Here is a 60101-nt window from a genome sequence, read left to right as displayed (position 1 = left end):
CACACACAGGACCCCACCTTGGTAGCAGGGTGGAGAAAGGGGGCGCTTGGGTGCTCGAGGTTTGCATTGGCGTCACGTTCCTTTAGAAGCCGAGCCCCGAGGATCAGAACATGGGACCGCCCCACTCACGCGTCACCCACGGGGCTGGTGGCAGGCCCACAGCGGAGAGTGGGGGTCTCTTGTAGCCAATTCACCAATAAAGCCCCTGCACCACTGTGCAAAACTACCCAGGAAAATTTCCCGGAGCAGGGAGGAAAGGCAGGTCCATCAGGCGCACTACAGGGGCTAGAAAAGAGCAGGAATCCCGAGGGCGGCTGGGAACAGACGGGAGAGAGTCCGGGTTATTCATCAAAAAGGTTTATTAGGAATCTCCCTAGAGCCTTTGGCAGAGAAGAGTTGATACAGTCTCCGGGCTAAGGTACAAACACAGATTACAAGTGCAAGGGGACATCACAGAGCCACCGGGAGATCAGGATCCCGCTGCCCTGCGCGCCCCCAAAGCCAGCTTGGGCGCTAGCGGAGAATGCTGAGCAGGGCCCCCCATTGCACAGAGCGGGGGTGATGGGTTCCCCCCAGGGCTGGCAAATTGGATCAAGGGCAAAGGGGCTCTCCCCAGCTACGCTGCCCCCGGGGCAGAGGCCACAGGGCCAGCTGCCCGACGGCTCACGGGAGAAGCAGCTCGGGTGTTTAGTCCCCTCCGTCGCTCCCCAACTCCCTGCTTCTCGCCCACCTCAGTCTGTACAAAACCCCAAGCCCAGGCTCTCCCAGGAGACCGACCGGCTGGCTCAGGCTGAATCCACATAAACCGCGGCTCCCCTTGGACGCGCTGCTCTGAATCAGCTCTCAGAAGGACCCCAGAGCGCAGATCCCAGCCAGGGCTGGAGCCTGCTGCTCCGTCTCACGCTCCCAGAGAGCCGCCAGCCAGCCGGTTGGATGGCTGCCTCTCGCCGCCCGAAAGCTCCAAGCCGGCCAGTAGGGGGCGCCGGCTGTCAGGTGCCACCAAACCCACCCACTCAGCTCCCATCTCAAAGCCTCCTCGCTCTCCCGTCTCCGTGAAGGAATCAACCCGCGTTAAGGGCCTTTTGCAAACGTGTTGCAGAAGAGAGGGCCACAGCTTGCAACGGGGGGGGGGGGGAGGGGGGGCGGTTTGTGGGGGGGGGTCAGGCAGGATACAGGGCTGGGGGGATGGGACACAAGAACCTGGGCTCATCTGTTGCTGCCACCCCGGGGGATGGGGATTGGAGGGGATCGGCGTTAAAACACAATCCAGAAGAGAGCCAAGCGCGGGCGGAATCCCTCAAGCATCTCCTCCGTGCTCCCGTTCTTGGAGAGCGAAGGCCAGGACAGCAACGGCCAGCTGCCGCCCAGCTCGGGGCTGGAAACAGCTGGGGGGAGCGCGGGGGAGAAGGGGGGTCAGTGATACACGAACGCGCCAGGGAGACAGTTCTGGGTCTTTCTGTCCTTTTAGGGGGCCGCACTCGGCTCGCTGGGGACCTGCCCCAGGCCCGTGCTGGCCAGGAAGATGCTGGCCAGGTAGCTGGCATTGAAGCAGTCGGCTCTGTCGTCCTCCTCCTCCTGGGAGCAGCACTGATCCTTGTCCTTCCAGGAGTCCTTCTGGGTGGTGCACAGGGCGGCGATGGAACGGGCTTTCTGGGGAGAGCAGCGTGCAGAGGCGGTTAGAGCCGAGGCCTGGGACACGCAGCAAGTCAGTCACCCAAGGGCACTAGGGGTCAGGACTCCTGGGTTCTACCTCCAGCGGCACCAATGTCTCTCTGCATGACCCTGAACAAGCCATTTCCCGTCTCTGTGCCTCAGTTTCCTGCCTTTGTACTATGGGGATAAACTCCCTCCACCTCCCCGGTAATGGGCATGTCCTGAGCTCTGAAACACCATCTCCCTGCACCCTCACCCCAGGGGAGTCCTCACAGCACATTTCACCCCTTCCCTCCCCCCCGTTCCAAAATAACACAAGCAGTGGCTCATCTTTGCAAACAAAAGCCTGCAGCGATTCAGTGTGCGGGGCGGCTCACCTCCAACCTCCCCCTTTCCCCAGCCAGCCAGCGCCCATTTTCAACCCCCTGTGCCAGAGGAAACCAAAGCTCCGATCCCGAGCGCCGTGCAGAACGGGGGAGGCCTGGGTTTCACAGCCAGGTGTTATGATCGGGGGAGACGGTGGCTGCGCTGCTCAGCCAGGCTGGGGCTCCTGCCAAGCCCATGCGAGTCCAAGGGTAAGTGGTGCCAGCCTGCTGTGACCTTAACACTTAGATCTAGGGGCAGGGGGCACTGGCAGGAGGTACAGGCCGCCAGGTTACATGAGGTCACCCAGATACCCAGGTCCACCTGCAGCGATTCACGCACCGCCCCTGGGATGCCAGATCTCTCACCCGGGGGGAGGAGGGTAAGGTGCTTTCTAAGCCAACCTGAATCAAACCAATGCTGGTCCGGACCCGGCTGCCCTCACTCCAGCATGGTTTGGTTTAGCAGAAATGACAGAGGTGTGAATTTGTCCAGCAGCCCTGCAGGTAACGAGCCACTGAGACAGGAGGGTTCCCCCCCAGAGCACAAACCAGGCAAAGCCTCAGGGTCCGTCTACACCTAGACCGCTCCAGTGGCAGATCTAGACACCGAGAGGCAGTCGGCCCGGCATCGTCTGCACCAGGTTGAGGCCGGCACCGCTCCGGCTCTCGTTGGGGTGGGTTTTTCACACCCCACGGCCAAAGTGAGCTCCTAGGGGACAGCAGCCCTCACCTGGTCTAAGCTGTCCTTGACCTCGGCGGTGCGGACTTGTGTGTAGACACGTCTCCCGTTACTAACACTGCTTCTAGCTGAGGTCCTTGCCTGGCTCCCAGTATCTGAGCACCTCTTGGTATTTACCCTGCCGGGCCCGCCGGGAGGCAGGGCCTCACCACTACCCGCACTGAGCCCCAGAGAGACAGAGAGTGAAGTGACATCCCAAGGTCACGCGGGGAGTCTGGCAAGGCAGGAATTGAACCCAGGTCTTGGGCGTCACAGAGGAGCCGCCCTGACCATTGCACCATCCTTCCTCTCTCCGCCCAGGGCAGCAATGCCACGGCTCCCCAGCCTTTTAATCGCCACGTTGTGTGCCTACAGCAGGGTCTATTTGATAACCACAGCCCCCCCCTCCCTTGCACTCACCTCTTTCTCTGCACACTGAGTCCTCTCCTCACCCTGAAGGCTGCAGCAAGGCTCCGTGATGCTCTGGATCAAGTCTGGGATTGGTTTCCTGGTAACAAGAAGAGAGTAGTTTGTACCCATGGCTGGAGCTCAGGGCTTGGGCTAACCAGCAGCCTGTTTGGCGAGTACTGGAATATACCCAGCATCATGCTCTAGAGGGCGCTGCGCTGCCAGAGGTGACCCCCTATTGGTGGAGACATGAAACTGTTCTTTTGCAGTCACGGAGAATCCGTATTTAAATACTACCTCACTGAATTATGTCCTGCCTCCCTAAATTCTCCAGGTGGAGTCAATCGGATGCTGCATTCTTATGCACTTCCCGTTGTAAACCGCAGCATCACGCTGCTGTGCGCTGTTAAACAGCTGCAGCATTCCTCCCCAGAGGCGGCTGCATTTCGGCGGCAGGTGTGTGAACCCTGTAAAGCGCCTGGGGAGATTTCAGTGGCGCTCCACCAGCTTCAAGTTGAGCCCATCTGAAGATCTGGCCCGGAAAGTTTAAGTGATTTGCCTAAGGTTGCAGACGGACGCCTGTGGCAGAGACCAGAATAGCTTCTCCATCACACGGCACCTGGGCTTGTCATTTACACCCCTGCCAAGCGAATGCAAAGTGCATGTAACATGCCACCGAACCAGATCAGCGCTTTACACTGGTGTAAATGCAACAGAGAGCCAGGTCCCGGGTCTCTCGGCTCCCTGGCCTGGGCCTTGCTCGCCAGGTCACTGCTGTTCCATAGAAGCCACCTGGGCTTGGACAGCAAGTGGGATCTTCCTGGTCTGTTTCCTCATCAGGACGTTCAGTGGAGAGAGCAAAACAGGTGGAGTCAATGGGGCTGCGCTGACCTACATCAGCCGGGGGTCTGGCCTGTTCCTCACTCCCGGCAAAGCCCCACTGCCAGCAATTCCCCTCGCACCAGGAAAATCCCACGGCGAGGCTCGCACCGGGGCATGGAGCACGTGGTGGGGAGCGGAGGGGTGAGAGGTGTGGATGGGATTCTACTCTGGCTAAATAATTCGTGCCTGGCCTGCTCGCCTGGAGCGAAAACGAGCTGCCTGTAATCAGAGCAAACCCCGGCTGGAAAAACCCCATACGGGGGGATTTGCATCTTTCCTCATGGCCAGAAGGCGGCGCTGCAGGCTCGCTAATCCAACTGCTAACCCAGAAATTAAGCCTCTGTTTTGCCACCACCTGGGGCAGGCTGGATTAATTCCTTCCCAGGCCCCTTTATCTTTCTATAGGCCACTGCCCTGCGCTGCTCAGGCATTACAGGTGGCAACAGTCACAGCGAGCCTACCTGACGGATCTAGTGGGTAGAGCGGGGGTGGGGCTGGGAGTCAGGACTCCTGGGTTCTAGTCCCAGTGCTAGGAGGGAGTGGGGTCTAGTGGGCAGAGCGGGGGTGGGGCTGGGAGTCAGGACTCCTGGGTTCCAGTCCCAGTGCCAGGAGGGAGTGGGGTCTAGTGGGTACAGCAGGGGTGGGGCTGGGAGTCAGGACTCCTGGGTTCTAGTCCCAGTGCTAGGAGGGAGTGGGGTCTAGTGGGTAGAGCAGGGGTGGGGCTAGGAGTCAGGACTCCTGGGTTCTGCTCCCGGCTCTGGGAAGGGAGGATGGGGATTAGGAGTTCAGGACAACTCCTGGCTTCTCTGCTCTGCTGCTGGCTCCGTTTGTGAGCCTGGGCAAGTCTCTTGTGTTTCGACGTCCCCATTCTCCAGCAGGGGAAGCTAATAACCCAGGAGGCCTGGTGAATGTCTGCGGGTCCCTGGCCGAGCGGGTCACACTCACTGTTTGGTGAAGAGCTTGATTTCCCCGCACAGCACGTCCAGGAGCGCCGGGGTCACCACCCCCAGGGTGACAGCCTGGATCTCCTTGTCGTAGGCCGGGTTTGGGGCCTGGCTAGAGAAACAGCTGAACCTGGCCTTGCCTTCAGCCTCCTTGCAGCACTGGTGGGGCTTGGTCTTCACCGACAGCTCCTGCTTGCAGAACTGAGCCAGGGCCTTCTCCCACTAGAGAGAGCAAGAGAAGCCATGTACAGAGGGAACAGGCCACAATTCTGCCAGTGCCAGAGGCTGGACGGGCGGCTGAGGCTGCAGCGTGGGACGCAGGACGCCTGGGTCCCATTCCCAGCTCTGCCACTGCCCTCATGGGTCAGCCTGGGCTCGGATAATAACCCTGCCTTTGTCTAGCCACCGGCTGAACTCTTTGGGGCGGGGAGTGTCTCCGTGGCTGGGCGGCACCATTGAGCCCTGAGCTCAAGTCGGGGCCTTCCAGGTGTGACCGAAAGCCCCCGAATATTCCTGGTTCCTGGAATGCCCCCGGGATCCCATTTGTTTAGCACCTGATCTGTACCCAGCACAGAGCCAGCCGGGGAGCCAGCCTGGCCCCCCAGTCATTCCTGCTCCTGCCAGAACAGAAATGGGCCAGGCAGAGCCCCCTCCGGGCTTTATATGAAAATGGGGCCCGGGGGGGAGGGGGAGGGGAGAGAACACAATGTAACAAACCCCATCGCCCCCCCCAGCCCCGGGACTGAACACAGACCAACAGCCAGGGAGGCTGGGCTGGGAGAAACTCCCCCCCTCGCCGATGGCCCCTTGGGATTGGCACCCACTGCCCCCCTCCCTCGGGCTTGTCCCCCCCAGCCCCGTGCCGAGCCCCCCCCTCACCGCGGCGTGAGCACAGCCGACGTCCTCGTTCTTGCAGCACTTCTTGAAGTCGTTCTCCAGGCGGGTGACGGCGCGGGCCTGGCGCTGGAGCCAGCCGTAGCCCGTGGCGGGGATGGAGCTGGGCAGGTAGACGGGCCGGAACTTGCGCAGCCTGCAGATGTTCTTGATGTTGCTGGCGGTGGGCTCGCCGGGCGGGAAGGAGATCTCGGGCAGCCCGGGCCACAGCCTGACGCTGGGGGGCGCGGAGCTGGCGACGTTAAGGTCGTAGCTGGGGTTCGGGGCCTCGCTGGCGAAGCAGAGCTCCCGGTCGGTGCCCTCCCGCTTGCAGCAGTGGTGGTGCTTGGTCTTCACCGAGAACTCGTTGTCACAGAACTGCTCCAGGGCTTCCTTCCACTGCCGGAGGGAGGGCGGGAGTCAGTGGGACGTCCCAGTGGGGGCCCAGAGCCCCTCCAACACCCCAGAGCCCCCCTCACCCTTGGCAAGACCTCCCACCCATGCCCTCCACCCACCCCAGAACCCGTCCCGGCTCGGGGCAAGGCACACTTTGCCCTCCAGGTGGCCGGCTTCCCCTCCGTCGCGCCCGAGCTGGGAGCAGCCGCAGCTCAGCGGCGGGCGGCTGCTGGGATGCGTTTGCCAGGTCTCTGTCCGGCTCCCAGCCCACACAGTCTGCCCCTGGCTGGCAGCCGCAGCCCAGAGGGCGAGGGCTGAATGGCCCCTGGAGACGGCGCTCCCCTGGCATAGCGAGAGGGGTCCCCCTCCAGGGAATCCCGCAGTGCCCGTGCTGTGCCCGCCTTGGGGACCCAGGCCTGGCTCTCCAGGCCCTATCACCAGCCTTGCGAATGGCTCTAGGTCTCTCAGTGGGGCTGTTTCCTGCGCTATCCCGAAGCCTCTCCCCCACCCTAGTGATCCCTCACAGCATCCTTCCTTGAGAGAGGGGCAGCGCGGCCTCGTGATTAGGGCAACAGGCCAGGACTTTGGAGAGCTGGGTTTAGTTGCTGGCTCTGCCATGGACTCTGGCCACGTCACGCCCACCCCCGTGCCTCAGTTTCCCCTCCCGCCCTTTGTCTCGTTGGCCTGCGGGGGAGGGACCGTCTCTCCCAGGGCAGGTGTAGGGACGTACAGTGCCCACCCCCACTCCAGAGCTCAGTCCGGGTGCTGGAGCCCAGGGACTCACCGCGCTCTCCGCGCAGCCCAGGCGCTCGGCCTGCAGGCAGCACCGCTCCAGGCCGGCCTCCAGGAGGTTGATGGCGTCGCCTTGGCGCTTGAGGTGGGAGAATCCCGTCTGGGGCAGGCTCGTGGGCCCGTACGACACCTTCTTCCTCCCCTCCAGGCAGATGTTGTCGATGTTGCTGGCGCTGGGGCGGGCCGGCGGGAAGCCGTCCAGCTTGTGACCCCAGGGCTGGGCCCGGCAGGAGGGGCCGTCGCCACAGATGGTGACGCGGGAGCCTCCGACTCTGGTCTGCAGCACGGCCGCCCCGGCCAGAGGGGTCCCACGGACCAGGATGGGCCCTACGGCGGAGGGAAAGCGAGTTCACAAGCCTGCAATCAGGGCCAGGCCCCGCCCGGCCTCCCGGGGGTCCTGTCAGCCCGTCCCATTCCCGGCTCACATTGGGAGGGAGCAAAGGCGAGGAAGCTAAACTAGGACCGGAGACCACCCTCCAGGGGGCGCTCGTCCCCCCCCCAGTTCCATCCTGACCCCCTGGGGCCACATCCTTCAGCCTCCCTAAATCCCTGGCCGACAGCTGCTGAGCTCCACCCCAGAGGGGGCCGCACATCAGTGGGAGTGGCCGGGAGCTCAGGCGCGCTCTGCGGTGGGAGGTGGGTATGGCTCTGGCCCGGCCGCACTGGGATGCTGCTCCCGACTCTGGCCCCAAAGAAGCGTGCTAGGCGGAGCCAGGACTGGACCCAAACTGGACCCACTGCCCCTAATGAAGCAGGGGAGCGAGTGAGCCAGCCCACGGAGCAGGGTAACACGGCCAGATCCCAGCCCCTTTGGACAGAGCCAGGGCCCCAGGTTATCCGCGGGGAGGGAGCACCATTTGGCATGGCCTGGATGCTGCTTCCCCCAACCCCACACCCAGTGCTTGCCCCTTCCGCCCGGGATTCCCCAGCCGGGGCCGGTGTCACCCAGTGGAACCCGCCCGGCAGGGCAGGAGAAGTTGGAAGGGCCAGTGCCCTCCTCCTGGCTCACTTTGCTCGAAGTCCAGGGGCAGCTCCGGGATCACTTCGCTCTGGACCAGGTCCTCGGCTGTTGCGTCGGGCAGCAACTCTTGGCCATCTGGGAGAGGAACAAAGGACGCGGTGAGCGGCTGGACCCAGCGCCGCCATGCCAGGAGATCAGGGGTCTGGCTCAGAAATCACAAGATCTAATGGGGGGGGGTCCCTTTCTTGGCGGCCTGAGGCCTGAGCCCTCGGGGGTCCTGCTCTGTGGCTTTTCTCTGTGCCCCCAAGAGCTAGAAGGCGAGTAAGAGTCGTCCCTTGCGGTTATACAGCCTTTTCCTCAGTAGGGCCCAGAGCCCTGCCCAGTGGCCCCGCAATGCAGGGCAGGGCAGGGCTATTACCTCATTGTACAGCTGGGGAAACTGAGGCACAGAGGCTAAGGTCACACAAGGGTCTGTAGCTGAGTAAGGAACTGACCCAGGGTTTCCCACGTTCTAGCTAATGCCCTAAGCCATACAGAAACACTCGCCAAAGTCCCCTGACTCCAGGAGCTGGGGCTTTGAGAAGATCTCCAGCTCTCAAGAGATGCCAGCCCTGTGACACTGAGGTCCCCTCAGCAGCATTTCGCACTGAGGCCAGGAAGGGCCAGCCAAGCTGATTGTCCCTTTTGGCTGTAAAGGTTAGCCGCTGGCGGGGGTGGGGAGACGTGTTTTCCTGCTTTTCTCCCAACCGCCAGGGTTAGAAACTTTCTTATTTAAAAAAAAAAAAAAAAGCAGAGACTCTCCCATAATCCCAGGACTCCGGGAACTGGGGCTTTATGGGAAACACCAATGATTGTGACATTTGTGATCAAACTGCCAGAACTGGCAACTAGGGTGACCAGATGTCCCCATATTAGGGGCTTTATCTCATATACACAACTATACTCCCCCCCACTACCCAGAAACAAAAAGTGTCCCGATTTTTCACACTTGGTGTCTGGTCACCCTACTGGCCCCACTGGCAGGACCCGGGGGACCTCAGAGTGAGTGATGGCGCTACGCCAGCCCTCCCCCCACCCCAGCTCTGGGCCCATCCCCACTTAAATGCTGTTAATCCCCTTTCCTGGAAAAGCGGCTGGTAATCAGCATAGTCAGACAGAGGATGAGGAGATAAACCCAGCGATGGGAAACCTTAACCAGGTCTGCATTAGTCACAGGTTAATCCACACACCACCCACTCACCCTGAGCAGCAGGCACAGGCTGGATAGCAGGGGGCTGTGAGTCGGGATTGAGGAGCAGTGGCAGAGGGGTGTGTGGGAAGCGCAGGGTTTGGATAGCAGGGGGCTGCGGGTCGGGATTGGGGCACAGCAGTATCTGCAGCCTCCAGCTGCCCGGGTTGTGCCACTGGGCCACTCGTGCATTAGGTCGGCACAAGGGCAAAGCGTGGGGAGAACGGCTGCTCGCAGGGACAGCTCAGCTTTACTCCGGCTCACGCAGCTGCAGCAGGAGGAAGGGGAAGGAGACGCCGGGGCAGGACTGCGCAGAGCGTACGGTCAGAAGGGACCGGACCGGCTCCCTGCCTGGCTTCCCGTGTTCCATAGTGCAGCACGTTTCACCCTGCAACCTCTCGACTGCGCCAGCGACTCCAGCTCAACTAAACATTTCAGTCCCCAGGAGAGTAACCGGCCGTGCACAGGAGAGCCCAAGCTCATGCCAATGCCCCAGGCCTCTGCCAGGGCAGAGCATTGATTAGCTGAGAGATGCTGCTTCCAGTGGAAGGGAGCCCTTGGCTGGCCAGGAGCAGATACCAGCGGCTCCAGAGGAAGGTGCAAGAAACCCTGCAGGAGGCAGCGATGGGACGCTCTGCCCTCAGGGGAAGTCCCCTGCTGACTCCCGGAGCGAGAGCTTAGCGGAAGTACCAGGACTCAGATCCCCTTAGCAATAGGGCGGCTCCGCCACAGAGGTGCAGAACCCAGAGGCCTGGTTTCTTGCATCTCATGCCGTCATTCACGCCCGTGCAAAGTGCTACCTGGCAGTGTTTCACACCCACTTTGCACTAGTGCTCATGAGTTTTTTTAGGCCTGAGTCATGAGTTTTAAATGCTTGGGGTTGGCAGTGGTGAAAACTCCTGGCGGCATCACAGCCTCCTTTGTGAGGCTGGCACCATTATCCCCATTAGAGACAGGGGAAACTGAGGCACAGATGGGTGAAAGGAGCAACTAATGAGTGACCTGGCAGGTTTCATACCCAGGGTGCCAGGGTTAGGCCTGGGAGATGAGTGAAGTGAGGAGCTCCAGGCCAGGTAATACACAAAAGAAAAAAAGGAAAAGAAAAGAAAAAACACAGCACCAGATAAGGATGTAGAATGTGAGAGAAGGGACCAGCGTGGAGAGTAACTGAACGCGGGGGGCGGGGGGAGTGGATTTTCTCTTCACACCGTTTTTTGAGGGAAAATTGGCTTTTTGAGCAAACAGTGTTTTTCACAGCACGCATTTGCCTCCTGCCGGCAATGTGACTTTTGCATTCAAAACCCCCAGACCAGCAAAGTCAGCAGAAAATTCCATTTGGAAATGCTGTTGCAGGACCTCATGGGATTTGTGGCCTGGGCACTGAATGCCCCCTGCCTCCTCCATGGGCCAGGTCCCAGCTGGACTCCACCTTCCGTTCAGTCGCCAGGGGACTCCCAGGCTGCAACCTGGGTGGCTCAGCATGGCAGCACTGTGGTGCATCCTGGGAGATGTAGTCCAGCTGGGAGTAGGAAACTGAGGCACCAAAACTACAACTCCCATGAGGCACTGGGGCAGCATTTTCAAATCAAAATTTTTGCAGCTTTGCACCAAAAAGTCAAGATTTTCTATGGGGGGAAAAAGCCCATTTTCCAGCCAGCTCTAAAAGTCGCATCCTGACGGGCCTGGTCCACGAAAGCCAATGGCAAAACTCCCATCGACTGCAAAAGGAGCAGGCTCTGGCCCTAAAGCCATGAGAGAATCCCTCCTGTGCAGCAGTTTTCAGCCCCCTACTAACCTCTGACAGAGGGAACTGGATCGGATGGACCTGGGCTCTGATCCTGGGAGGCAAACCCCTTTGTTCCTCTCCAGAGGCCTCCCTTACTCAACCGCTCACATCTTTTCACTCAATTGATAACAGAGCAGATCTATAGCTAGTGAGGAGCCAAAAGGGTAAATGGCCTAACAACCTAGAGAGCTGGGTTCAGATTCCCGGCCCTGCCACGCCCCTGCTGCGTGGGTGCATCGAACCAAGAGACCTTGCGAAGGCATCAAGTCCAGCCCCCTGCGCTGAGGCAGAGCCGCGATTCTAGGCAAGTCGTGTGCTGGCTCTGTTCTGCCTCCCACCAGTTGTCTACTTGGATTGTCAATGTATCACTCTGGGTCTGTGCAGCGCCCCGAAGGCCCTAATCTCAGCTGGGCCTATAGAGACTATAGGTGCGATAACGGATCCAAGCATGCCCGTCTCTGCAAACAGACTGGTCCAACCTGCTTTGCCTTACTGCACCCGCCCTGCCCCTGGGGATCGCCAGATGCTCTGCACTTAGACAGCAATTAGCCTCTTCCAATCCCTGAGCAAATATTGCCTAATCCTCCTTCCCCCTGTGCTGGGAACAGTGAGTATCCTTCCTGGTACACAGGGGGAAAGGGAGCCAATCCCAGTGTCAATCAGGGGATGAGAACCCAGGCGTTCCCAGCTCCGTGTTAACATTTGCACCGAACCGCCCACTGCTGCAAACCGGGGGCGCTGGCTTCCCACCCCTCTCCCCTTTGTCTCAAAGGCACACGAGGCCTAGATCTTCCCTCTCCCAAGGAGTTTATGGCGAGGATCAGCCGCGTCCTGAGAAAATGGGGTTCACAGAAGACAGGTACAGAAACAGAAGGCTGGCACCTCACTCGAGCTGGCCAGGGCTTTGGATGGATTCCTCCATGGCCATGCCCCCTCCCTAAGGGTGGCGTATCCTGCCTGCCCCCTGACTCCTGAGTCATCCCACTGAGCTCAGGGGTGCCAGGAACCTGGTGAGACTCCGCGCATGAGTAAAGTTAAGCATGGGCATAAGGGTTTGTGCAATGACCTCCGTGTCGGCCGTGTCAAGGAGTCTCTGCACAGCTGCGTGTTTTTAAATCCAAGGCGGTGCAGAGATCAGAAAGCAACGAGAGTGCATCAATACAGCAAATAGATACATTGATCCAGATCCAGACTTGCCTTTCTGCAAGATGCTTTAGTTAAATGCAAGTTACTGGGATCAATACAGGGGTAACTGGATGAGATTCTCTGGCAGGGGTTATCCAGGAGGTCAGACTAGATGATCACACTGGTCCCTTCTGGCCTTGGAATCTAGGAGTTTTCATTACTTGGGTCCAATCCCGCAGGCTACACTGACACAAAACGCTCGAAGCCCCAGAGCACAGGACCAGAGCCTGAGATAACAGATGCAAGAAAATCAGCAAGGCCGGCGGTTTTCAACCTTTTATCATTTGCGGACCCTTAAGAAGTTTCAAATTTAGAAGGGGCCCCCTTTGAAAAAGTTTGACATGGTCTGCGGACTGCCAGGAGTCCACGGAGCACAGACTGAAAACCACTGAACTAGACGAAAGACCCTGCCAGGATTTTTCCAAAAGCAAAAATGCCAAAAGGCCTGTTGTGTAAGAAACCATTATTGAATACAAAGCTTCGGGGTGTGTCATCGTTAGGGCCCCAAAGCCAAACCGCAATTAACGAGATGGAATCTCCTATTGACACAAGCAGATATGGCAACCGCCAATGGCGGATCAACATTTTAGAGACTGTCTGAATCAGAGATTCCGAACAGAGCCGAGCTGTGCTGCGTGGAGGGGAGAGATTGACATAGGGGAGCCGGGGATATTCACAGCAGTTAGTGATGGGAAAAGCCTTGTGAGGAGAGCACTGGGTGGGGACTCAGGAGACCTGGATTCTTGACTCTGCCACCAACTGTCCACGTGGCCTTGAGCAAGTCATGTGATCGCTGTATGCCTCAGTTTCTCCTTAATAGGGAGAAGTGTGGCATAGCGGATAGCGCATTGGGCTAGGATTCAAGAGACCTACAATCTATCCTGGCCCTGCTACTGGCCTACTGGGTGACCCTGGGCAAGCCATTTCACTTCCCCGTGCCTCAGTTTCTCCCATGTAAGATTGGGTGATGACACTGACCACCTTTGTAAAGCACTTTGAGATCTGCTGATGAGAAATGTCACGTAAGAGCTAAAGATTAATATCATCTGTAAAATGGGCAGAATAACCTTTGCTTTCTCCCACCCTTTGTCTAGTTAGACTGTGAACTCAACAGGGCAGGGATTGATTCTTTATTATAGTCTCTGGGGCTCAGTCCTGTCGATTCTAAAATAACCCAAGCAATGGGGCTCCCACAACCGGAGACGTCACTGCTAGGAAAGGGCTCCTGCTACTCAGCCTGAAGTTTATCCTATTTCTATTTCTTACCCACACACATGCTGAGACGCCCCATGGTCACCTTCTGGCCAAGGTCCCCATGCAGGTAACCCGGCCCTTTGGAAACGCTCACGATCACAGATTGTGAAATTTTTCTTGTGGAGGGGGAGAATCAAACCCCACTTGTTGATTCCTAACTAATGATTCTGCTGAGCAGGTGAACAGATACCGCAATGATGGGCACCAGAGAAGAACCTAGAGAGATGGGTACGTATAGTGTACGACTGCCTAAAGTCTGCCTGGAAGCTCTGGACTTAGTTACTGGTTGGCTTGGGGCACAATGTGACTATAGTGACATGGGGACCACCCGTGGTGCACCCAGCCCTGGATCATGTCCCTGGCAGGGGCCAGTAACAGCTACCACAATGCACAGGTCCAGCTGTGCCATGCTGCATACACAGAGCAGCGGGCTGCCTTCCTGACCCCAGCGGTGATTGTTTTGTACCCTGAAGCATGAGATGGGTTTTTTTACATTCCCCATAGTTTAGCACTTTGGTGTTGGGATTGACTGGGCACTCAACCATGAGCAGCAATTACCTCTCTTCTAACTGTTACTGTAGCCAGAGTCAGGACTCCTGGGTTCTATTCCTGGGTCCGTCATTGACTCGCTGCGTGACCCTGGGAGAGTCACTTCCCTACTCTGTGCCTCAGTTTCCCCATCTGTAACATGGGGACAATGATCCTGATTGCTATTTATTTGTATTGCAGTAGCGCCTAAGTGCCCCAGTCACAGACCAGGGCCTCACTATTATGTCAGGCGCTGCACACAGAACCACCCGGGGACCATTCAGCACACGTTTCATGAGGCCCTGTCTCTTCCTGGGTACACGTACAGCACCTAACACATTATCATGGGAGAGCTAGCCAGGTTCCTTTGCCTTTTTCATGCCCTGCAGGCCAGCAATGCGGGAGCCTCTGGCTGTTGCTGGGCCGCCTTGGTTTCCATGCGCTCAGTTCGTTCAGCTGGGGGTTATTTGCACTTAGACTTTTGGGAGACTGTGATGACCCAGGAGCAATTTATTTATGACATTCCTGAGGCAGGAGCAGGAAGCCTGGGAAGGTTGTGGAGCTGCTGCCCGAGATATTTAGCAGGCGATAATGAGGGGGGTGGGACCCAGGCCTTGGGCTGGGGCATTCAGGTCACAATTTCAATGACATGGGGGCCAGCCACGTAGGACTGTCTGAGGTGCCGCTAGCTCCCCCTGGCTTCAGTCAAGAGAGGGAGGGTGGGCTGTAGCCTTGGACTTAGGAACCCAGCGGTCCATTCCCTGCTCTGCCACAGACTCCTTGTCTGACCCTGGGCGAGTCACTTAGTTGCTCCGTGCCTCAGTTTAGCCACCTGTTCAATGGGGATAATAGCCCAGTGCTACCCCACAGGGGCACGTGAGGATAAATCCATTAAAGACTGTGACATGCTCAGTGATGGGGCCAGATACGTATCCGAGAGAGAGACCAGCATGGCAAAAACGGGACTCGAGGCCAAAGGCACGGACTTGAATTTACAATAGCCCCTGAATGAGTTATGTGCCTAACTCCCCTGGAGTAGGGCACCAAAGCAGGGTACGTTCACAAATCTTATAGGCTCCCATCTGCATCTTTAGGCACCTAAATACCTTTGTCAATCTTCAAGCAAGCCAAGGCACCTAAATAAACAGCTGCGTTTGCACAGGAGCTCGACCAGTCAGGGTCACAACCGGAGCAGGCAGGAAGCTGGCTGGCACGACCCGCCCCTGCCTGGGCACAAAGCTTGTGACCCAGGGCTGCCCAGCACAGCCCTTTTACCCCTCTAAACTCCCTCTGCCTGTGAGCATCGGAGGATCCTGGCTCTTTTTCCGAGCTGTGTGCCAAGGACTCTGCAGATCTCGTCAAACGCCACCAAAGGACCGGCTGGAAAAACCACTAAAGTCTTATCTAACCTGAGCAAACATAACAGTGGCGGCCAGGAATCCTTCCGCTCCTTTCTCCGAGAGGGGAAGCTGGCAGCGCATCCCTCCCGATCCCAGCCGGGGGAGATGTACCCGCGCCAGCTCCAATCCAACTAGTCTGCTAAGAACAGAGTTCTGCCGCGGTGCTGGGGGGGGGGCTACTGCCCCATGTGCCACCCCCCTCTGAGACACCTGGCACCATGTTCTCTTTTTAGCGGGTCTCCTGCTCAACGTGCCTTAGCCTCTCCCAGTCCACCCACTCTGGGGGACCTGGACCCCTCCTCTGGAGCCAGCCGACCATGCTCCGTATTCAAAACCTGCCCAGGTCCGAATACGGATTCCTGGATTCCCAGGTCAGAAGGGGCCATTGGGATCACCAGAGAGCTGATAAAGATTTGCAAGATGATAGGAGTTGGTTAACAGCGAAGCAGGGCAGAATTTTCCTGGGCTTTTCAGGAGCAGCTCCTGGCTCTGGGTGTCTGACGGGAGCCAGCGAAAAGGGCGGGGACCAGCCGTGCAGAGTGCGCCTCGGAAAACCCGACCTATTTGGGGGGGAGGTTATTTTGGGGCCCCCTAAATCTTGTCACTTTTGTTGCCACCTCTGCCTACAGTCTTGCTAAACGGGCATCCCAGGCTGAGAAGGCCTCGGCCACCCCCTCCACCCATCCTGGTCTGGTGGGAGACAATGCTGTCTCTCTGGTGTTGCTAGGTGACATCTCCGTGGAAACGGGACCAGCATCACCAGGAAACCCATGCTCCTGCCTTGCATGGGGCTACCGGCCCCCCATGCGGGCCAGCAGGGACGCCTGCCCTGGAATAACAAGCACGAGATTCCTCTGCCTTGTCCTGCGTGTGAATTTCTAGGAAGGCGACCGAGAGGCTGGTGACTAACCACAGAGCAAGTGTCCCAGCAGGGCAAGCTTCCTGTCCTACCCGTGCCTGGCCCCGTCTCCATGGAGCAGGGGAAATGTTCATCCTCTAGCTGGCATTTCCGCTGAGGTTCCCAACAAAGGAACTGGGACTGTCCCAGGAACTGGGCTGAGACCCACCAAATGGCAACAGACATTCGATCCCTACTGGGCTGGATTCAAACCGGTGACCTCCCCCCAAATCAGACCATTATCTCTAAAGACACGGAAGGAGCGGCCGGGACTGGCTGTTCCCTGGCTTTCTGCACTATTGTCCCTTTCCGGAAGAGTCTGTCCTAGAAAACCACAGGCGACGGGTCGGTAACTGGGAGTTTTCCGCCCGAGTCAGCAGCTTGGGAACTAAACAAGTGGACAGTAAATTGGAAGCATACGGCGTGGCTGGAGGAACTGGCGGGGGATCTCCCCCTAAAGCAGAGGCCGTTACCCTAGAGAGGCCTCCTTTGCAATACGGTTATTATATCTGCCACCTTGAGCCCCGCTGTGCCCAGACACAGCTGCCCCAGATGGAGCTAGGCCGAGTGTATACAAAATTGCACACGTGAACCAGGGCACTCACCTTGCGGAGCCGCTCTGGCCAGGCACAGCAAAGGGATGAGCAGTAACACGGGAGCCCTCATGGCGAAGATCGAGGTGGCTCAGGACACGTCCCTCAGCACTGGTGATTTCTGTGCCTGAGGTTTCTCCGTGGAGCTGTTGTTTGTTTCCTCCCCTTCGGAGCCTTTAATATACTGTCAGGCTGACAGAGCTGAGTGAAGCTGAGTCATGGGCTTGACGTCAGCAGTCACGCCCTGCAGTGTACACAGCTTCCTAAATCACTAAGAAAATACCCCAAAACATAATGAGGTTTCCATCTGAGATAATCTTACAAGGCAACATGCCAACAAGCGGCCAATCCTCCCATATGGAAAGAGCAGAAGCCTAAATGACTGACATGCTTCAGCTCCCATCTCTGCGTGTGTCATGCTTAGTTCATATGTGATCCCCATTATCAAACACGTGTTCCAGCACACTGGCATGCAAATTCCAGGGGTGATTGTAACCACTAGGGAGGCCCTACATAGTGATACTTAGCTTGGAAGGATTTCATATACATTTTTTTTTATGGTAAATGTCTGTAAAGATGGACTTTGCCGCACACACACGGATAATGATCGACAGGCAAAGTAAGAAACATGCAGTCTGTGAACTTACCAGTCAAAGCCCAGAGGTTTGGATTTTTGCATTAGGGTTCTTACCAATGGGCCAGCAGGTGAACGGTAAAGACAGGCACGACGGGTGGATTTACGGATATTTACTGTAACCGTTTTGCCCGGGGATGTTGGCAAGCTCTGTTGACAGTTTATAAAGCTTTCACTTTTTGAAGCACAACACCTGCCGTCATTACAAAATAGCCTGACACCCATAAATTTCCTGCAACAGTGAAAATTTAAACTGATAAAAACCTACGAGAAAAGGGTTAAAAATGAATCCTGATAGTAGCCGTTGAAATTATCAAAAATGAACATTTGAATTCTGCCAGGCCTCATGATCCTCATTCCTGACACAGCGTCACCTGTTCTGTGCATTACGATATCACCTGCCAGCCCCAGTGATGGCCCCAGGACCCTATGGTGCGAGGTGCAGGACGCAGAACAAAATGACAGTGCCTGTGGCCTGTCCCAAAGAGTTTACAACCTTCAACTGAGGCCTCTTCAGAGTTTATGACCAGAAGGGCCCATTAGATCATCTGGTCTGACTCCTGTGCAGCAGAAGCCAGAGAGTCCCCCCCAGGCCCTGTACTGAGCCCAGTCACTCATGTTTTATCCAAACACCCCTTCCACAAAGGCACCCAAGGGTGCATTGGAATCCATAGGAAGAGGCAGGGCCATAGGAAAGAGGAATTAAATGAGCCCCTTGGGTTTCTGTGTTTGTTCAGTGCCTGACACAGTAGTGGGTCCCGGGCCACGACCAAGGCTCTGATGGGGCTACCACAAGACAAATAAGGACGGTCATTCCCCATTATACAGGTGGGGAAACTGAGGCACACAGCAGGGTTGTGACTTTCCTACGGCCACACAGTCAGAGCTGGGAACAGAGCCCAGGACTCCCGAGTCTCAATCCAGTGCTCTAGCCACAAGACTTTGCCCATCACTAACTGCCTGGGACACGTGGTGGGTGGGGGCCTTTGCTCCACCCTCCTATTTGACAGCCCCCCCCCAAAAAAAACCAAGCGGAGTTGTGACCTCTGTCATGGAGGGGCAGCTGAGCCAAACCTAAGTGTGGCTGTGACACACGCACACACACGTGTGCCAGGTCACAACGGCCGGAGCAGGGAGCCAGGCCCAGTTCCCCGGGACATGAGCTGCTGCTGCGGGGTGACTGTGGAGCAGGTTTGCCCTGCAACCCCCCCAGCCTCCCTTCATCTCTGCCGGCCTCCAGCTTCTCCGGTGTCCTAAGTGCCCAGCATCACAACAAACGGCACCAACTGGGTACTAAGGTGCCTAGTGGATTTCCAAGGTGCCCAACTCCCTTTGATAACCAACTGAGGGGCGTTGGTGAATTCTGTGCGGTGTCTAAATACTTTAGTCCTCCTTTTGCCGCGATGCGGTCTCGTCTCTCTCTCACAGATACTTATCTGCTCCCACTCCCTCCAGGTTCCCCCGTCTTGGTCTGCGGTTTGCATTATCACCTGCTAAACATCTCTGCGCGCCTTAGCTCAGGCAGCAGCTCCACAACCTGCCCACGCTTCCTGCTCCCACCTCAGGAATTTCATAAATAAATTGCTTCCGGCTGGTCGCAGGCTCCCGAAAGTCTAAATGCAAATACCCCCCAACTGGATGAAGTGAGCGCAGAGAAACCAAGGTGGCCCAGCAACAACCGAAGGCTCCTGCATTGCTGGCCTGCGGGGCATGGCAAAGGGAAAGGAATCTGGCTAGCCCTCCCATGATTCGCGTTTGGAGGCCTCAATGTGCCAGGAGCTGTACATCCACCCAGGAAGAGACAGGGCCTTACCAAACATGCACTGAATGGTCCCTGGGTGGCTCTGTGTCTGTACAGCGGCTAGCACAACAATGGAGTCCTGGTCCTTGACTGGAGCTGTTACGCCCAATGCACAACGCTCATCACCCTCCATGTTACAGGTGAGGAAACTGAGGCACAGAACAGGGAAGAGACTTTTTCACGGTCACTGAGTAAGTCAGTGGCTGAGCCAGGAATAGAACCCAAGGCCCCAGCCCAAGCTCTAACCCCACGAACTCCTCAGAATATCCCAGACTCCTCTCTGTCAATTGCTTCTTCACACCGAGTACAGCTCAGCTCTGTTTATAACGGTTATCCCTGTTTAACAGTTGGGGGAAACTGAGGCACAGAGCAGCTTGGTGACAGCAAGTAGGTGGGGGACGCAGAAGTTCAGACTTACGCTTTGCATTGCGTCTGGAGGCAAGCCCTGGAGGCAGCCCCGGCTTCAAAGCTCCCCCCACACGTATGCCCGGCTGAAGTTAGTCACAGCAGCGGTAAGGCCAGGCTCTCTCACCTGAATCATGGCAGCATTACCAGACTAGGAGCCAGGCACGCCCAGTTCTTCCTCTGCCTCCCTGCATGTCACTTCCCCAACTCCAGGCCTCAGTTTCCCCAGTTGCAAACCAGCTATGGTGACGCTGACTCGCCTAACGAGACAGTGCTGTTGGGATTGTTTGCAATTACACTGATTGGCCAGCATTAATCAAATCATCATCCCTGCTTCTTACCTCAGGCTTTTCACTAGTAGATCTCAAAGCACTTTACTCCTGTTTGCAATCAAACATAACCTGATTCTCCTCCACGCTACTCTGGCAGCGCAAAGGGATCTGAGAGTGGGCATCACCGTCACACTTACTTTAATACTATCTAGCTCTTACATCATCAGCTCTTAAAGCGGGTCTGCTCGTCTAGGCCACAGAGCCGGACTTAGCTAGAGCCATTGGGCCTGGTTCTCAGGGCCCAGGTCTCCGTCAGCCTGCACCTTGCGGGGTCGGTACACCTGTGCAAAGCGCTGCCCCTCCCACGCTGGGGGGGACACGGCAAGGTGCCTGACCCTCATGAGTCACCCACTATTTCTCCATCAGGGAGGGAAGTGGTTGCCGACCCTGGGAAAGTACCAGCTGGGTTTTATAATCCCATTTAACCGGCAGCCGTGAGCCAAACCACCCCCTCAGCCTTCACCGCAGCGGCTACAGTTACTGGACAGCCCGCAGCTGGAAAAGCCTGGGGCGGCCTCTCGGCTGAGTGCCGGGGGAAGGACGCAGGCTGCATTTCCAGCTCCACCACCGGATTGGGGATCGCTCACTTCCTCCTCTTTGTACCTCAGTTTCCCTTCGCCCCTAAATCTGGAAAGTGGGATTCCAACCGCTCCTGCCAAGCATTACGGACCCAAGCGGGCCCTGTAGAGAGACGGGTGTTGTCAGAGGAGGTGGAGATGGGAAATGGTTGGGGCTGAGCGGCAGAGGGATTTGGCTTGGACCCATCTAGCTCAGGGGAAGAGTTATTTTCCAAGCGCTCTATAATTGCAATGCAACTGCCGGGAAGGGGATGGCAGGGCTGCACGCCCAGCCCATGCCTTCAGGGCAAACCGGCCAGCTGGGAAACGCAGTGGGAATGGAGGTTACGCCCAGCCAGCAGCCTTGGCTCCAGAAATGTTTTCCCCTCTTTCATTCCTGCAGACAGAGTCAGCCCAGCCTGGATGTGCAGCCATTGCCGGCTCTGCGACCCCAGGCGAGGAAACCCCATTCCCTCAGCGGCTGGATAGTTCCGGGAATTAGGAAGAGGGGCTGCATTACCAAGCCAGGCAAGCCCAGTTAGACCTGCCGAAACGAGTTGCTCTTTGCAGACGGGTGTGGCGAAGGCACTGGGCTGGAACCCAGGAGAGCTGGGCTCAGGTCCCAGCTCTGCCCCTGACTCACTTCCTCGTTCTGGGGTTTGCTGTCCCCTCTGTGCCCCCGTCATAACACTCACCTCCAGCTGGCTGCACTGGTCAGAGGCCCCGTCCATCAATGACCCCCATGGCCCTAAGCAATGTAGTGGGGGGGGGGCAGTGGTCCCATTTACCTTTTTGCTGTTCCCGGCCAGGCAGGGGCCTGGTGGGCACAAAGGGGGGGTGGAGATGGCCTGCTTTGGAAGTGGGCTGAGGCTAAGATGCCATGGGGAGGGTGGGGACAGGCAGTGCCATTACAACACATTTTTGGCACTTGCTGCTATGTATGAAGTGACCATGCACAGCCGGGATCAGCTTCTCCCAGGGGAGCAGAAGCGAGCAAACACCTGTCCTTAAAGGAGACGCGCTTAAACGCCACGTTCTCCAACGGAGACGCGGGTCAGCTCCGGGTTAGCCGTGTTTACCTGTAACGAAACGGGCCGGCACAAAGCAGGAGTGAGGGACTACGCCGATCCCAGACGGCAGACTAGAGCCCAGGCTGGGGAAAGCAGTTTGCAAACCGAGTGGGACGGGGATTCAGTGGGGAAATGGGGGCGGGCACCAGTCCAGTGTGTGGCATCCGCCCCTGCTGCCTGTACCACCACCTCCTCTCTCCCCCGGCAGGGCGGGAGCGGCTGGGCACTAGAGGCCGGGTGCTCCAAGCTCGCTGTCCCAGCTGGGCCCATCGGTAAGATGGGGGGGGCGGGGGGATGACACTGACTCAGCTAACAAGATGGGCGAAGTGGGCATAGGGCCTCTCCGTGCTGTACCCACTCCAAGGAGAGAGGCTGCCCAGGGCTAAGCACTGGGGTGGCACGAGCGGCACCTGACAGCTGAGAGCGCCGGCGCAGGAGGCCGGGGCTGAGCAAGGCTTGGGTGATGCCTCCGCCGTACGCTCCTGGGCCAGTCTCCAATGGCTTTAACACACAACCCGCCTACCCGCCCCAGACCCGCTCGCCACCCGCCCTGCACGGGCCTCCTGCCAGAGGCAAAGCTGACAGCGATGGCACGTCTGCCATGGAATGAGTGCAGGGGAGGCCGCGCCACGGGGGTCTCGGCTCCCTGCCGGGAAGAAGCCGAGCGTGTCACGAGCAACAACAAACAATGGGAGAAGGGCGGGGCCCGAAACAGGATAGCTGGAACGGCTCAGGTCTACCCGGCCCTTTGCCACCCTACAGCACAGGGCCAAATTCAACCATCGCTGCAAGCCAGCCCAACTCCACCACCTTCCAAGCATCGGCAGGATTGGAGCCAGCGATTCCCATCCTTCCATCCTCCACGGAAATGCGGCCAGCTCTGGGGAGGGCTGGGACAGCTGTTTTTCAGCACACGGCAGTGCTATAAGGGGCACAAGGCCCAAATGTGCGAGACCCACGTTTAATTCTCTGTTCTGGAAACAATTCCCTCTCCCTGTGTGACTCTGGACAAGCCGCTTAGTCTCTGTGCCTCAGTTTCCCACCTGCCCCACAGGGATAACCGCCCTGCCCTGCCTGCCAGGGGGTTGGGAGGATAAACCCATCAGTGATGGGGGCCACACGTGTACCTAAAAGAGAGAGCAGTTTAAGTGGCTGCATGGAATTTGGCCCGATTCTCAATGAGACGAAGGCCCCTGTACTCTGCCAGAGTGGTGTAAATGAAAACCGGGCCCAGAACCTAGTTGCTGACCACTCCAGGTTATTAAAAATCCCCTGGCACTCTTCATAAATCGCCCAATTCAAATGCTGCTCCCTACACTCGGCTTCCCTCTATTTTCAGTTGGGGGCCTTCGCTGTCAAAGCCAGGCCCAATGTTGCTGAACACTGTTAGACAGCTACCCCGTTCCACCCTAGAGGTGGCTGCATTTTGGGGTGGGGGTTATCTCAGTTTTGGAAAGCATCCTGGTATCTATCAGAACAGGAGCTCACCAGCACCGCCGTTACTGCTACTTGTCAAGTTCCTGAGCGGTATCAAGGTGCCAACCGCAGTACGTCAGTGTCTTGTGAAAGGCAAATCACTGTGAGAAACTCTGTCAAGACGCACTCCACGCAGGGGGAAGATAAGCTCAGGTTGCTCGGAGGGCTTTCAACAGAGGTTTTGACTGAGTCACGGCAGGCCTGGCAAGTGACTCAAACTTATCGGATGTTCTAAGCTTTACAAAGAAGCAATTGTACGTGCCCCCCACCCAGAACATGGCACCTCGGGAGGCAGGGATACGGTTACAGGAAACTGGCAGCAACAATGGCCAGGGCTGTTACAACTCATGGAGGACTTTAGTTCTGGATTTTGAAAGAACTCGAACAGGGGTTTTTTTTTGTTTGTTTTAAATCCAGTGTGTTGAAATAGGTCAGGCCCTGTCGCAACAAACACGTGCGTGGGGCGAACGCTTGGCCCTAGCTTCGTCTTTTAAAAAACACAACCGCAGCTTCCCACTCTACAAGCAGGGTGGCCTGGAGGGGACCATGGCCTAGTGGAGGGGTTTCTCCAAGGCCAGAAGGCAGCATTGTGATGGTCTAGTCTGGCCTCCTGCAGAACCCAGGCCAGAGACCTGCCCCCAACTCATTCCTGTTTGAACTGGGGCAGATCCTTTTCCAATCTCCACTGACACATTGATGGATAATCCACCACAACCCTTGGGAAGTGGTTCTTGAGGTTAATTACCCTCATTTCCAGCCCGAATGTGTCTAGGATGCCGTTCTCCGTTCTGCCACGACCACAGGCATCTCTCTCTGTGCTTCAGTTGGGAATAACAGCATGGCCCTGCCCCACGGCGGGGGCTGTGAGGATAAATCTATTACAGATACTGCAGGGACGGGCCCCAGAACAGACCCCAACACTGATTGTGAGCAGCTGTAGAGGGATCCATGAGAGGCTCTTTCCTTGCAGGTGTTCACCCAGCTGGTGCTAGAACAGATGCAAAATCTGCAGACATCTCCACGGCTACCGTGATCAATCAATACCCCCCACAACACACCTGTCAAGATCCATGGGTCCCACACGTGCCTATCACAACATGTGGTGTGCCTCATCCAGTGCACTAAATGCCCCAACAGCTATCGGGGTGAAACCAGACAGTCACGTGGCTCTCGAATGAACTCCCATGGGAAAACAATACAAGACAAAAGCACCCGCGAGCGAACAGTTGTCACAAAATGATCACTAAATCCGACCACTCAGTCCCCATCCTCAAAGGAACCCTGCACAATTCTTTCAAAAGACGAGCCTGGGAGCTTAAATTCATAACTCTGCTAGTCACTACAAATCATGGACTGAACAGACACTGGATTTATGGCTTATTACAACCATTTGTAACCCACTAACCCCCTCTTTGTCCTATGACTACAGAGGTGTTAACTGGCCACTCTACCTTGGATGGTCCTTTAGGATATGTGCTAACTACTTATGCTAAACTATCCCTTCCATCTTGCATGTAGCAATGCCACTAACTACCTTCCCCAGACCGGAAGAAGAACCCTGTGTCACTCCTAAGCGTCTCTCCCCACCAACAGGAGTTGGTCCAGTAAAGGTCATTCCCCTCCTCCACCTTGCGCGGCAGGTGGGATATAGCATCCCATGTTCCACCCCAGAACTGGCTGCATCGGTGCTTTGTGAAGTGACTTAAAGCTCCTGTTGGGATGGACGATGTGTTAGGACGATGATTTATTTGTATTATCGTAGAGTCTCCACGCCCCTGGTGCTGGGGCTGTACAAACACAATGAAGGGACAGTACCTGCCCCATGATTTCCTGAGAGGTCTCCCCTCCAAGTCCTGCCTCACCCTAACCCTGCTTAGTTCAAGAGACCCATGCACCAATCAGCCTGGAGAGCAAAGGCTGCCCCTGCCCCCCAGCTCCATTACGCATTCGGCCACCCTGGCTCTGCTGGCGTTTGGGAAGGCTCCACGGTTCGCTAGCTCCCAGACCAGACATTATTTGGGGTTCAATGGAGCCATGCACGTTCGCAAACACTTAAGTGCACCATCAGCAGCCACAGAGGGGGGAAGGCATCACCCTACCCCGGGCAGCGTTGTGCAACCGTTACTCATGTCAGTGAGCTGCTACTGAGGACAGTCGGGCGAGGAAGTATTCACATTACCCGGGGTTGCACAATCCAGCCTTTGATGGGTGGCATGTGCAGGAGAGCTCGCTTCCCTTCCCACCCAGTAAATCCAAAGGTCCCGCTCTGCATGACCCCACGTTCGAAACGAAAGGAGGGCAAGGCAGGGGGCACTGCCCACTGGTTAGCAGAGGGGCAGGGGGTTATCGCAGAGCCTGGGATTCTGTTCCCGACTTGGCACAGGCCCCCGTGCTCTCATCAAATGGGCACCATGGGGACAAAAAGCCGCCAGTTAACTCTGTGCCTCGTTTTCCCCATCTGTTATTGCTCAGGCCCCCGCTGCACCAGGTGCTGCTCACGTACCTCGTAAGAGAGCCCCAGCTCTGAAGGGCTCACGCGTGGCAGGGAAAGGCAGGCGGAGAGAGAAGAGAAGCAAGTCACCCAGTCACCCAGCAGCAAAGCTAGGAAGAGAACCCAGGTATCCTGCCTCCCAGTTCATTGGAGCACAAGACTCGCCAGGCTGGAAGAGAACTGAGGCCCCTCCTATCAAGCATCCTGCCTTGGGACAGTGGCCAGCGCCAGATGCTGCAGAGGGAGGGGCAGAACCCCCCCCCCCTCCAGTAGCAGATGTGGGGGACTCCGCTCCCCACAGCAATTTCATCCTGAGCCCTAATAATTCTAGCACCTCCCACTAGACAGCACAGCCTCCCAGGGGGAACAGGGATGCTGTCAACTGACTGTGCATGAGGTGACTGGAGAGCCTCCAACGAAAAGCCGCTAGCTGCTCCCACCCTCACGTAACAGGGACCTCAGAGCTTCAGCTGCAGAGAGAGCCAGCCACCAGCTGCTGCACTCGCCCCCGGGGGGGCACCAGCAGCTCAGCTCCGTGCCCAGGGCTAGAGCCCAGGGTACGATCGGCGCCGGTAGCCACCACTAGTGACGCTGCCTTGACTTGAAAACACATTTTATTCAGGCCCGGGGACCCGAGTCCGCGAGAGTGAGGCTGAGTGAGTGAGGCCGGGCCTGCGGGTTCCAGGGACCATCCTCCTCCGGACAGGGGGGTCTAGCCCCTGCCATGCTACAGCATCAGCGTGCATGTCCTCTCCCCCTCTCGCCTGGGGGGGGCTGGGGGGCCTCTCAATAGCCGCCAGCCCCTAAAGCGGCTCCTGCCCTTGGTCTGTGGGTGCGGATGCAGCTCCAGTCCATCTCAGGCGTGTGTAGGGTCTGCGCCGAGCCTGCTGGGAAGCCGCACACTTGGGGACGTCATAGAGCAGCTGGCGTAGCCTCCCTGTGCCAGGAGTGGCAATGAACCAGTGCAAAGGGCAAGTCACAGAGGGCTGACGCCCGTTGGCAACCCCAGCCCAATCCTACGCACCAGGCCGCCGGCGCCTGGCTTGCCTGCTCCATCACCGACTCGGACAGGCGGCCGCTCATCACCGCCTGCTTCCCCTGGAGACGCGAGCCCACGACATGCCGTGGGGACCGGCTCAGAACAGCTCCTCGGCGTTCCTGAGCCGGGCATCCCGCAGCTCCCGCAGCCTGAGCAGCGCCTCCTGCAGGCCGCGTTCCCCATGCTGCCTGGCGTCGCGGGTGCGGACGTTCACCGTGCGGCCGGACAGCTCCTTCCTGCCAACCACTGCAAGAGAGAGATGGCGAGGCTGAGGTGGGGCAGACTACAAAGGCGGAGAACCGGGGCCAGCAGCAGGGGACGGCGCGTCCTCCCCAGCCCAGTGCACCCTTGGGAAACTCCCCTGCATGCAAAGCCCCACGCAAGACCCTACAGTGGGTGGCGAGGGCATCAAGGCACCCAGCGAGACCCAGCAGCAGAGATCAGGGGAGGGCAGGGAGCCAGCCCCCTGTGCACTGGGTCTGCTCCGGCTCTCCTCCAGCGCCCGAGGAGAGCCGTGCTACAGCCCGGCCATGAGCACGAAGCACGGGGGCGGGTGCATTCAAAGGCCTTCAATTACATCGCCTGTCGCCCCCACCTCAGCTCAGCAGCCCCAGCAGAGAGGCCGAGACTGACCCCTGCCCTCCCCTCTACCCTAGTGGGGTCCCTGCAGGGCAGGGCTGAGGCACGTGGACAGGTGGGGGGGACAGGTGTGGGGGGGGGCCAATCGCTGCACCCCGTTGGTGGCCAGAGGATCCCAAGCACCAGGGCTGTCGTGGAAGCACTTTCGGGACCTGGGAGCCAATCCAGCCCTGCGGGAAGCAGCTCCAGGGCAATGGGCGGGGTCCCACGCTCCCCAGGGCTGCAGCCAGGTCCTCGTTGCTTTGGCCGCTGCTAATCAGCCCATGGCAGATGGAGGAAGCGGTGAGCTGAGCCAGCGTTACCTGGAGCTCCTCCCGGACCCAGAGCAGCCCAAGCGACAAGGGAGCCCGGCGCGTTATCTCTTCCCGCCAGGCTCTGCAGAAGGCTGCAGCTGCCGAGTTCGGTGTGACCAGGAGCAGCCTGGGTTTCCTGGACTCGAGTGCAACCCGAACCCAGGCCCTGGCAGGATCAGCTGGGACACAGAGCGGTTTGGGTTCGTTTAGACAGCGAGAGGGGAGCCCTGAGCTCCGAGGAAGAAAGAACTGCTGTCACAGACTACAGGCATGAGTCACCCCGACCCCCCACCCAAATCCAGGGCTGGGAAAAGCCACCCCCATCCCACCGCACAAAGGGCTTGCAAACCCTAACCGAGCCCAGACACTGAGCTCAGCCTAACTTCCCCAAAACACCAGGCTAACAGACGGGCTGAATCACAAGCTTTTGGGACAGGAAGCCTGGCTGATCCCAGTTCACCACCAAGCCAGCACAGGGCCCTTTTCCACACAGCATTTGCGTGGGCTTTCGTAACATGGCCCAGGCCACGCTGCTTCCGTCCCTGCCCTCAGGACACTGTTCCATCGGCAATTAGCAGCACCCAAGAGCTTGCTAGGCCCTTTACAAACCAGGGAGAGAGAGCTCTGCCCTGGACAGCTTCCAGGCCAAGCCATTTTCCATCTCCTTCAGCCTCTTCTGAGGTCCCTCTCCTCGACCCCAGAGGCAGACCCTCGGTGCTAGGAGAGCACGCACTGTCCAAAGGCAGAATTAAGATCCCCTTTGGGATAGAAGATCCCCTTAGGTAGATAGAAAGCTGGCTAGATCGTCGGGCTCAACGGGTAGTGATCAATGGCTCCATGTCTAGTTGGCAGCTGGTTTCAAGCAGAGTGCCCCAAGGGCCAGTTTTGTTCAATATCTTCAGTAATGATCTGGAGGACGGCGTGGGCTGCACCCTCAGCAAGTTTGCAGATGACACTAAACTGGGAGGAGTGGTTGATACGCTGGAGGGTAGGGATAGGATACAGAGGGACCTAGACAAATTAGAGGACTGGGCCAAAAGAAACCTGATGAGGTTCAACAAGGACAAGTGCAGAGTCCTGCACTTAGGACGGAAGAATCCCAGGCACTGCTACAGACTAGGAACCGAGCGGCTAGGCAGCAGTTCTGCAGAAAAGGACCTAGGGGTTACAGGGGACGAGAAGCTGGATATGAGTCAACAGTGTGCCCTCGTTGCCAAGAAGGCTAATGGCATGTTGGGTTGTATAAGTAGGGGCATTGCCAGCAGATCGAGGGACGTGATCATTCCCCTCTATTCGACATTGGTGAGGCCTCATCTGGAGTCCTGTGTCCAGTTTTGGGCCCCACACTACAAGAAGGATGTGGAAAAATTGGAAAGAGTCCAGCAAAGGGCAACAAAAATGATTAGGGGGCTGGAGCACATGACTTATGAGGAGAGGCTGAGGGAACTGGGATCGTTTAGTCTGCAGAAGAGAAGAATGAGGGGGGATTTGATAGCTGCTTTCAACTACCTGAAAGGGGGTTCCAAAGAGGATGGATCTAGTGGTAGCAGAGGACAGAACAAGGAGTAATCGTCTCAAGTTTCAGTGGGGGAGGTCTAGGTTGGATATTAGGAAAAACTTTTTCACTAGGAGGGTGGTGAAGCACTGGAATGGGTTCCCTAGGGAGGTGGTGGAATCTCCTTCCTTAGAGGTTTTTAAGGTCAGGCTTGACAAAGCCCTGGCTGGGATGATTTAGTTGGGTTTGGTCCTGCTTTAAGCAGGGGGTTGGACTGGATACCTCCTGAGGTCCCTTCCAACCCTGATATTCTATGATTCTATGATTCCCCTGACTGGGGCTGGTTGCAGGGCCGCTCAGCCCCCCTCCAGTTGCTAACACCCTGGGGGGCGGAGGTGGACGAGACCCCAGCCAGAGATCCTAGCCATTCCCCCACTCTTCTTGCTGCCTGGTGAATCCTCCCATCTGAGGGCGACTGTCCACAGGCTGCACCCCCTGGCTGTGCCATGGCAAAGCTGCCCCAAACAGACAGCCTGGGCCTCAGGAGTTCCTACCTTTCAAGCATTAGCTGAGCTGGACAGAGTTCGTTGAGTCACTAACATGGGGCAGGGGGAGGCAGAGCTGTCTATTTTTAATGGGACCGCGACAAGTCACAAGCAGCCCAACTGGCTCTGACTAAGCAAAAGGTTCCTCATTTTTCTTGGTCCTTCGGGGCCGGGATGGTGCATCTGGGTCCATTCAGAGCAAAGGGCTGGATCTGAAACATTCCCCCTCCCCGCAACCCAAGCACTGCAGCTTTGACGAAGTGAAACTGACTAGAAACCAAAGAGAAACTGCCCTGTCAGCCTGTCTCGTCCCAGCTGAGCGAAGGGCAATGGGGGAACTGGCAGTATCAGGAGTGAACTAGATGGAGATGAAGATTTGGACACTCAGCTCCCATTGGCTGGGTGTTCAAACCCCTTAGGCAGCTCGGACAGTAACAACCTAAAGGTCCTTGGGGTTGGAGTCTAAGTGGCCTAGTGGAGAGAGCACAGGCCTCGGGACAGGTCTATATGTCACATGCTGCACAAGTGTAGCAGCGCTGCTGTGGCACTTGAATGAAGATGCTCTGCGCGGACGGGACAGAGCTCTCCCGTCGGCGGAGTTAACCCACCTCCCCGAGAGGGGGTAGCTGTGTTAACGGGAGAAGCTCCCGCCAACAGAGGGCTGTCTCCACGGGGGGCTAGGTGGGATACCTACGTCGCTACGGGGTGTGGACCCTGAGTGACGTACTTATACCGATATTGGCCTGTAGTGTGACCAGACCTCAGGAGAGCTGGGTTCCAGCCCAGCTCTGCCACTGGCCTGTGGAGTGAACTTGAGCAAGTCACTCCCCCCTCCCGGGCCTCAGTTTCCCCATCTGTAAAACAGGCTAATGATACGACCTCCTTTGTAAAGCACGTTGCACGCTCTCCAGATGAGAGGAGCTAGGGATTATCATTAACCGGACACCAACCTCAATCCCTCCAGCCCCATACTATCTGAATTCCCCTACTATTCAGAGTCACAGCCTGGGATGAGGCAAGTCAGGACTCCTGGGATCTATTCTCATCTCTGCCACACTCATTACAGGAGACAAATATGTTACATGAGCAGGGTGCGGAGAGCTGGAACGGGGCTTCCTGCAAGCGGTTTGGCCAGCTCCCAGCCACCCCAGGCTGTGCCAAGCAAAGCATGCCACATCTCGCCACAAGCACTTCCACACACGCTAGGAGAGAGCTCCGGGTGCCCGCCGAGAACTGGCTGAGTTAACAGCCGGGGCTCTGACAGCCGGCCACTCACGGCTGAGCAAGGGAACAGGCCCTGAGAAACTTTACAGTCACTGACCGCTGAGGTCACGGTGGGTTTGGGGTTCCACCAGAGCTGTGCGAGGGGGCCTTAATGGGGGTGGAAATACCCCCTGAGAAGCCGTCTTGGTGTGGACCTGGTGTAAGGCTTGGCACCCATCCTGCTGCCATATAGAGGCCAGATCAGGAACACGGCTGGAGCGCGCTAGACTACAACCAGGGCCCTGCTTCCCAAGGGTGATGGGCAGCAGCGCATGAGTTAGAGCAGCCTCAGGGGCACGGCTTGTAGGCCCTACCGTAATACACCTAGTTCAAGATCTCTATTAGTCACTTCACCTGCGCCTGTTGGTGCCAGAGTAACAGACTGGGGCTGAAAGAGCGTAAAGGGGGTCGGACGAGCAGGGAAGGGCTGGAGAATCCAGCCAGCGCCAGGGAAGGGCATAGACGTGTATTATATACGTGAAGCACTCGTTCAGAGATGGAAGAGATCGCACAGACCTAACGAGGCGCGTTCCTGACACCCATGGGACGACTGCTTCCCAAACCCGTCTCGGCACAGACTGGCCAAGAGGGTCCCAACATCTCTTCTGCATCCGGGTTCATTTTAACCCCAGCTTTCTAGGCTCCACACAGTGGCAGGGAACAAGAAGCCTTCGAGCGATTTACATGGGAGGAAGGGAGGGATTTGGGGTGGCGGTTGCCACGGTGACAGATTTGGGAGGCTAGGGGGCTGGCAGAGGAAAGGCCCGTAACCAGGTGACACTGGAGAGCCAGGCACAATAACCAAACCTGAACTAAGCAGTGTCCCCAGAGCCAGCCCGGCCAGCCTCCCTAAGCGCCCTGTGCCATTCCACACACTGCAAGCCCCGGTGCAGCAGGTGCAGCTGGAATGGAAGGGTGGCCTGGTGGCTAAAACACTGGTTTGGGAGTCAGGAGTTCAAATCCCAGCTCTGCCACAGATACCCCATCTCTCTCCAGGCCTCATAAAACAGGGAGAATCACCCTTCCTTTATCTAGTAAGGCCATGAGCTCTTTGGGGCAGGGACTGTGTCTGTCCCTATGTGCAGCGCCCAGCAAGGGGAAACCTTGATCTGAGTTCGAGCAGCCGAGGGGTTGCTCTGAGTTGGGGCCTCTAGGCGCTACCGTAATACACCTCGCCCAAGGTCTGTGGGAAATCCTATAACTCACCCCACCTGTGCTAGTCGCTGCCTCTGCGGAACTAGGGGGAGGTTGGCTTAGTAGCCACTCCCCAAGGGATGTTGGGGGGGCAAGGAAAGGACCCTCAGGGGCACAGTACAGTCTGCCCCCTTCCCCACAGCTCCCTCTGAGGGCAGGGCCATGCACCTGCAGCCTGTGTGCCGGGCCCTCCCACGAGGTCGACGTACCCAGCCGGGGGAGACGCCGCAGACGAGAGAACCCAGCTGGGAGCTGTTACTCCTCTGGTGGATTCGCCACGGGGCTGATGGGAGGGGAAGGTCGAGTGCTCCCTGCCCCGCAGCCCCAGTCTCCGCCTCCTCCAGCCCAGATCCTGGAAGCACGTGAGTGCATTCTGGGGGAGCGCGAGGGACAGATGTTGCCATGGAAATGGCTGCATCCCCCTCCACCGCCCCACAAGGGAGGGATCTGCGGCACGAGAGCCCCTCCACCCCGGCTCAAACAGGCGGCACCCTGTGGCCCAGTGTTCCCAGTCCTGCTGTTAGCAGCAGTGCATTGGCAAGAGGGCTGATGAGGGACGGAAATCATCTCCTGTGACGAGCACCCGTTGCACCAGGAAGCAGGTGTTCAGGGGAAGCGCAATCCAGCTTTCCCACGCCCCAAGCGTGGCTGTCTGGCTGTGGCCGGGCGCGCCTCCAGGGACAGGTGGGACGCGGTTATTTTAGGAAGCTCTGCCTCACACCCTCGCTCTTACCCAGCTGGAAGTTGTACTGAGCCAGCTGAGCCTTCCGGATTTTCCGGTTCAGCGTGGCACTCCAGTCGGCATCCACGTCCGCCATGAACCCCGCCTGGTGGAACGTCTCGCGGACCTGAGACACAGACAGACACACATCAGAGATCCCAGCCACGGACGGCGCAGATCAGGCCTGTATCTCGCCACTCACCTCGTGAGCATAAACCTCCGCATCGGGTCCAACCGGGATCACCATGACTTGGCACGGGGACAGCCACAGAGGCCTGCAAAGTGAGGGAGAGGCTGAGGTCCCTTTGCTTCGTTACACCAGAGCCCTCTCCTCCTCCTCCCCCGGCAGGGCATTCCCACTCACCCGAGCTTTGTCCATCTTCCGGGGCCAACGCAGGATGGGTCTGGCAGCCCTGGCCAGCTTGTCTGCAGGGACTGAGCCCGACACCAGTGCATCTAAAAGCACAGGCCTCTAACGCTTAAGCGACTTGCCCAACGTCACACTGGGAGCAGAACCTAGGACTCCTGCCCATTGCTCTGTGCACAAGATGATGCTGCAGCCCTGAGGACGAGCCCTGGGCATCTGGCTACCTGGCTTCTCTTCCTGACTCCTCATTGCAGTTTCTTAACAGTAAATGCCCACCCAGAACCACGCATCCGCTCCCCACGGCAGATCTTTACTGGACAGTCGCAGCGGAAGGGGACACCAGGGAAGGAACCGTAGGGCAAGGGATTCCCAATGCAGGGTTAGGAGCCAGTGCAACTGTCCTCACCACTTCCGGCCGTAGTTCTCAGCCAGGACAGCCAACATCCTCTCCACGGAGCCCAGCACCGCCCGGTGGATCATCACCGGCCTCTCGGACGTGCTGCCATCTTTGCTGTGGGTGAAAAGGATCATGGGAAGCGGTCAACGGGGACTGAAGGTAGAGTGACAAGCAGGCCCCTTCCCCGTGCTCCTGTCCCGGGGTCTGACGTGACTGAAAAGGAGGAGAAGGAAGTAAGAGTTCGGGGGCTGATTCTGCCTGCAATGTGTTTACATTTGATGGAGATGCCACTCAAAGTTGCGATAACAACAAAGCGGCTCCAGACACGGATGAGGTTCCTGTTCCCCCTCAGGTTTTTGCAGCAGCAGTTCCTGTTGACGTGGTCAGGAGCTGTGCCTCTAAACACTCTAAAGGGCATGGAAACATGAGATCACCCACTCGCCCACCGCGGAAATGCAGCCACCTCTAGGGCGAGACAGTTACACCACAATTTGCCAAATATCATTTTGTTCCTCGTTCGAAAGAGGAAGTGAATTAATCTCCAGCTAATGTGAAACGTGAAGTTCTGAGGCAGGTCTAATGTGTCAGCTTTTCTGGTACGTGGCCAGGAGAGCAGGGTCAACACTTCAGCTCTTGCAAAACGTCCCAGGTGCAGTCAGATCTTCAGTGAAGGGCTCAAGGTTTCTGGAGTGGGACTCTCCTAAATTCCAAGTGCTGGCTGAGCTCTGCTCCTGGAGCCGTCAGCAGGAATTTTCTCACTAACGTCAATAGGAGCAGGGTGAGGTCAACACTGAGTGTTTATGAAAACCACCTGGCCTAATTTCCCCTCTCTGCTAACTACCCAGGCCACGTTCTCTGGAATTGCAGGAAGAAAAAAATCGGTATTTATAGGGTGCTTTTCACCCCAAGGATCCCTCAGCACTGTATCCACTTGGCTTTATATACCTACGGTACGCCATACAGGGCCACTGAAATGCGGCCATCTCTGGGGCGGAACACGACAGCTGTTGAACAGCACATGGCAACAGAGTGTTAGATGGGAAGTGAAGAAAGAATGGGGACAAAACTAGCCAGGAATAAAGTGAAGCTGGAAATGAGGGGAAGGTTTCTAGCCTTGAGAGGGAGGGAGGGACCGGACCAGTCTCCCACAAGAGGCAGGGGCGGGGGGGGGGGAGGGGAGGGAAGATGACAAAGAGCCTAACTACTTGGAAGCTACAGCTTGACCTGTTTGTGAATAGGGTGATAGGAAGGGGTTGCCTGCGACAGCAGAGGACTGGACTCAATGACCCAGAAGGTGCCTTCCAGTCCTATGTTTCTAACAACAACAGAACCAGAGGAAAACGCAGGGGGGATTCAGAATGTACCTTCTATTGGCAAGATTTGGCCGGGACTAGTGTTCTATCATCCACTGGTGGTTATTAAAACTCTCAGGCTGGACTCACTGACGGGTGCTCAGGGAGACTGGGAACCCAACAAATATCTTCCCATCTCCTTCAGGCCCTGGGGCAATCCAGAGTTCATTGCTTGTTTTGCTAAGGTGATGGCCAGCATCTTGGCTGACACACCAGGGATTGAACCGGGACCTCCAGATGTTCAGAAAGCCTTTGACAAAGTCCTTCACCAAAGGCTCTGATGCAAAGTAAACTGTCATGGGATAAGGCGGCAAGGTCCTCTCGTGGATCAGTAACTGGTTAAAAGTTAGGAAACAAAGGGTAGGAATAATGGGCCAGTTTTTTTACAGTGGAGAGAAGTAAACAGCAGGATCCCCCAGGGACCTGTACTGGACCAGCGCTGTTCAACATATTCGTAAATGATCTGGAAAAAGGGCTAAACAGTGAGGTGGCAAAGTTTGCAGACTAGACAAAAGAACTTAAGATAGGTAAGTCCAAAGCAGACTGAAGAGTTACAAAGGGATCTCACAAAACCGGGCGACAAAACGGCAGATGAAATTCCGTGTTGATAAATGCAAAGTAACGCACATTAGAAAAACAATCTCAACTCTACAAACAAAATGATGGTGTCTAAATTAGCTGTTACCACTCAAGAAAGAGATCTTGGAGTCATTGTGCTTAGTTTTCTGAAAATATCCACCGGCAGTCAAGAAAGACTGGGACTGTTCATCTTAGAAAAGAGACGACTGAGGGGGGATATGACAGAGGTCTATACAATCATGACTGGTGTGAAGAAAGTAAGTGTCATTCACTCCTCCTCCTAACACAAGAGCCAGGGGTCATCAAATGAAATGAACAGGCAGCAGGTTTAAAAACAAACAAAAGAAAGTACACCTCTGCCTTGATATAACATGACCCGATAGAACACGAATTCGGATATAACACAGTAAAGCAGTGCTCCGGAGGGGGCAGGGCTGCGCACTCCAGTAGATCAAAGCAAGTTCGATATAGCGCGGTTTCACCTATAAGGCGGTACGATTTTCTGGCTCCCGAGGACAGCGTTATATCGAGGTCGAGGTGTATTTCTTCACACAACACACTGTCAACCTGGGGAAGTCATAGCCAGGGGATGCTGTGAAGGCCAAAAGTATATAAGAACTAGATAAGTTCCTGGAGACTAGGTTCATCAATGGCTGTTAGCCAAGATGGTCACAGATGCAACCCCACGCTCTGGGTGTCCCTAAACCTCTGACTGCAGGAAGCTAGGACAGGATAACCGGGGCCCTGTTCTTTTAATTCTCTCTGAAGCACCTGGCACTGGCCACTGCAGGAAGACAGGATACCGGGCTAGATGGACCCTTAGTCTGAGCCAGTATGGCCGTGCTTACGTTCTTAAAAGCATGAGCTGCTACAGCTTGATCTGATGAGTCAAGGCACCCCAGACTCTCAGCCTCTAGGGATCAGGCACTGAGGGGGAGCTGGAACACATGTTCACCACGGGGCTACATCAATACCCCAACCCTTTCAAAAGCTACCCCCACCCCATGATCCTTACTGGCCAGGATGTTGGGTTTCAGGGCTCCTCTACACAACACTTAGCTTGCGCCAAACTGGGAGCGTAAATCTACCTTGGGCCAGTCCGCTGTGCACTAAGCGTCCATGCAGCCACTGCTACCATCTGCTACAAGTTTCCTACTGTGCTTTGACATACCCGGCTTTGAAACTTTTTAGTGCACAGCAGCACCATCTACTCGGACGGCTAGCGAGCAGCAGGCTAGCCTGGGGTAGGTTTACCCCCAGCTCGCTACAAACGACCTGTCTGTATAGACAAGCAGCACCTAGATCTTGCTATACCTGATGTACGTCAGGTCGAACCTCACGGGCATTTGGAAGTCCAGCTGAATGGTGGCACATTGATGGTATCGGCCCAGGGCGTCCTTGAGCTGAATGTCGATCTGAAACAGCACGTGGAGACGGGTGAGTCACTCATTTCCCAACAGACCCTCGAGGGGCCAGCACTGTAAACAGAACCCTGCCTCCATGGTGATACAACTCAGCTTATCAGTGCAGGAAAAGGGTCATTAGGCATTATCCTCTCCATGCTATTTATGGCTACAGCAGCAGCAATGATCTCTGGGGGGAGTAAGGGATAAGCCCAGACAAAAGCCCCAGGCTACAGTCTCGGCTCCAGTCCCAGGAAACACCTGGCACATGGCTGTTTGTTAGGACACCTGTACCCTGCAACACTACACATTCGAGAGCCATGTCTGCAGAGACTCATGGAGGAGTCTTGCCCAGCAATGAGCTGATCCTGGAGGGGGGACAGAGACCAAGGTCTCTTTCAAGGGTGGAAAGTCCAAAAGCCACGGTGTTTGCAGCTTGGGAATCATGGCTGAGGCAGAAGTCGCCCGAGGGCCCAATCCTGCAGCATCTTGCACATTCCATAGATAACTACTCCCATGAGTAAACCCAGCCCCAGGGCCCAATCCTACAGCACCTTGCACATTCCATAGATAACTACTCCCGTGAGTGGACCCAGCCCCAGGGCCCAATCCTGCAGCGCCTTGCACATTCCACAGATAACTACTCCCGTGAGTGGACCCAGCCCCAGGGCCCAATCCTGCAGCGCCTTGCACATTCCATAGATAACTACTCCCGTGAGTGGACCCAGCCCCAGGGCCCAATCCTGCAGCGCCTTGCACATTTCATAGATAACTACTCCCGTGAGTAAACCCAGCCCCAGGGCCCAATCCTGCAGCTCCTTGCACATTCCATAGATAACTACTCCCGTGAGTAAATCCAGCCCAAGGGGCCAATAGATTCCTGCACAGGTGAGTTACCCGGACAGCTCACATGAGCAGTAAAGTTAGTCACACCAATCACATGAGTAAAGTTACTCACGTGTGTCTGCATTTGCAGGACCAAGCCCTTAGTCATCCTTGATTAAAACCTGCTCAGTTTGCTGATCCCAGAACTCGGGGCGGAGGGATGGGTATAAACAAGATGGGTCCAATTCCGGGTCCTGCATTAGCTTCTACTAATTGAGCTGTTTTGTAAATTAATCAAAATTAGAGCCCATCTGTTTCAAGACACTCGTGTAGCCTCCTAAAACAACTGTGCCGAGCTAGTCCCAGTGCTTTTCATCCCTAGCTCGCTGTGCCTCACGAGGGAGGGCAAGGATCACCGATGCTCTACGCTCAGCCGCACGCGTTGGGGTTGATGCAGGAATCACTGGGTGAGTTCTCTGGCCTGTGCGAGGCAGAAGTCAGACTAGAGAATCAAAATGGCCCCTCTTGCTCTTCACAGCCAAGTCATTACTCTCACGCTATAAGTGGGGAAACTGAGGCAGAAAGCAGGGACACGACTGGCCCAAGAAAGCAAAGCAAGTTGGTGGCAGGCTCGGGACCCAGGAGTCCTGGTTCCAACCACTGACGGTGGATCGAGCGCTCACTAACCTTTGGCCCATAAAATGCCCCGTCGCCTGGACTGAGCTCCCAAGGCTGCCCAAAATCATTGAGGCTTTTCTCCAGTTGCTGGAAGACAAAGGGGTTAGGTGAGTTGATGCCTTTTGCCCCAGGTCACTCCTGGATACATGGTCGCTGCCAGCTAGTCACAGGGTTGGTTCAATATTGAAAGTCACTGCAGGAGACAAGAAGCCACCAGCATCTACCCTGCCGACCAGCTGTGACCGCCGCATGAGCGGCATCTTCTGCATGGTAGGTGGACCCTGCCTCGGCGGATGATGCTATTGCAGACGGGTCTATTCAATGCCACTGTACTGTGAGAGGTGGCATGTGGATCCAATCACAAGGGTCTGTACCAGGCAACTCCCCCAAGTGCTGCTCTGTGCCACAGAAAACAGAGCTGTCAAATCACTCAGACCCAACCACATCAGCCTCTCGCCCCCTGCCAGGGTAAGCAAGCAACAGCCACGGTGCACCAGCAACCTGGAGTGGGGGGAGGAGAGGGAGAAGCTAACGCCACGGCCAAATGAACGCGCAGAGGGATTTATTACAGCAGTGCCTAGAGATCCCAAACTGAAATCAGGGCCCCTGCTGCACTGGGCGGGCACAGGCCCTGGCTGACATATGGGCCCCATCATGCCAGATGCCTAGCCAAGCCCAGGGCCCCCACCGTGCCAGGCGCCACGCCGACCCAGAGTGAGAGAGTCTCTAAATAGCTCAGGCAGACAAAGGAAGTGCTGTTATCCCCATCTGACAGACAGGGAGAACTAAGGCACACAGAGATGAAGTGACTTGCCCAAGGTCACAAGGGAAAGTCAGTGGCAGAGCTGGGAATTGAGCCTAGGTCTCCTGAACCACAATCCAGGGCCTTAGCCACAAGGCCGCCCTTCTGCTCAGCGCTTAGCTCAGAGTGCCAGAACGCAGGCTGGAGTTTCGCCAGGCCACTCGGGTTCTAAAACCCCGACCAAGGGGCGCTCAGCGTAGGACACCCACATCTCAGGGTGCGGGAGGTGCATGGGGCAGTGCTAGACACACACTGCATTCGCTGGAAGGGGGCGGAGGAGTGTTCCCCACCTGCTCGGCCTGCTCCCACACATGAGCTTCCCCCAGGAACCCTGCCGGGCGCGTGGAGAGGTAGAAACGGAAGGAGAAGCCGAAGACGGAGTACACGGCCTGCAGGAAATCCAGGCATCCGCCGATCTCGCCTTCCAGCTGGGAAAGGAACACACCACACAAGGAGTTTTGGGGGAGGGGACGGGACGGAGGGCAGCGCCCCTCCCCAAGGAGATGGTGATCCTAGGGAGGGAGGGCATTTAGGAAGGGATGGTTGGTTAATTACTCCCTACCCCACCCCCTCGGGGTACCCGGCTCCATGCGCTCACCTGGCCCAGGGTGCAGAAGATGTGAGCGTCGTCCTGCTGGAAACGCCGCACCCGAGTCAGGCCGGTGAGGGTCCCCGAGGACTCGTTCCGGTGCAGCACCCCGAAGTCGGCCAGGCGGAGGGGCAGCTCCCGCCAGGAGCGGGGCCGGTGAGCGAACATCAGGCTGATGGGGCAGAATGGAGGAAGAAGGGAAATCGGAGCCCGCCCATGCCCCGCTGAGCAGCACCCCGAGGACCCTTTGTGGCAGCAGCAGGCCCTAACAGGGAAGGGAGTTGCTGGGCTGCCCTCAATTCAGAAGTATCACCTCCCCCTCCCATCCGAATGGCGTTACGAGAGTTTAACGATAGGCAACTCTTTTACAGCGCTAAGCAAAAACCAATGGCAATCCCCAGTCAGCCCCGCTCTACCACTAGACCCCACTCCCCTCCCAGAGCTGGGAATAGAACCCAGGAGTCCTAATTCCCAGTACCCCTCGCTCTACCCACTAGACCCCACTCCCCTCCCAGAGCTGGGAATAGAACCCAGGGGTCCTGATTCCCGGCACCCCCTCACTCTACCCACTAGACCCCACTCCCCTCCCAGAGCTGGGAATAGAACCCAGGAGTCCTGACTCACAGCCCCACCCCACCCCTCTACCCACTAGACCCCCCCTCTCTCCAGCCTCTATCACAGATCCCCCTAGTCCAGTGGTTCTCAACCTATTTACCCCTGTGGGCCGCACACGTGGCCCACAATGAGTTACGTGGGCAGCATCCAATGCTGCCTGTACGGGCCTGAGGAGGTCACATGGGCCGCAGCTCTCTGCTGCTCGGGCTGCAGGTTGAGAACCGCTGCCCTAGCCGACCAGCCAGCCTGCAGCAGACCTCGGGTGCCTGGCTCACCAGTGAGCAGGGCAGTTCATTGGCTTCAGGGCGAAGGTCTCGTTCTCGACCGGGAAGCAGAACATGTGGTCGCTGTAGTGCTGCCAGTGGCCAGACAGCTCCCACAGCTTGGCGTTATAGATGTTAGGGGTGACCACCTCCGAGAACCCACGTTTCCGATACTCGCTCTGCAGTGGGGGCAGAAAACACAAGACGCGGCCTCTTCACGGGAGCACAGACCTGAGAGACACTGGGCCTTTTACAGTGAGACTGCTACTTAGTAACGACACAGAGCGTCACATCTCCAGAGCACCACCCGCACTCACAGCCCCATCCTCCTTTCCCAGGGGAAACCAAGGCAGAGAGGTAGAAATGACGTGCCTAAGGGCCACAGAGAATGATGGTGTGAGAAGTGGGATTAAAGGAAATAATTACTTGCCTTACGACAACTGTTGGGTGTGTGTGCGCATTCCACTCTTGGTGCACCTATAACCCCGTACACTCCAGTTTAGATTTGTCCAGCGAGCAGTGTCTGTTGAGGGCTGTGCCTCTACCCCAAATGTCCTCATGCTTCCAACTGCGGACATAGGGGGCGACCCCAACCACCCCTCAGTTCCTTCGCTAATACGGAATCCATCTGAAAGCAGACTCTGTAGTAGTGGGGAAGGATCATGGACTATATATGGACAACACATCTGCCAGTACCACAGTTACCGTAAGGTAGAACTATTGCAGCTTCAATGTCTTGTGTACACACACACACACACACTTTTGCTGACTCACAACCAGCACCCTAGATCACAGTAGTCTACCTACACAGTGGCTGCACGACAGCCTGAGCAAAGTTAGCATCATATCTTGATTCTTCCCCTACGTTGTAACGCCAGATCAGCACACCCACCAAAGCCCAGGTAGCTGCCCTACATATCTCCAGTACAGGAACGTTTCCCAAAGAAGCACCAGACCCTGGAGAACGAGCTGGTGCACTCACTGGAGGGTCTACACTGGACAATTCAGAGCACAGCTTGACACAAGCAAAGAGCAAGCTAGAAAGTCTCCATGTGGAAATGGCCTGACCTGCCGCCTCGTCCCCATAAGCTACGAACAGCCTAGAGGACACCCTCAATGACTTGGTTCTATGTAGGAGGAGAGCGTCCTGAGAACATCGAGGGCGTGGGAGCTTAGCCTTCCCTTGGCTACGGTGTGGTTTTGGGGGAAAAACCCCACAGGTAGGTGGATAACCCGATTTAAAGGAACGTCCGATATCGCTGTCAGTCAGATTTCAAAGACACCCAGTCTATGATAAATTGTGTGCAGGGGCCCTGCCATCCGCCCTTGTATCTCGCCTCCCCTTCCAGCCAAAGTTATTGCCAGCCGAAAGGTGGGTTTGATGTAATGATGAAACGTGGAGCTAATGGCTTGAAAGGGGGACACATCAACCTTGCAACGTATGGTGCATCACGATTTGACGTGTCAGACCTTTTAGGAGCAGGAGACAAGCTGTGCCTGCCCGACGCATGGTTCTTAGCTCCAGGATTTGCGTGAAGTCTTCCACACCCCTCACATCTGAAGGTCGTCCAACCCATTGTGGAGGCATCTGTCACCAAGAGTGGGAGGAGGGTCTTTCAGAGAGTCTCTCTACCGGTTTAATTACAGGACTTCTTCGGGGGGGGGGGGGGGGAAATATGCAGACAGAACCTGGTGGTGCCTGCTTGGCCAACACAGACTTCAGCCGTCCTTGCACACAACGAGGATAAAGTCTAGCATGCTGAGCTACGTAAGTGCAGGAGGCCGGGGGAAAGCAGCCTGAGCCGAGTTCTCAGGGACGCCTTGGGATGACAGGCCTAGCATGGCTTGAAATCTCTCCCGCAGTAGATAAACCACTGCTGTTGTGGAGTAGTTCCCATAAACTCTGTCCTTTGGGTCAGAGGCAACAGTGACTTTTCTCTGTTGACCTAGGGAGGGGAAAAGCTGAACGGAGACTGTCACTTGTCTGTCCATGAATGAGCCGGTCGTCTAAATATGGGAAAAACTGGGCTGTCCTTGTTTCTTGAAATAAGCTGCATTTTGAGAATCTTCTTGGGGCTGCAGAAGGGCCGAATAGCAGCTCCCTGTGCTGGTAATGGGACTCGTCCACTTGAAATCTCAGATACCGTCTCTGGGCAGCACCAATCGCTATCTGGAAAAAGGCAACTTCGAGGTGCCAGTCTTATGGATCTAGGGTTGGGGTGGCAGAGGCCAGATGCACCATCCTGAATTTGAGCTTGTGAACTAAAGACGTTCAGCTGCCCCGACCCAGCCCCTTTCTTTCTGGCAATCAGAAAATAACGAGAGTAAAATGTTGTCACTTGTGCTACTGGGTGACCTCAGGCAAGTCATGTCCCACCCCCGTGCCTCAATTTCCCCACCTGTAAAATGGAGATAATGATACTGCCCTCTTTTGTAAAGCACTTTGAGAAGTACTGATGAAAAGAGCTAGATAAGAACTAGGGATGATTATTAAAGCCCCTTGAGGTACTTCTCCCACTGCACAAGAGGTCCGTAAGGGCTTGCACCTCCCCGCGTTACTCCTCGTTCTTCTCGCAGGAGCGTGTACTTGTGGCGCTTTAGAGACTAACAAATGTATTTAAGCATAAGCTTTCGTGGGCTAAAACCCACTTCATCGGATGCATGGAGTGGAAAATACAGTAGGAAGATATAGATAGATACAGAGAACATGAAAAAAATGGGGGTTGCCATGCCAACTCTAACGAGAGTAATTGATTAAGGTGAGCTATTATCATTAGGAGAAAAAAAAACGTTTGTAGTGATAATCAGGATGGCCCATTTCCAACAGTTGACAAGAAGGTGTGAGTAACAGGAGGGGAAAAATTAGCACGGGGAAACAGTTTTTACTTTGTGTAATGACCCATCCATGTGTAGGCTTGAATAAAGACTGGGAGTGGATGGGTCATTACACAAAGTAAAAACTGTTTCCCCGTGCTAATTTTTCCCCTCCTGTTACTCACACCTTCTTGTCAACTGTTGGAAATGGGCCATTCTGATTATCACTACAAAAGTTTTTTTCTCCTAATGATAATAGCTCACCTTAATCAATTACTCTCGTTAGAGTTGGTATGGCAACACCCAGTTTTTCATGTCCTCTCTCTCTCTCTATATATATCTTCCTACTGTATTTTCCACTGCATGCATCTGATGAAGTGGGTTTTAGCCCACGAAAGCTTATGCCCAAATAAATGTGTTAGTCTCTAAGGTGCCACAAGGACCCCTCGTTCTTTTTGCTGACACAGACTAACACGGCTACCACTCTGACTCCTGCAAGAGGGGCCTGAGGAAACGGTCAGGGAAAGCGAGGGGGAGGGAGAGAGTCTGGAACTGGATGGAATAATCCCTTCTATGACTTCCAGCGGTCCCTTCAGTTCCCAGATGGAGGGGATCTACGGTGAGAGACGATTTGGGAATCTGTCTACTTGCAATTTAGGAATTCTGGTTGATCTTATGCGATTACTGTCTGCTGGACTGCCGCGGAGTAGGCGTAGTCAGCTCACGCGTCACCCACACCAGGAACAACGGTGGGCTGGTGAACCCGGAAGGCTCCCATTCATAGGGGGGACACCTTAAGACAATGGGACAGATGAAGCTTAGGGAAAACCAGTCTGCCTGCGTTTATCGGCCAGGCTGGGGTTTGGAGCAGTGGAATTTGTCCACAAACAGGACAAAGAGCCAAGGTGTTGAGTGAGGTTAAGTCTTTAAAACCACAGAGACTGGGTGAGGCACGGAGGGAGCAAAAGGGAGATTGGGCAAGAAAGAGGAAGACAGGAAACCAGCTGCACAGGAGAAAGACTCCATGAGCCAGAGGAGAATCCACGCGTAGGAGAGGGATTCTGGACTCCTTAAAGAACAGTGAGGAAACCGAGGCAGGGACACGCGTACGGGGCTGTTCCCGGATTGGTCTGAGCTGTACCGTTCCCGTGGGCGCTAGAGGGTGATCAGGCTCTGGAACCTGTACGGAGAACCGTGCGCCCGTTTGCTGTGTTATCCCGCGTCCCAGCAGAGGCCAAGTGTACCCGTGGGAGGGGCCAGGCTTAAGCTCCAGAGGAGGTTAAGGGGTCAGCACTGGTCCTGGGAGAGATGGGCCGCCCCACTTCCACGACGGGGTAACAGACAGCGAGCCTGTGCCCAGGATGTGCGCCAGAGAGGTCAAGGATCTGAGCGCTGCAGCCTGCACAGCCCAAACACAGTAGCCAGGATGGGCTTTGGCAAACCCCTCCCGACCAAGGAGCCACATCTGCTGCCAGGAGGACGAGGAGGGCAGACGGGGGGCGGATGCAGAGGGCTTCCTTCTGGGGCGACTTTGGCCCTTTCTAGGTTGTCCGGGTTGCTGAGATCACGTGTTAGAAGATTCTGTCTCCCGGGCAGCAGAGACAAAGCGCTCACAAAGCACGACCCCCAACAGATGCTCCCGGCCAAAGGAACCTGGACTCGAGTCGCTGGGCAGGTGCCGCCGAGAGTGGGATGTAGGCAGACGAGCACTCGAAGGAAGAGTCCCCCAGGAACTCGTGGCTTCTGCTCACAGCCCCAGTCCAACGGGCCAGATCGCACAGCCTCTTGGGAACAGCTGTGGGAGGGGATGTCTATGCACCTGTCTGCATCCCACGGGTTCCCCACTGGGGAGCGGGATTTGCTCATCGCTTTCAGGGGAGTCATGTCCCCCCTCTTTTTCTTTGTGGCTAGGTAGGGGAGGAGAGGAAGGGTGGCCCAGGGGTTAGGGCACCAGCCTAGGAAATGGGAAACCTGGGGTTCAATTCCTGCTCTGCCACCAACTCCCTGTGTGACCACGGGCAAGGCACTTAGCCGCTCTGTGCCTCAGTTTCTCCATGCGTATAATGGGATAATAGCACTGCCCTGCCTCACAGGGATGGGTGAGGATAGATACATTAACTGGTCTGCAGAGCTCAGACACTACAGTGCTGGCGCTAGATAAGGACCTACAATAGACAGGCCCAATGTTTTTTTCCAGATGGGAGCAGGGTGTGGACACCCCCTGGAAGCCTGTGCAACTGGGACCCAGAGACAGACACCTCCAAGATAACCTACCTCCCTGGGAATTGGGGACCCAACCTCACCCGGCTAGCTAGGTGCAGCCACGCTCCTGGCCGGCCTCTAGCACAGCTCCCTGACCCAGGTGGCTAGGGACATGCACTCCGCCCTCTCCCCAAGGAAATCTATAGCACAGCCAGGTTAAAACCCCTCTGGCCACGCTGACCAGGGAGCCAGTGCTGGAGCTCTGCACACAACGACTGTGCTATGACCCGGCGGGGACTGGTGAGAGTCTGCTCCCAGGATGCACAGAGCCTGGGCTGATGGTCACAGCTGCACGGAGGTATTTGGGACAGGAAGATCTACAGGGTGTCACACGGAGAAGAAGCCACCGCACCACAGAAATGCAGCGGCTGGATGGGACCTCGAAGTCACCGAGTCCAGCCCCCCTGTGCGACCAAGCGAACCCCGAAACAACGGCTGCCCGTACCTTGATGAAGTCGATCAGGGTGTTGTAGATGTGAGCTCCTCTGGGCAGGAAAAAGCAGCTCCCAGGACTCAGCTCGTGGAAGAAAAACAATTCCTGCTCCTGGGGAGGGAATAAGAGAAGGTCGCCTGAGCGCCGCACCGAGGGGGAGGCAGGACACGGGGTGACTACACGCAACGACCCCCCTACATGGGGGACTGGTTCCAGGCTCCTAAGGACTAAGCCCGGCAGCTGGAAACAGCAGCACGTTCAGAAGCCTCTTATGGGACCCATAAGGTGGAGACAGACTCGGGCTTCGCTGAGGCGGGAGAGACATGGCACGGTAACGGAAGACAATGGCTTGCCCGAGCGGGGTCTTGCAGGGCACCTCTCCAACCCAAGGGGTCTCCAATCAGCAGGGCAGGTACTGATGGCTCCAGGCCGGTTCAGAACCGGGGACAGTTTAGCCAGCGGGTTGGGTTGTACAAACACAGACGTAGCTGCAACGGCCCTGCCCGGGGGGGGGGATGACACTGACTCCTACCTTGCCAATCCTCCGGTGGTCCCGGCTAGCTGCCTCCTCCTGAAGCTGCTCCCACTCCTCCAGCCGTACGGGGCTGGGGAAGGAGATCCCGTACACCCGCTGCAGACACTCCAGAGCGGGGTCTCCTTTCCAGAAGGCAGAGGAGCTCTGTCGAGGAGTGGGAAAGAGAGCTACCACCAGAGGAAAGGGCTGAGCTCCACACTGGCTGGGACAGGGTAATCTGGGATCAACATGCAGCTCTACCGCCTACTCCTCCAACTGCTGCAGAAAGGCAAAAGCTTCTGCTTCTCTCGGAACAGCATGGTCTAGTGGTTAGGGCTGGGGGTCAGGACTCCTGGGTTAGGTGCTATGATGATGGGCTTGGTATAAAACACAAGGAGCCAGAGTCAAGAACAGAACCGGAAATGGACTCACTGGGTGACCTGCTCTGTGCCTCGATTTCCCCACCTGTAAAACAGGGATGGTACCTACTCCTTTTCCAAAGCACTTGGAGATCCTCTGACAAAGCACAGCCCGTGTTCTGTGCAAAGCAGGACCATATCAGGCATTTAATAGCAAAGTGCGCCATCCTCCTGCTGGAATTTTTACAGCTGGGGAAACTGAGGCACTGGCTCCCCTAAATTCATGCCGCTTGCCCAGTGGCAGAGCGATGCCCCCAGCAGGCCATGCTCACTAGACCAAGCTCCCTCCCACCGGTGCCAGCAGCTGAGCTCGGTTGGGGTGAGCACTGACCTTCAGGATCTTCAGCACTCGGATCTTCCCTGTGTGCCTGACGTGGGGACCTCGGCAAAGGTCGATTAACCCCCCGCACCTGGGGAAAGGAGAGGACACAGGTTCAGAGCACAGAGAGTCTAGGGGTGAGGTGAGAAATGCCAGGCTGGAATGAGAGAGCAGAGGGGAAAGTCAGAAGACGCCCCAAGTGGTCCGAAGGGGCCGATGACTTAGCATGTAAGCTCCACTTGTACAGCACCTAGCACAACGGGGTCACGGTCCGTGACTCGGGCTCTTAGGCACGACCACAATGCAACTGGCTCACGTGAAGGGCACTCGGACGTCACCTCCACGGGTGCAGGATCAGAACCTGGGCCAACGTCTGCGAGTGGATTCACACCTCCCGCTCCCACCCAGCTGTGCAATCGGGCATGAGGGCAGGATCAGGCCCTTAGTACGTCTTGCCTGTTCTGTCACACTCCCTCCCATCATGGTACCCGGACCCACAGCCCAGCCCAGGGAGACAGGGCCCAAGCCCCTGCAACATTCTAGCTTTCCAGCAGTGACGGTCGCCCCCGCCCCTGCCTATGCCTTTCACAGGGAACGCCTGTAGCAGCCGGGGGTGTGTTAGTTGCTGGGATTTTCCCGGCCACCTAGATCTGTGTCTGAGCACAACTCAACTGCAGCGAAGCGTCCAGGCGTGGCCGTGCTTAACGAGAGAGGAGCCGCATGGGGGAAAAAAGTGTTCAAAGGAGCTGGGGCGCTGAGGGGGGGTTGGAAGTTCCGGGGGGGTTGGAAGTTGGTGTGTTAAGTTATGTTGGACAATCGCTACTGGTGGCAAAGGACGGTACGTGAACGTTACAAACCAATCTGCCCTGGTGAGCGCCTCGGTGGAAGTGCTGCTGCAGAACGGCTCGTTCGAAAACCACCACCGGAAATCAGTACAAATAGTTCCATGCACTAACGCCTGACTGCGACGGTCACGTAATCAGTGTACACACAGCATGGCCAGTTGTCTGTATGAAGTGGGATTCAGATGGACACACACGTTTTCCTGACCATGTTAAGCACTGGGACATGGCTGGGGAACAGAGCACTTTCACTCCAGGGCTGCACATCTGGAGGAACAGGAGTCACAGACCTCGCCCTGCCCAGCACCCTGGGTGCGCCGGGACCGTCACACAGACTCCAGGGCCCTTGCTCACCTGTACACTGTGGCAGTCGGTGACTTCACTTTCTCCTCGATCACCTGCAGCTTAAACTTGTTGTACTGGGGAAAGGAAAAGAGAAGCGCGTAGGGCCAGTGATAATGATGCAGCCCACAGATAACTAGCAGCGAATCTGCTCTGAGCTGGTGCTATTCATGTTTGTTATGACAGTGCCCAAGAATGGGGCCCTCTCGCGCCAGGTGCTGTACAGAGAGAGTATTGGACAGCCCCTGCCCCAAAGAGCTTCCAATCTAAATGCCACTTACAGGAGCACACAATTCTAGCACGCACATCCCCCATGTCCTCTCCCTCCAGCAAGCTGCCTGGCCCGTCAATGCAGCCAGCACACCTCTCAGGTCAGAGATTGGCTCTTCACTTGCTATGCAGTGTGCCAGGCAGACATGTGGGGCTAGACACAGGAGTTGGAGGCAGGAGGGCCCAGTGGTTAGAGTGCTAGCCTAGAACTCGGGAGTACCTGCTCTGCCACAGACTCCCTGGGTGACCTTGGGCAAGTCATCTGTGGCCAGATTTTAAAAGGTCTTTTTGGCTCCTAACTGCAGCTGAAATCAATCGGAGTTAAGTGCCCAAATACCGCTAAAAATCTAGGCCACAGTCTCTGTGCCTCAGTTTCCCCATCAGTAAAATGGGGATAGCACTGCCCTGCCTCACAGGGATGAGGATAAGCGTAGCGCAGATGGCGAGGTGCTCAGGCACTGCAGTCCCAGACAGGTTAGATATACGGATAACACCAGCTCTCACAAGAGGGCAGGGCTGGTTGGACTGAGAAGAGCTGGAGAGGATGACAGACATACCCTGAACTGAGCGGGGGCAGGCAGCAGGAAGGCAGGTGATTAGCCCCTGGGCGGCTCTGGAAACCAAGCAAGCCTCCCTGTGTGCTCCAGAGGGGACAGACCTACCCCAGGGAACGAAGGACGGCGCCTTCCTGGCCACGCATTCGCCAGGGCCGTGTCTAGTCCCAAGGGATGGGGGCTCCCATCACTTCGCACAGGGGCTGCTGGGACTCCTGCAGGGGCTAGTAAGCGACGCTATTTGCACGACCGTTTACTTGGCCCTGGGGTTCGGTGGGACTCCCACTTCTGCCCCGAAGCTGATCCTGGGGCCCCGGAGGGAGGGGGGGCTGCTGAGAGCCACATCCGTCCACCTTAAACAGCTCCAGCAGGTCCTCTCGGGACACTTCCAGCCTCTCGAAGGGATGCTCCTCTCGGACGACGGACTTGCACGCCTCCTCCAAGGCTGGGAGCTCGCTGCCCAGCACGGCTCTGCAGAGAGAGCGAGAGGTTTTTAAAAGCCCCGGTTACAGAACTGAGCCGTGACGGCAGGTGGCCAGAGCAAGCGAGCGGCCTTAGCAACGGGTCTTCACCCCCCCGTTTGCACCCGTTCCCCACGCACTGCCCAGTCGACACTAACTGCTGGAGGAAAGGGACCCAGGGACACCGCTTGGCAAAGGCCAGACATCGGTGTAACGGCCAGGGGGCTCCAGGGAAGCAGAGGCAGGTACGGTGCTGCCGACGCAGCCTAGCGGCGTGGAGCACTTCGTGCTACTTTATCCCAGGACGCCACCTAGTGGAAGGGAAAACAAACACGCCCCCGTGACCACGGCAACTCGGCTTCATCATTTAAGGCCAGACGGGACCATCAGACCTAGGGCTGTAAATACTGTTTACAAAAGTAACCGTTTCAACTATTCAAATGACATTGGCTCACCGCTGAATCGGTAACCAGTTCAGCCAGCAGAAGGGGGCGCAGCGCCGTCCGCAACCGGAGAAGACTGGCTGCACGCGAGTGGGGCGTGCGTGAGGTCCTGGGAGCCATGGGAGAGGGGAGGGGCGTGGGGGGGGGGCAGAACTCGCCCAGGCTCTTCTGCCCAGTCTCATGCTCCCCACCCCCACTTCGGTCTGCAGCGCCCTGCGCAATGAGCCCACTGCGGGCAGAAGCCGCCACTGAGTGGGGGGAAGGCAGCAGGGATTGGGGGCCCATCAGCAACTGGAGCAGACTCGACGAGAGCAGGAGCATCCCAGCTGTGGCTCCCCCCTACCTGGCTAGGCATGTGCTGCCCGGCACACGTCCCAGCTGTGACCACCACCACCTCCGCCAGGTACCTGCTGCCCGGAGCAGCAGCAGCAGCCGCTGGCGGCGGGGGCAGCCGGGCAGCACCTGATTTACCAATCTGTTGTAAACGTTGACTGCACTATATTGATGGTAAGACTAATACCTATCGGTTAACCCTTTCATGTTTTACATCTCTAATCAGATCACTTGCACAGCACCAGCCAGCGACTTCACCCACACGCCCCTGCACTGAGCCCGGCTAAAGCGTTTCAGGCCACAGGAGACTCGGCGGAGCCACCAGGAGAGAACAGAAGGGGCAGAAGCACCAGAGGCCCCTGCTATGGCAGGGAATGGATGAGGTGAGATCACAGGCGCTGACTTTTGCTTTTGCCGGCGGGGGCCCCCCACCACGGCTCTGCCCCCTCCCCCGAGGCCCCATCCCCACTCCGCCTCTCTCTGCTCCCCCTTCCTGGTGACTCTGTCTAGCCCCCGCCCCCACCCACCCACTCAAAGCGGCAGAGGAGGTTCCCCCTCCTCAGCAGGGCTTTGGAGTGGAGCCCGGAGCTGGAGCAGCTCCGAAGCAGTGGAGCTGCAGGTTTTTGCCTGGCGCTTGCTCCGGAGCCGGAGCACAGCTCCAAAGCCCTGCTCCTCAGGGTAGGAAGGGTTGCCTAGTGGTTAAGGCACAGGCCTGGGGCTCAGGTGTTCCAGGTTTGATTCCCTGCTCTGCCACAGACTCCCTGCTTAGCCTCGGGAAAGTCACTTCACCTCTGGGTGCCCTAGATCCCACCTTCCAAGTAGGGCTAATATTTCCCTGCCTCCTAGGCTAAATCTATTCATGGCTGTGTGGTGATGGGGGCAATGGAGGTATTAAAGTTCTGACATTCGCAGCATCCCCTGGCAGTGAGTTCCACAGATTGACTGCGCTGCGTGAAGAAATACTTCCTTTTGTTTGTTTCTTATCAGCTCTAAGGTGATTAAGGTCTATTTCCAGTAGACAGAAATGTGATCACCTTTTTCCAATGGCAGTGTGCTTTCTGTTCCCATTAAGCTACTCAGTAATTAGAAATACAGTCTTAAATACTGTTATCTATTTATATAATGCATTTGATTCATCTCCAGCAGAAATGAAAACACACTCCAGTTCAAGGTATTAAAGATGTAAAGATTCAAAACATAAAAACAAATTTAAAAATTGAACTTGCATTTCCAAATGACTGATTTAAAAGCCTGTTTCAGTTCTGGAAACAGTTCAGTTTTATAATGTAATACAGAAATCCCGAGTATTTATCTACAGTGACCCAGCTGGATGATTCTTAACTGTGCCTTAATGAAAATACGATATGACGCTATCCAGATGCCATCAGGCCTTCCGCCGGGATGGCCAGCTAGGTTCCCCTCTTACCGGCCCGCCAGGTACATGTCGTAGAAGAAGCCGCTCTCTGTGCTGGGCCCGTGACACAGCAAAGCTCCGTAGAATCGCTCCGCTGCCACTCCAAGGATGTGGGCACTGGAGTGCCAGAAAACCTGGGGAGGGAGGAGACCTGAGGTCACGTGGATGGCCCACCGTGTCCCACACAGCTCTGGCCCATTGGGATCCCAGCTCCAGTGATGACTCAGAGCACTGGCTTAACCCAGACACCCTGCAGCCGCTCACATATGGAGTGCCTGTCTGTTCAGAGAGGGAGCCCAAAGTCCCTCGTTAGCTGTCTTTAGGGGGCCTGCCTGTTCCCAGGAGGCAGTGTTATCTAATGGATAGAGCACTGGACTGGGGACTGGACTCATGTGTTCTATTCCCACCGCTACTGCTAGGTAATATTGGGCAAGTCACTTCAGCCACTCTGTGCCTCAGTTTCCCCATCTGTAAAATGAGGACAATGATACTGATTGCTTTTGTAAAGCATTTTGAGATTAAGGATGAAAAATGCTACAGACGAGCTAGGGACTATTATATTCATTGTACACGCTGTACCTTCCCTTTTGGTTAGCTTTAGCCACTGTTTGCCTTTCTGCTTTGCCCAAATCCTTGCCCTTAACCCTGGCCTGACTGACTCCTGTCAACCAAAACTGATTTTTCAGCCTTTTGCATCTGTGCTTTTGCCAGTGCAGTTTATGCCAGTCAGATACCAAAGTGCAGGAGACATTTGCTAGTCCGGCATCTCAGCGACAATCCTCTGCAATTGCAATGCATAAGAGTATAAAATGGGCCAGCCGGGCCACCGCTTCCCGCAGCTCCCATTGGCCGAGAATGGTGAACCACGGCCGCTGGGAGCTGCGAGTGGCCGTACCCGCAGACGCTCAGATAAACAAAGCATCTCACAGCTCACCAGGGGCTTACCAAGTCTGGGAACCACTGTTTTAGAGCATGGTTGGGAGAGATGGTTTTGCAAAGAACAGTTAAGAAGAACACCTATCAAACCCCGCTTCCTTGGTGACCCCCACACTCCAGCAGGTGCATTAATGCAGTGGTTCTGAACCAGGGGTACATGTATCCCTGGGGGTACGCAGAGGGGGGTACATCAACTCATCTCGATATTTGCCTAGTTTTACAAACAGGCCACATAAAAAGCACTAGCGAAGTCAATAGAAACTAAAATTTCATACAATGACTTTATATATTATGCACTGAAATGGAAGTAAAATATTTATATTCCAATTGATTTATTGTGGTAACAATGATGAAAGTCAGCAATTTGTCAGGACTAGTGTGATGTGACACTTTTGTATTTTTCTGTCTGATTGGGAAGCAAGTAGTTTTTAAGTGAGGTGAAACGTGGGGGTACGCAAGACAAAGGAGACTCCTGAAAGGGGGACAGTAGGCTGGAAAGGTTGAGAACCATGGCATTAAAGGGACAGAAACCAGAAGCCACAGAAACGGCCCAGATTAGCCACTGTCCAGGCTCCCTTTTCCTACCACCAGAGGGCTCTGTCCCCACAACTGAACACCAATTTAGCTACTTTGTCGCTAGACGTTTTGGTTTCCCTAGCAAGAAAATAAGTGTCAAAGTGACCAGTGACAAATCTAGCGACTTTTACTGCCAATGACAGTGACATTCAGAGAAAGAAATCACCACTATGTACAGCCACAAAATCATTCACAAACAGCTCGAGAATGTTAATAAAATCCATTCCGGGGTCGTCTTAGTACATTCTGGTGGACACCAACTCAATGTCATGATGTCTCAACTGAGCATGTCCTCAGAAGGAATCGCATTCCAGGGCTGCTTGGGCTGAGATCACTGCAATCTGCAGGCCAGGAAAAGAAGTTCGTGGAGGCTAATTAAATGCTTTGCTAAAGCCAGGTGCAAGAAAGGCCGAGGCTGGGCTGAAATTCACCGACCTGAGCTGCAGTGCACAGAGCACCCTTCCCAATGAGCAGAGGGCACTGGCTCACATATAAACCTTAAGCTCTCTGCTGAATAGGCTTGGAGAAGAGGAGAGCATTTAATCAGGGCCAGGGGAGGTTCTGCCATCACAGGCAAGCCCCTTTAAATGGGTGGAGATTGGACTCTCAATGAGACAAACAGCAAAGTCCCTATGGCTGGGGTTTGTAAATCCTCCTCCGCTTCCCCTCGGGATCAAATTGTTGTAATTAAAAGCCCAAGAAAACAACCCCCTGCTCCCCAACTGCACTAACGTGGCGTTGCTTTATAAATGAAACTCACAAGATTAAAGGGGAAATATTCATTAGCCCCAAAGCAGAGGGTCCTTCCTACCAATCGGACACATTTGGCAGATCATAACCCCAGCACCTCTGGGAAGTGCTTAATTTGTGCTGGGGTTTGCCAGGACTGAGGGCAGCTGAGCCCTGGCCCCTCTTTCATCACAAAATAAGCACTGGGCCTACCTAAACCTGCAAAATATCCTCATCCCGCTGCAGCCCAGGTCGGCTGGGGTTGGTGAATTTCAGCCCAGCCTCGGCTTTTCTTGCCAGCCTAGATTTGATCCGACAGGTTAGTGAAAGGGAGGGCCCAGAGCTGGAGGGAAGAGGGCATTCGCCCATTGGGGCGCATGGCCCTGTCTCATCTCGCCCCACCTTCCATCCGTACGGCTCTCCTCACTGGCTAACCTGCCTCCTCTGCCCTGTCCGCTTCATTAGCCACTGTACCCTGCATCACAGGCTGTGCTACCTCCTACGGAGCAGCGAGAAAGAACATTTGGATAAAAACAAGCCCTGGCTAATGGGCAACTCTCACCAAAGTGCACCTGGCTTTAGCAAAGTATTTAATTAGCCTCCACGAACTTCTTTTCCTGGCCTGCAGATTATAGCGATCTCAACCCAAGCAGCCCTGGAATGCGATTCCTTCCGAGGACATGCTCAGTTGAGACGCAATATTGACTTGGTATCCAACAGAACGTAGTAAGAAGAGCCCAGAATGGATTTTATTAACACTATTGAGCTGTTTGTGAATGATTTTGTGACTATACTCGCCTGAGCACGTGCACTTGTGGGTGTATATAATTCTCTGTCGACTTCCCCGGAAATTTTGTTGAGTGACGTTTTTGACTCCTTCTGAGTGCTTAAACACTGCATTGAGTGACTTTTCAAGCTCTGGCTGGTGACTTCCTGCTATGCCGAGTTGGCAACACTGTGCCAGGTATCACTCACCGCCTGCCCCTCTGGAGAATCAAAGCCCAAGAATTCCAAGGCGGCGCTGCTTTCCAGAGGGCGATCCAGGTCGTACAGAGCCCCGTTCACCCGGGCGGCCACTGCCCCCTCAGCCAGGCCCCGGCTGGGAAGGAGGGAGGTGACAGAACACACTTCAGTACAGGACACGTGACCGGCCAGTCAGACGAGGGATCTAGCACCGGGGAAGGGGCCCTGAAGCCAGATCTCTGGCCCAATTACAGCTCAGGGCGAATAAGGGTAACTGCGCAGTGAGTTCTCCCCCTGCACCCCTACCCCCACCCGGAGCTAGAGGGATCATGCCTCCCAGACCCACTCACACCTGGACCCTCTCTGCTGAGGCTGCCAGCAAGGAGCCGGTTAGCACCAGCTCCGAGGATGGGCTCTGCAGCCAGGACACCCGCCAGCTACAGCTGGCAAACCCATTTCTCGTCGAGCCGCTACTCCTCAGTGAGGTGCTCTGCCTGCCCACGCCTAGTGGGGGCTGCTGGGGCCAAAGCAGAGGCTGCAAACTCACCGCAGCAGGGGGAAGTCCCCCCAGCTTATGGGCCACCACTCATGCAGTTCCCCAGGCGGGTCACGGGCAGCAGCGGATTGCACCTGGGCCCTCTGGTTTTAGAAGCACGAGCTGCCTCTACAGCAGGAGCTAGAAGACCCGGCTCCGTTAGCCATGGTGTTGCGGGCTCCGTGTGGGCCACACACTGGAGGGGGACAGAGCGCCACACTGAGCAGGTGTGAGTTACAGTAACAACGTTCGGGGTGTGGGAGGCGGGTTCGAAGGAGGGAGTCGGGTGCCCAAACCCCATTGAACAGAGTCCAGCTGAGCGTAGCCAAACCGGACCCCTAGGGGCAATGGACTCAACGGGAACCCAGGGGTTTAAAAGGTTTTGGAAGCAGACAACTGTTCATAGGAAGAAAACGTGCAATGGCACCCAGTACCCGATTTGTGACGCCACGTGATACGGCGTGGTTCGTAGGGACTCTCCTTCCACCTGTTGGCCATCGGGCAGGGAGATCCGGATTGGCCCACCCGCCTTCTGCGCCCGGTCTGCACATCGCTCGTCGTAGGCAGCCTTTAGCTTCTCGTACAAACAGAGCCGCTCAGCGAGGTGGGGCAAGAGAGCACCTGCCTGGAAAAGAGCCACAGAGGGACTGGAGGAAGCTCATGACGGGAGTGGGGTCTAGTGGGTAGAGGATGGGCGTGGGAGCCAGGACTCCTGGGTTCTCTCTTCCCAGCTCCAGCAAGGAAACGAGACAGAGTGGGTGGAGCTGGAGGGGGCTGGGAGTCAGGACTCCTGGGGCTCCTCTCCTAGCTCGTGTTGGAGAAGTGCTGTTTAGTGGTTAGAGCAGGGTGTGCAGAGACTCACAGGACTGGAAGGGATCTCGAGAGTATTCCGGTCCAGTCCCCTTCACTCACGGCAGAACTAAATATTGTGCGTTGGGAGGGGGGCGAGAGGGACGTTGGGGCTGGGGAATTCTGTACAGCTCCGAGCACAATGGGCCCCCAGCGCCGCTGGAGCCTCTTGGTGCCCCTGAGATACCCGCAGCCCCATAGGGGGCACTTGTGGGGACAACACGCTCCCGGTTCACTGGCCCAGGCCACCCCCTGCCAGCCGCGTCTGCGAGGATCACCGCTGCAGAAAGCTAAACAAACCCCAGCCGGCCCGGCCTAGCCCCACGGAGCTCCCTGGGGAGGGGGCACTTCCCCTGCCGGCCCCAGAGCCGAGCCCCAGCCCGACCCGGGTCCCCTGCTAGCCTGCAAAGGGCCAGCCCCAGGCGCAGCAGAGAGACGGGGGGCAGCGGGGAGGCTTCACGCTGCAATGCAAAGCCGGACGGACCTGGTACCACCGGCGGCTCACGGCAGGGCCCCTCCCGGCCAGGATCCTCCCCCAGGGCGAGAGGAGCCGCATGGCCCCCCCGGCGCCCCGCAGCAAGCGGGCAAGTCGCCTCGCCGGCTGGCCGGGCAGGGGCTGCTCCCGGCGGGGCTTCCCGAGCGGCCCGTCCTGCAACAGGCGCGCGGCGAGGGGCCCTTCCCCGGGGGGGCGGAGATGCGCCCGCGCGCTGCGCCGGCCGCTTGCGCCTGCGCCACGGCGCGGCAAGCTGCGCCCGCCTCCCGCTGCGCGCGCCCGCGCAGAGCCGGTCACCCTCACTCACCCGCTGCCAGGCTCCAGGCGCGCGCCCTGTCTCACCCCCATGGTCCCAGCCTGCGGGGGGGGGGGAGCTTTGCCATCTAGAAAGGAAACAATCAGCATGTTCAAATCCACACGCTCTACTCATAGACTTTAAGGCCAGAAGGGACCATTATGATCATCTAGTCTGACCTCCTGCACAACGCAGGCCCCAGAATCCCACCCCTCCACTTCTATAACAAACCCCTAGCCTATGTCTGAGTTATCGGACAACCCAATCGGTTCATTGCTCCCTCCGGCATCATCAACATGTAATCAGCACTAATAAACCCCCCTAACTTCCCCGCATTTGCTCTCTTTAAAAAACGGTTAGAACAATCTACATACAAATAATCACCTTGGAACATATATTTTGCCTACCCTTGTTAGAATGACAAAGAGCAACCTGTGGAACTCCTTGCCAGAGGGTGTTGTGAAGGCCACGAAACTAACACTAAGTATTTGGTCCTGCCATGAGGGCAGGGGACTGGACTCTATGACCTCTCGAGGTCCCTTCCAGTCCTAGAGTCTATGAATCTATGAAACAGGGTTCAAAACTTGCATCCGACGAAGTGGGTATTCACCCACGAAAGCTCATGCTGCAAAACGTCTGTTAGTCTATAAGGTGCCACAGGATTCTTTGCTGCTTTTAGGGTTCAGAAAAGAACTAGATAAATTAATGGGGGATAAGGTCCATCCATGGCTATTAGGGATGGTGTCCCTAGCCTCTGTTTGCCAGAAGCTGGGAATGGGCGACGGGGGATGGATCACTTGATGATCACCTGTTGCGTTCATTCCTCCTGAAGCACCTGGCATTGACCACTGTCAGAAGACAGGATACTGGGCTAGATGGACCTTTGGTCTCATCCAGTGTGGCCATTCTTATATTCATATGAGATTAATTCAATAAAGGGAAAGATTAGAGGGAGACCCTCCCCTGGCAGTTTACTTTGTGCGTTTATTCTTTAGATGGATAAACCAGGATTAAAAAAACACCTGTATGGAACACACTACAATCTATTCTGCTATGCTCTACTCTGACACATACTTAAAAATACAGCACAGCACAGAAAGGTACCAAGCCCTACACCATACTGAATAACCAGACATAGAAATAAACCACCTTTCCCATTTGTCTTTAAGTATCTCCCCTCGCAGCAATTCTTGCATCTTCAGCAGCTCTCTTGAGAAGACAGGACAGCACTTGTCTAGTCAGTTCCCTTGGTTTGTGGGTCTTCCACAGCAATGTAAGAGAAAGAAAACATAAAAGGAAAATGTGGTTATTATATCACAAAAATGGGCAGGGAATATGGGGTGGGGGTTCCCTACCAGTACTGTCAACCCTAAGAATTCAAACATTGTGACTCAGTTCCCCCTTTCCCCAAATAACACATTATTGTCTTGTAAAAGTCATGGGATTTTCAAAAATGATACATTTGGGGGTGCTTTTTATTCACCTTTGGGTTTTTGAATCTTTAGGAGCCATGTTTTCAAGCTTTTCTCCACGACCATGGAGGCTAGATACTTTTTTTTTTTTTAATTCCTCTTCAAACCAAAGCTGAGATTCCGACACAATCACATGAATCCGGGAGCTGTGGCATTAAGAAAAGACACCAAATATCACAAAAAATGATAAAAATTGTCAATTGGCAACACTGTAAGCTACTGGAAATTACTCATACTATTACTTGTAGATTGGCTAGATTTCAAACGAACAGCGTTCCTTTAAGCTTCAAGCCTGAAATTTTCAATACTGCCAAAAGGGATCATCCATCTGGGCACCCAAATCTTTCAGTTTTGTCCAAATTTCTCATATAGGATTACATATCGAGTAACCTCAGAAACTAACCAGGGATCTACATGGCTCTGTGGCATATTACAGTGACTGGCAATTTCCCATTGAAAAACTTTTTGCAACAGAAAATGGCCTTTTTTGTGCAAAGTTTTCATTTAGTTCAAAGTTCTATGGTTTTTCAAGGGAAAATCAAGAGTCAAAATACTTTTTGATTTTGAAAAATGGCAGTGTTTTGGTTTACACTATTAAAAAAGTTCTACCCATAAAATATGAACGTCAACAACAACAAAACAAACCCCAAACCACACGTGCACACAAAGCCCAAACCGTACACACAATTTGTTTGTTTGTTTCATTGAAAAAATGTTTGCGGAAAATCCTTACCATTTCCCAAACAGCTCTATGGCATTACTAATAAAAAGGATGAGCGAGACTGAAGAAATTCCAGTAGCCAGTGAAAGCAAGGAGGATTCGGAGGAGTTTTTAGCAGAGGCAGGTTCTAAGAATAAATAAGATCTTTCAGTTCATTAACACTAGATCACCTCTGCTAGCCTGATCCTGCCATGAGCAACACATAGGTCTGCCCATTGTGAGCCCATGGCGCGATCGGGGCCTACTTTTTATTATCTATAACTTCAAGCCTCCTTTTACTTTTGTGCAAATCTAATCAAGGCTCCGGCTGCCTGTGTCACAAATTACAAAAACAAACTCAAGTTAGACAGGCAGCAGAACACAAAAACTCTCTTCCCTCTGCAGAGCTAACCTTCAGACTCCGCTCTGTGCAGCAGCATGTGC

At 55.9% G+C, this 60101-nt stretch overlaps 2 protein-coding genes and 1 long non-coding RNA gene across 4 annotated transcripts; all 3 read right to left on the bottom strand.

Annotated features, from left to right (window-relative positions):
• Positions 1-1139: 1139 nt before the first annotated feature.
• ECM1 (extracellular matrix protein 1) lies at positions 1140-17057 on the bottom strand. Its single transcript, XM_039513467.1, has 7 exons — positions 16877-17057; positions 8041-8127; positions 7024-7358; positions 5850-6242; positions 4972-5192; positions 3157-3244; positions 1140-1650 (listed from the first exon to the last, which is right to left on the bottom strand). The coding sequence occupies exons 1-7, from the start codon at positions 16935-16937 to the stop codon at positions 1465-1467; spliced, it is 1371 nt and encodes a 456-aa protein (XP_039369401.1). The 5' UTR covers positions 16938-17057; the 3' UTR covers positions 1140-1464.
• A 9169-nt stretch (positions 17058-26226) lies between these two features.
• On the bottom strand, positions 26227-57400 carry TARS2 (threonyl-tRNA synthetase 2, mitochondrial). Of its 2 annotated transcripts, XM_039512736.1 has the most exons (18): positions 57182-57397; positions 56283-56473; positions 55326-55449; positions 52122-52243; positions 49812-49929; positions 48647-48711; positions 47463-47541; positions 46731-46877; positions 46211-46309; positions 40702-40868; positions 39821-39983; positions 39513-39650; positions 38430-38507; positions 36829-36929; positions 33593-33697; positions 33022-33094; positions 32832-32946; positions 26227-26915 (listed from the first exon to the last, which is right to left on the bottom strand). In XM_039512736.1, the coding sequence occupies exons 1-18, from the start codon at positions 57251-57253 to the stop codon at positions 26767-26769; spliced, it is 2106 nt and encodes a 701-aa protein (XP_039368670.1). In that variant the 5' UTR covers positions 57254-57397; the 3' UTR covers positions 26227-26766. The 2 variants fall into 2 exon arrangements, with proteins under 2 accessions (XP_039368670.1, XP_039368671.1); XM_039512737.1 differs by lacking the exons at positions 26227-26915; positions 32832-32946; positions 33022-33094 and having other exon boundaries at positions 33668-33796; positions 57182-57400.
• Positions 57401-58515: 1115 nt separating this feature from the next.
• LOC120390123 lies at positions 58516-59885 on the bottom strand. Its single transcript, XR_005591020.1, has 3 exons — positions 59691-59885; positions 58969-59103; positions 58516-58745 (listed from the first exon to the last, which is right to left on the bottom strand). It is a non-coding gene; the product is annotated as an uncharacterized LOC120390123 (long non-coding RNA).
• Between the last annotated feature and the right edge of the window lie 216 nt (positions 59886-60101).

Source organism: Mauremys reevesii, linkage group 24 (genome assembly GCF_016161935.1).
Source record: "Mauremys reevesii isolate NIE-2019 linkage group 24, ASM1616193v1, whole genome shotgun sequence".
NCBI classification, from domain to species: Eukaryota; Metazoa; Chordata; order Testudines; family Geoemydidae; genus Mauremys; species Mauremys reevesii.
This window is presented reverse-complemented; position numbering and strand designations above follow the sequence as displayed.

What these genes read in the sequence shown, in the direction of transcription:
- ECM1 (XM_039513467.1), bottom strand. Translation starts at nt 16,937, where the DNA reads ATGAGGGCTCCCGTGTTACTGCTCATCCCTTTGCTGTGCCTGGCCAGA. An exon ending in GCCCCTGGACTTCGAGCAAA is followed by an intron (nt 7,359 to 8,040) that starts GTGAGCCAGGAG and finishes CCTCCGCCGTAG; the next exon opens with GGCCCATCCTGGTCCGTGGG. An exon ending in TGGGCTGCGCGGAGAGCGCG is followed by an intron (nt 6,243 to 7,023) that starts GTGAGTCCCTGG and finishes TCCCTCCGGCAG; the next exon opens with TGGAAGGAAGCCCTGGAGCA.
- TARS2 (XM_039512736.1), bottom strand. Translation starts at nt 57,253, where the DNA reads ATGCGGCTCCTCTCGCCCTGGGGGAGGATCCTGGCCGGGAGGGGCCCT. An exon ending in GAGTGCTGAAGATCCTGAAG is followed by an intron (nt 46,878 to 47,462) that starts GTCAGTGCTCAC and finishes ACTCCTCGACAG; the next exon opens with AGCTCCTCTGCCTTCTGGAA. An exon ending in ATGAACTGCCCTGCTCACTG is followed by an intron (nt 39,984 to 40,701) that starts GTGAGCCAGGCA and finishes CTGCCCCATCAG; the next exon opens with CCTGATGTTCGCTCACCGGC.